Source organism: Triticum aestivum, chromosome 3A (assembly GCF_018294505.1).
Source record: "Triticum aestivum cultivar Chinese Spring chromosome 3A, IWGSC CS RefSeq v2.1, whole genome shotgun sequence".
Lineage (NCBI taxonomy): Eukaryota > Viridiplantae > Streptophyta > Magnoliopsida > Poales > Poaceae > Triticum > Triticum aestivum.
Genome location: NC_057800.1, coordinates 290,588,358 through 290,660,446, shown reverse-complemented (window position 1 = coordinate 290,660,446; position 72,089 = coordinate 290,588,358).

Genomic DNA, 72,089 nt, shown 5'->3' with positions numbered 1-72,089 from the left:
CAAGCCAAGTTCTATAATGAAAATTCACACTAGTATATGAAAGTGAAAGCATAGGATACTGTCTCTATGAAGAACATGATGCTACTCTAAAGCACAAGTGTGGTAAAAGGATAGTAACATTGCCCCTTCTCTCTTTTTCTCTCATTTTTTTATTTTCTTTTTTTCTTTTTTTATTTTTTAGTGGGCTTCTTTGGCCTCTTTTTTAATTTGGGCTTCTTTGGCCTCTTTTATTTTTTTGTAAAGTCCGGAGTCTCATCCCGACTTGTGGGGGAATCATAGTCTCCATCATCCTTTCCTCACTGGGGCAATGCTCTAATAATGATGATCATCACACTTTTATTTACTTACAACTCCATATTACAACTCGATACTAGAACAAAGATATGACTCTATATGAATGCCTCCGGCGGTGTATTGGGATGTGCAATGATCTAGCGTAGCAATGACATCAAAAAACGGACGAGCCATGAAAACATCATGCAAGCTATCTTACGATCATGCAAAGAAATATGACAATAAATGCTCAAGTCATGTATATGATGATGATGGAAGTTGCATGGCAATATATCTCGGAATGGCTATGGAAATGCCATGATAGGTAGGTATGGTGGCTGTTTTGAGGAAGATATAATGAGGTTTATGTGTGATAGAGCGTATCGTATCACGGGGTTTGGATGCACCGGCGAAGTTTGCACCAAGGACAATGCACGGTACCGAAGAGGCTAGCAATGATGGAAGGGTGAGAGTGCGTCTAATCCATGGACTCAACATTAGTCATAAAGAACTCACATACTTATTGGAAAAATATATTAGTCATCGAAACAAAGTACTATGCGCATGCTCCTAGGGGGATAGATTGGTAGGAAAAGGCCATCGCTCGTCCCCGACCGCCACTCATAAGGAAGACAATCAATAAACACCTCATGCTCCGAATTCGTTACATAACGGTTCACCATACGTGCATGCTACGGGACTTGCAAAACTTAACACAAGTATTTCTCAATTTCACAATTACTCAACTAGCACGACTCTAATAACACCATCTTTATATCACAAAACTATTGCAAGGAATCAAACATATCATATTCAACGATCTACAAGTTTATGTAGGATTTTATGACTAACCATGTGAATGACCAGTTCCTGTCATCTCTCTAAATAGATATAAGTGAAGAAAGAGAGTTTTAATTCTTTCTACAAAAGATATGCCCACACTCTAACAAATATAAGTGAAGCAAAAGAGCATTCTACAAATGGCGATTGTCTAAGTGAAGAGAAACAGGCAATCCAAACTTCAAATGATATAAGTGAAGCACATGAAGCATTCTATAAAGCCATACTCAAAAGATATAAGTGAAGTGCAAAGAGCATTCTATAAATCAACCAAGGACTATCTCATACCAGCATGGTGCATAAAAGAGAAATGAAAACTAAATGCAAAAGACGCTCCAAGATTGCACATATCGCATGAACGAAACGAATCCGAAAACATACCGATACTTGTTGAGGAAAGAGGGGATGCCTTCCCAGCATCCCCAAGCTTAGACGCTTGAGTCTCCTTGAATATTTACTTGGGGTGCCTCGGGCATCCCCAAGCTTGAGCTCTTGTGTAACTCCCTCGATGCAACTATATCTCCTACGTGTCGAAGCACGACTTAGAGGCATAACCGCATTGAAAGAAATGTCGCAAGTGAGGTAATCTTCACATGACCCATGTAATACATAAGGGAAAGAGATACATAGTTGGATTACAATCGCCACTTCACACAATTACTTGAGTAAAGCATTACATCAACCAATTACAATCAAGGCTCGACTACGGAGCGAAAATAAAATAAGAACCCCAAATGCGACAAGGTCCCCGATCGACCCCAACTGGGCTCCACTACTGATCAACTAGAACGAAACAACATAAAGGACAAGATCTTCACCAGCTCCTCCTGAGCTTGGTTGCGTCACTTGGAATGGCATCATCGGCACCTTCAAGATGGTTTTGGAAGTATCTGTGAGTCACGGGGACTCAGCAATCTCGCACCCTCGCGATCAAGACTATTTAAGCTTATGGGTAAGGTAAAAGGTATGAGGTGGAGCTGCAGCAAGCGACTAGCATATATGCTGGCTAACATACACAAATGAGAACGAGAAGAGAAGGCAAAGCATGATCGAGAAACTATGATCAAGAAGTGATCCTAGAACAACCTATGTCAAACATAACTCCAACACCGTGTTCACTTCCCGGACTCCGCCAAAAAGAGACCATCACGGTTACACACGTGGTTGATGCATTTTAATTAAGGTCAACTTCAGGTTTTCTACAACCGGACATTAACAAATTCCCATCTGCCCATAACCGCGGGCATGACTTTCAGAAGTTCAATCCCTGCAGGGGTGTCCCAACTTAGCCCATCACAAGCTCTCACGGTCAACGAAGGATAAACCTTCTCCCGAGACATTCCGATCAGACTCGGTATCCCGGTTCTACAAGACAACTTCGACAAGGTAAAACAAATCCAGCAACACCGCCCGAATGTGCCGACAAATCCCGATAGGAGCTGCACATATCTCATTCTCAGGGCACACTCAGATGAGCTCTCCATACAACTAAAACCATACCTCGAGTTTCCCCGAGGGGGCGCTGCATTGGACTCTAGTTTGGACCAACACTCAGAGGAGCACTGGCCCGAGGGGGGTTTAAATAAAGATGACCCTTGAGTCCACGGAACCCAAGGGAAAAAGAGGCTAGGTGGCGAATGGTAAAACCAAGGTTGGGCATTGCTGGAGGAGTTTTATTCAAGGCGAACTGTCAAGGGGTTCCCATTATCACCCAACCGCGTAAGGAACGCAAAATCTGGGAACATAACACTGATATGACGGAAACTAGGGCGGCAAGAGTGGAACAAAACACTAGGCAAAAGGCCGAGCCTTCCACCCTTTACCAAGTATATAGATGCATTAATTAAATAAGAGATATTGTGATATCCCATGAAGTAAACATGTTCCAACAAGGAACAATATCTCCATGTTCCAACAAGGAACAAACTTCAATCTTCACCTGCAACTAACAATGCTATAAGAGGGGCTGAGCAAAGCGGTAACATAGCCAAACAACGGTTTGCTAGGACAAGGTGGGTTAGAGGCTTGGTTCAACAATATGGGAGGCATGATAAGCAAGTGGTAGGTATCGCAGCAAAGGCATAGCAAAAGAGCGAGCAACTAAGCAAGCAAAGATAGAAGTGATTTCGAGGGTACGGTCATCTTGCCTGAGATCCCGCAAGGAAGAAGAACGAGTCCATGAAGAAGTCAAACGGTCGTAGTCGAACCGTTCCTCACAACGCAACGTTATTGGAACCAACCCGAAGAAACAACACCGGAAAGGAGCAAACAACATAGTAAACAAACCTCACATGAACATGGCATGATGCACAACAAGTATGATGCATGTCCGGTTTAATGAAGCATGGCATGGCAACGAGCACAAGCAATTCTACAAATTAAGTGGAGGTCAATATGCAACTCCGTTGCATATCAACGAAACACCACATTCAAGTTATTTAGTTCGATCTCGTTTATGTACCCAACAATATTAAATGTTGTTAAACATGGCAAGAGGGTGAAGAAAATGAAAACTACCTATCTAGGCAAGATTAAAATGAGGCCGGAACAACAAACAACAAGTCCGGAAACTCCTCATGTGCATGTTTTAAGGTTTGGTACTGTTCTGCCCTAAACCATATTTTATAGTTGTTAAACATGCAAAGCAATGTCACCATGTTAAACTAGGCACAATTCTACCCCATTTACATATAAAGTTTATTAAATTCCAAGTTACGGTTATTTAGATATGAATTAAATCATTTTAGCATGGCATATGAGCAAATTTAAACAAACAACATTTTAAGCATTTTAAACATGGATGAAAATGACATATTATGAAACTAGATGAAAAACTAAGCATATTTCATATATAATTCATTTTAATCCGATGCACGAATTGTGAGTTATTATATGCATGTTGTGTAAGGGGTTTTTTGCAAATCTGTTTTCTCTGGAAAAAATAGATAAATTCACAGATCCTGAAAAAAACGTCAACGGGCTGAATCTGGGCGGACTGGGCTGCTCACATTGGGCTTGAGGAGGCACTGGGCATCTGGGCTGCGAGCGAAGCAGAGGAGCTGGGCCTTGGCCTGATCTAGAGGCGCGCTGGGCTAAGCGTGGTCAAAGCGAGGCGAGGCAGGCGAACGAGCTCCTGCTCGTTACTGCAGGCAGAGCAACGACAGCAACAGGTTCAGGCGAACGGCAGCGGGAATGTCTCCGGCAACGTGGGACTTGGCGCGAAGCTGGAGAGGAGGCCGACTGTGGACGCTGCGGATCCGTGCAGCCCGAGGGTCGGGGAGGCGGTTCCCGGCGACGAGGGACTCCGGCGATGGCGCTGCTCAATCAAACAGAGCAGGCAGCAGTGGGATCGAGGGGGCAAAGCAGGGGAAGGGGTCGAGCTTGTTCTGGCCGGATCCGAGGCGATTGGCGGCGAGGGACTCCTTCGGAGCTCCACTCCAGCGCGTGGCACGCCCATGGCCGGCGTCGACGGAAGCGGTGGTGGCTTGATGCCTACATCCATGGCGGGTCCTGTGATAGTCGAACAGAGGAAGTTTGAGGGGCCAGAGAAGGGGATGAAAGAAGAAAGGAGGAGGGGCGCGGCAGAGGGGCCTGCTGAAGGTGGTCACCGGCGGGGTGGTTCGCCGGGGCGGCGGATCGTGAGGAGGAGCGCCCAGGCGCTATTGCTCCTCCCCTTGTGGAGCTCCTGGACGAGGAGGGCTGCGGGAGCACGGGCGAGGGGTTGGTTGGCGCGTTTGCTGGCGAGGGTGGAGGCGCTGGATCCAGCCACGGGAGGTCGCCGGGGACCCGTTCCCTGCCTGATCGAAGCAGAGGCGAGCCGACGAACTTGGAGCTCCATGGCGCAGGGGTGAGGTGCGCTGCAGCGCTGGTGGACCGAGTGGAGTGCTGGCTTTCGGCAGTGTTGTGATCTTGGAGGAGCTCGAGGTGGGAGGTGCTCGGTGGTCGGGGACGATGAGTGGCCATGATTTGGTAGGGTGGCGCTGAAATTGAGGAGAAGGTGGGGATCGAGAGGTGGTGTCTGGTTGGTGCGAAGGGGAACCCGAGGTGGGCGAAAGACAGTGGCGGCGGCGGAGGATTTGATGGATGGGACAACTCCCTAGATTTTAGGGTTGCCCATTATATATAGCAATGAGATAAAGGGCTATTTGGACCCTCCGATTTAGATCGGACGGTCGAGATAAAAGGTTGGGGAGTCCATAAAAGAAACGGAGACGTTTCGTAGATGTTAGGGGATGATCCGGACACAACAGTAGCTACAGTCCGGGTCGGGTTCGGGACAACTTTCGGACACGCGCGAGGGGGGCTGCAGGCTGACGAGAGAGGTTAGGTTGGACCTGGCGGTAGGTAGTGAGCTGTGTAGACGGTCTCGAGCTGAGAGAAGAGAAGAGAGGGAGGCCCGACGACTGTTTCCGGAGACCAAAAACGTCCGAGGTGTGTCCGGCTATAATGCCGCTATAGTTTAACAGTTGGGCTATCAAACGAACTCCGAATGCGATGAAACTTGACAGGCGGTCTATCTACACTAAAATAAGACCACATGCCAACTTTCAATCCATTCGGAGAACATTTTCCGGCCACTTATAAAATATTATTTCGGACATGCCGCGGGCGCGTGCAAGTGTGGTTGGGCTCAGAACGGACAACAGACGGAAATGGGGGAACCCGGACGGATGCAAGTTTTGAAAACATGATGATGCAATGCACATGATGACATGATATGCAATGCATGGCACGCAAGCAATGACAACACAACAACAACGAAAAACTGGAGGACACCTAGCACATCGGTCTCGGGGCGTCACAACACTCCACCACTACGAGAGGATCTTGTCCGAAGATCTAGAATGGCACCAGAGGGACAATGGAAGAGAAAGAGAAGAGGTAAAACTAAGTTGCTCCTTTGACAAACGAGTGAAACCAAAGAACCTTGAAAAGGTTAATCCATATCGAGAAAAGAATACAACGGAGATAAATGAAGTTGAAAGCACTCCGGTAGGGAAAAGGAACAAGGAAGAACAACTTCGGGCAGCACTCCGATTGAAAAGTGATACAAGACTTGATAAGATGAAAAGAATTGAGCAGAGGGCACAACTCTCTGGTTAAATGTATAAGCAAGAAAAGAACAAGGTCCTGACAAGAACAAGAACAAATGTTGAAGATAGCACCATCACAATGCCTCCGGAACAAAAGAAAGAGTGGAATGGAATGAACAAAGTGAAACAACATCTCGAGGGAGCACGCTTACAACAACAGCTAGAACGGAGTTGTTGGAAAACCAACAACGAAAAGAATAAGCTTGATATGGTCTTATGGAATACATCTCAAATTATGAGGTGACAACCTGCCACTCACGGAAAAAGAATTGGATTGGAATGAACAAGGAGACGAGAAACTTATCACCGGAAGGATACATGAAGAAATTGGGTCATTTATGAGCACCATATAACAACAATCCTTAGGGAAGGCTTTAGGTGAAATATAACCCTAGACAATTCCAATGAAGTGGTTGATGGATTTAAAATATCTCATACTTGATAACTTGTGAATCATGAAAACATGAACTCAAATTATCAAGAATGACATAATACCACCTCCAATGATACAGAAGAAAGAATTGCACTCTAGATTGCACGAAGAAGAATACTTGAGCTCCTTAGAAAAAAATGTTGATGAGCACTTCGAGAAAGAATTAAATCCTTGATCAACCATCATGTAAAGCCTCCTTGAAGAACTCCGGTAAGAAAAGAATGAACAACCAAAATGAAGGATAAAAGAATAAGGTTGAAGCCTTGCAATGATTTAGATGGATCTTCGTGATGATATAATGCGGAAATCATGGAACTCCGGAAAAGAAAAGATAAGAAAATCGAACTGAGAATGTGATATGATGAACCACTCCGGAAAAGAAATTGAATAAACTTTATGAAACAAGAATAAGAATTACATTATGCTTTATCCTTCACCAGTTAAATTGATGACAAAACAATGGATTTGGCACACCACTTATTCTCGAAGAAAGGATGAAGATAGATATCGCGCCAACTTGAGAAGGTCTTCAACGAAACACCGCTGGAATCGAAACAACGAATGAATTGATATGATAACGAAAGAAGAGGAATTTGGAAGAACCACCGTAAGAATTGAAAATGAACGAAGTAAAAACGATGAATCACTGGGTAAGAATTGTGAAATGAACAAAGATACTTGAAGGAATTTAGATACAAGAGAACGAATAGATCACGAGCTGATTAGAGGATATTTGAGCGACGCACCGGTAATATTTGGAGAATGATAGCTGAAAGCTAAGAAAGAATAAATCTGAGATGATGGGCTCCGGATGATCAAACTGAAAAATACTCCTGAATTTGCTCCGGATAGGTGAAAAGAATTGTCACAATCGAAAACAATTATGATAGGATGGCATAAAGCTAGCACCATGAATCTTGAAGAGAATGGAGCAAGATTTAATAGAAAATCTTCTTCGGTCTTCAAAATCCAAGAATGATGACGGGAAAACACCACCAAGAATTGTTGAGGCACTCCGAAGTTAAAATTGGAAATGTTGAACCAACGATGAAAGAATTTGGAAGGTCTTGGAGAAAGACATCTGACTGATGAAAATTCATTCTTGCGTCAAACTTTGAGATGAATTTGAAAATACTCCGGGAGAAATAAGAAGAGTCAGGTAAGATCCTGGAAAAAAAACCTGTGGGTTAGGGCCCACTCAAAAGAAGCATCGTAGAACGATTACTAGAAGAGGAGATTACACCGGTTGATTTAACTGGCTTGAAAGAGATAACATCCTCGAAAGAGTTTGAATGAAAGCAGAGTGTAAACACGAATCTTCGGGATATCTTGAGCACTCCGGAACAATTGAATAGCGAGAAGTGGATGATTACGAGGTGCACCGGCATGAGAAAGCATTGGAAACGAGGGAAAATGGAAATGATCAACACCAAAAGCTTTAATTGGTTCCACTGGAGAAGAAAAAAGAACGAAGAATGATGAGCTAGTAGAACATCTTCATGGAAACCACCGGGTAAGAACATTGACGGAAAAGGAATGAAGAGGCCTCGCATCAATAAGATGGATACTTGATTAAGATATCTGAGTCCTTGAAGAAAAAGGGTGGGTGGGTGGGAAAACAAAAACAACTTGGAACGGATGAAGCAAACACCGTTGAGAATAACTGATAATAGATCTTGCTGATATTGAAATGATCGGATCCACTTGAAGAGAAGCACACTGGTTGAAAAAGATTGACATGACAATCTCGATTATTATGAAGGATTGGTATTCACATCGGAGTATGAGAACACCATTTGGGGAAGGTATGGAATCAACACTTGACATTGAAGCAACTCGAATACCACAACTCAAAACAAAACAAAGGATTGGCTTGCAGAACAAACATATGATAGAGATTTCGTCCGAAGTTTTCGTGGTGGGGCCTACACGGTCTCGATCGTACAGCACCATCATGTACAAGGCAGTGCACATGACATACGAAGCGTCCCCGAGTCGGCATAGCCAAGGACTCTTTAAGACACAACGAGACCACTGTAAAACCAACCGTAAATAGGCGGATCTCTAGACGTCGAACCCCAATTTCGTATCATACATCTGTTGGAAAGATATCCTAAGAGCTACTTGAATTCCCACTTATAAACTCCTGAAACTTTCCGGTTATGCAATCAGGTGTTGGGGATACAAGGGAAGCATAATATCTCACCCAAACTAGCAAATCCTACATCCAGCTGTATCCATCCTTCAACACATAACCAAGAAACCTTCGGAAATCATCTATCTCAACCTTCGAAAAGCATCCGTTATACTAGTTATGGCAATACTCCCGAACTCCCGCCCCAGTACTGGGTGGCATCGAGGTTATCTCACCAACAACTGCATAAAAGAGATTTTCTATGTCGGCGAAACTAAACTCAGGAATTCCAGACCTGCAACGATAAAATTGTGGTGACAACACCTCGGAGCTCAACTCCCTGGGACACTGCCACAACCCCTAAATGACAGAAGGCACCAAGAACAATGTTCTCATCACAAATCGATCGGAACGATTCCAAGATACCCACGTGATCGTAAAAAAAATTAGTGAAATTTGAGAAGAGAAGAGTCAAAACTCTACGTCAGGATGCCTTACCAGAGCGATGAAGGGACTGGGGAGTAAAAAGAATTCCTAAACTCTCCGATATATAATTCCTAAATGACTCAAAACATTTTTTTCTAGACTCAACAACGGCTGCTAATTCGATCAAGCAGTGGGGGCTCCTAAGGTCGGGGAAGGCTCTGATTACCAACTTGTAACGCCCTCGATGCGGCTATATCTCCCACGTGTCGAAGCACGACTTAGAGGCATAACCGCATTGAAAGCAATGTCGCAAGTGAAGTAATCTTCACACAACCCATGTAATACATAAGGGAAAGAGATACATAGTTGGCTTAAAATCGCCACTTCACACAATACATGAATAAAGCATTACATCATCCAAATACAATCAGGGTCCGACTACGGAACCAAAATAAAAGAAGAACCCCAAATGCGACACGGTCCCCGATCGACCCCAACTGGGCTCCACTACTGATCAACTAGAACGAAACAACACAAAGGACAAGATCTTCATCGAGCTCCTCCTTGAGCTTGGTTGCGTCGTCTGCACGAACTCATCGGCACCTGCAAGCTGGTTTTGGAAGTATCTGTGAGCCACAGGGACTCAGCAATCTCGCACCCTCACGATCAAGACTATTTAAGCTTATGGGTAAGGTAAAAGGTAATAGGTCGAGCTGCAACAAGCGACTAGCATATATGGTGGCTAACATACGCAAATGAGAGCGAGAAGAGAAGGCAAAGCACGATTGAGAAACTATGATCAAGAAGTGATCCTAGAACAACCTATATCAAACATAACTCCAACACCGTGTTCACTTCCCGGACTCCGCCGGAAATAGACCATCACGGTTCACGCGGTTGATGCATTTTAATTAAGGTCAACTTCAGGTTTTCTACAGCCGGACATTAACAAATTCCCATCTGCCCATAACCGCGGGCACGGCTTTCAAAAGTTCAATCCCTGCAGGGGTGTCCCAACTTAGCCCATCACAAGCTCTCACGGTCAACGAAGGATAAACCTTCTCACGAGACATTCTGATCAGACTCGGTATCCCGGTTCTATAAGACAACTTCGACAAGATAAAACAAATCCAGCAACACCGCCCGAATGTGCCGACAAATCCCGATAGGAGCTGCACATATCTCGTTCTCAGGGCACACTCAGATGAGCTCTCCATACAACTAAAACTAAACCTCGAGTTTCCCCGAGGGGTCGCTGCACAGGACTCTAGTTTGAACCAACACTCAGAGGAGCACTGGCCGGGGGGGGGGGGGGGGTTTAAATAAAGATGACCCTTGAGTCCGCGAAACCCAAGGGAAAAAGAGGCTAGGTGGCGAATGGTAAAACCAAGGTTGGGCATTGCTGGAGGAGTTTTATTCAAGGCGAACTGTCAAGGGGTTCCCATTATCACCCAACCGCGTAAGGAACGCAAAATCTGGGAACATAACACCGATATGACAGAAACTAGGGCGGCAAGAGTGGAACAAAACACTAGGGAAAATGCCGAGCCTTCCACCCTTTACCAAGTATATTGATGCATTAATTAAATAAGAGATATTGTGATATACCAACAAGTAAACATGTTCCAACAAGGAACAATATCTCCATGTTCCAACAAGGAACAAACTTCAATCTTCACCTGCAACTAACAACGCTATAAGAGGCGCTGAGCAAAGCGGTAACATAGCCAAACAACGGTTTGCTAGGACAAGGTTGGCTAGAGGCTTGGTTCAACAATATGGGAGGCATGATAAGCAAGTGGTAGGTATCGCAGCATAGGCATAGCAAAAGAGCGAGCAACTAAGCAACCAAAGATAGAAGTGATTTCGATGGTATGGTCATCTTGCATGAGATCCCGCAAGGAAGAAGAATGAGTCCATGAAAAGTCAAACGGTTCCTCACAACATGACGTTATCGGAACCAACCCAAAGAAACAACACCGGAAAGGAGCAAACAACATAGTAAACAAACCTCACACGAACATGGCATGATGCACAACAAGTATGATGCATGTCCGGTTTAATGAAGCATGGCATGGCAATGAGCACAAGAAATTCTACAAATTAAGTGGAGGTCAATATGCAACTCCGTTGCATATCGACGAAACACCACATTCAAGTTATTTAGTTCGATCTCGTTTATGTACCCAACAATATTAAATGTTGTTAAACGTGGCAAGAGGGTGAAGCAAATGAAAACTACCTATCTAGGCAAGATTAAAATGAGGCCGGAACAACAAACAACAAGTCCGGAAACTCCTTGTCGGTGTCAAAACCGGCGGATCTCGGGTAGGGGGTCCCGAACTGTGCGTCTTGGCCGGATGGTAACAGGAGGCAGGGAACATGATGTTTTACCCAGGTTCGGGCCCTCTTGATGGAGGTAAAACCCTATGTCCTTCTTGATTAATATTGATGATATGGGTAGTACAAGAGTAGATCTACCACGAGATCAAGGAGGCTAAACCCTAGAAGCTAGCCTATGGTATGATTGTTGTATATGGAGTTGATTGCCTACGGACTACAACCCTCCGGTTTATATAGACACCGGATAGGGTTAGGGTTACATAGAGTCGGTTACAATGGTAGGAGATCTTGAATATCCGCATCGCCAAGCTTGCCTTCCACGCCAAGGAAAGTCCCATACGGACACGGGACGAAGTCTTCAATCTTGTATCTTCATAGTCCAGGAGTCCGGCTGAAGGTATAGTCCGGCTACCCGAACACCCCCAAATCCAGGACTCCCTCAGTAGCCCCTGAACCAGGCTTCAATGACGACGAGTCCGGCGCGCAAATTGTCTTCGACATTGCAAGGCGGGTTCCTCCTCCAAATCCTTCATAGAAGATTGTAAACACCAAGAGTCGTGTCTGGCTCTGCAAAATAAGCTTCCACATATTGCCATAAAGAGAATAATATTAACACAAATCAAATCTGCTGACGTATTCCGTAGTGCGTCATCACACTACAGCCAAGTCCTTCACTCGAATCGTTTTCACTTTTCCACCTCTGCGTGTTTTGCGAGGCGGTTTCCTTGGCACATCTTGTCAAAACAGAGATCGTGTACCCCCCTTTTACGGGATTCTCATCAATACGGACGTGGGTAACCCAACCGCGCCACTTATCACGGCGCTTGGGAGGCAAGCGAGTTTTACTAGGCAGGTGGGGACGCACAACTGCATCCGCCCATATAAGGGGACAAGGATCCACCTTTTTACCTATGCCTTCTTCCTCCTTTGCCTATCCATCTCCTGCGCACCCGAGCTCCAGCGCCCAAGCCCGCACTTCCCACCTCAACCTTCTCCAGCAATGTCCGGAGCGGGAGGCAAGTGGATGGTCTCCTCCGTCACGGAGGGCAAAATCAAGAAGCTAAGGAAGGACGGATACCTATCCAAGGACATCGCCCACCGACTTCCCGAAGAGGGGCAGCTTCCCCCCACCCCAAGGCCCCATGAGAGGGTAGTATTTCTCCCCCACTTCCTCCGCGGACTGGGTTTTCCACTCCACCCATTTGTCTGGGGGCTCATGTTCTACTACTGCCTGGATTTCCACGATCTGGCTCCGAACTTCATCCTCAACATCTCGGCGTTTATCGTCGTGTGCGAGGCTTTTCTCCGCGTTCGCCCTCATTTCGGCCTCTGGCTCAAGACCTTCAATGTCAAGCCCAAGGTGGTGCGCGGCAGCCAGGCAGAGTGTGGAGGCGCCATGGCGGGCAAGATGGCCAACGTCCTATGGTTCGAGGGCTCTTTCGTGGAGACCCTAAAGGGATGGCAATCCGGGTGGTTTTATATCACCGAGCCGCGCGATCCGAAATGGACCGCAGCCCCCGAGTTCCGATCCGGACCCCCACGCGGCTTATGTCCTGGGAAAAGACGGGTCTGTCGCGGGGTGATGAAAAAGAGGTGACCGGATTGCAAACATGCATCCAGTCCCTGGTGAACAAGCCAGTCCGGCTTGTTAATGTAATGCAGGTTATGCTCGTCTGCTGGATCCTCCCGTGCCAACAACGGGATTTTAATCTGTGGGAGTTCGACCCGGCGCAGCATCAAACCCTGAGCAGGCTCTTTGACACGACGTACGAAGACGCCTGGAAGATGCTATTCAAGGGCGCCGAGGCTCCCACATCCGCTTCCGAGGACCGCGGATACAGCTCGCAGCGTCACGCTAGCGAGGTATGCCATCTACACCTTTTACATGATGTTAATCTTTTTTCATAGTTTGACTCTATGCGGGATCTAAACTCCCTTACCTTTGACAGGCTTGGCAGGCGATATCCGGACCGATTAACTATCCGGCTCCGCTGCCCGAAGACCCAGCCCCAGCTCTACTAGCGAAGCTGCTGGTTCTGGCGCCTTATGTGGTGCCGGAGAAGAAGGCCAAGAAGAAGACCACAGGGACTCGAAAGAGTGCCCACAACGTGGTGGTGTCGGACTCTTCATCTGACGGGTCCGAGACGCCCTCCTCCCGCGAAAACAAGGAGGAAGAAGAAAACTCTCCCCCCCCCAGCGGAGGGAGGAGAGAAGAGGAAGGCCGCCCCAACGGGGGAGGCCGAGGGGTCTAGGAAAAGGAAGCCCCTCCGCCGGACTACGCCCCCAACGCCAAAGAGGGCAAAGAGGAGTGGCTAAACAGGGCCAAGCGTCCAGCGAAATCGTAAATTCGGATATCAGAGAAACTCATGATGTTCCTTTGTTGCACAGCTTTCCCTAATGTCGAGTGTAATTATGCAGTCTGCCCCGGGCCGAATTCGACGAATCGTCAGGCGGCTCCCTGGACTCATCGGACGTGAACTCAGTTCTGCCCGCTGTCTCCCCCCGCACTGCAGACGACGCCGAAGTGGCATCGCAACAAGCTCCGGGGCAGGAGGAGGTGGTCCCGGAGGAGCCGCAAGGCAACCTCCCGGACTCCGGGAGTGAAGGGGATAAGGCTCCCCAGGGCTCTCAGTCCGGCTTTATGCCGGACACCGCGCCGGAATCTTCCACAGTTCCGGACCGCGGTAGGCGAACTCCTTCCAAGAGGAGCAAGCCTTCTGAGTCGACAGCCTCCGTCCAACCGGAGGTGCCGGACAATCTGCTGGAGGTGCTTGACGATGCCTCTATCGACGAGGGGCACCGTACTATTATGAGTACGGTGATCCAGAAGGTTCAGTCCGCCAAGAGCGGACTGACTGAAGCTTACGCTAGCCTTCTAACAGGCTTCGAGGTAAGTAAAAATATGTAAAAATATTACCGCATAGACAGTAGCCCCTGATGCTCTGTTTGGCGTTCGGAAAGAAAAGCCGAATAGAGGATCTATTAAATATCGCAGGAGTCTAACAAAAAAGAGTCAATATGCGTATGCAGGCGTCGCTACTATCCACCGCCGCACTGACTGCGGAGGTGGGTGTCCTGAAGCAGGACCTCGAGCGGACCGAGCAAGAGCTCGGCCTTGCCAAGTGGCGGCTCGAGGAGGAAGAAGGTAAGAAATACCTTACAGAAAAGGTGCCTATAAAAAGGCTTGATTGCAAAAAGAGTAACGGGATTGTACTGCTTATTGTAGGGGCCACGACTGAGGTGGCGACCCTTAAGAAGGCGCTGTCTGCGGCCGAAAAGAAAACGGCCGCAGAGCGCACCGAGCGAGACAGACTTGGAGCTCAGGTCGGCGAGGTGCAGCAAGAGCTTCATGCTCTCATGAAAAAACATGAGAGTTTGGAGCTGGAGTCGAAGGCGCAAGCATCCGAGCTTGCAACGGCCCTAGAGGCTGCCAAGTCTGCCAAGGCCGAAGCCCAAAAGGCCCTCCAAGAGTTGGAGGAGATGAGGAAGATAGCAGCGGGTAAGGCATTCTTTATGCAAAGTAGAAATATAAAAGTGAACTACCTGTTACTTACCCGAATCCGGATCTCTCTAGGGGCATTCGCAGATCTTCCCCGCAGCGTATCCGATGCCGCCGCATTCTACCGAGCTGAAGAGGGGTAGCTCGACGGAGAAGGTGTTCTGGTCTCAGTATTCTAAGGCCGGACACCCTGTGCCCTTGAGAGACCAGCTGAAACAGCTGGTCGAGCTCCACAAGGCAGCCGAGAAGGCCATGAAGGGCTTCATAGTTTGGATGTGGTCAGGAGAGGCCCTGCCTGGGAGCTATTTCGGGGTGGTGCGGCGGCTGGTGGAGGCCTGTCCGAGGCTTGAGATCATCAAGTGCTCCATCTGCATCGAAGGTGCCCGTCGGGCCCTTGCCCGTGCAAAGGTGCACTGGGGTAAGCTGGACGGTGAGAAGCTTGTGAAGGACGGGCCGCCACCGGGGAAGAAGCATCGCAAGCCTGAGAACTACTACAAGGATGTTCTTGCAGGTGCCCGCCTTGTGGCGGATGAATGTACCAAGGATGTGATATTTGAATGAACTCGCTCGTGTTTATCCTGTGCGCTGAAAACTTGTTCATATGCGCTAAGCAATGCTTATTGAATTTAAAATATTACTTTCTGTGCGGCCATTTATCAAAAATTGAGAGATGGCCAGTCGTCGGCTTCTGCCCCCGTGCCACTAGTGCTGGGGTGTTCGGGATAAACCTGAGCGCTCTTTTTCCCATAGTTGGGTCCTTCGAGGGAGGCGCTCAGCACAACGAACCAGACAATCGGACTATAATGCTTGAACACTCTCACTTAGCCATAGAACTCTATAATTTTAAATTTCGGCGAAGCCCCTAGTTCAGAAGACCGAGTTCGGGGTGCTATCCACGCCTTGACCGGACAAAGCCAGCTCCTCACTCGAAGCGGCATAAGCCTTTAGGGACTCGAAAAACCTCTCGAACAGCGACCGGTCTCTCGCCACATCATGACAGTCAGTTTTAGCTTTCTCCACTGAGGTGCTTAACCCAGCTGAACCGGGGCACAATCGCAGTGGTTCTCCTAGTGCTACCTTAGCTGATAGAGCGGAACGTAAGGCACCAAAACATAGGAGCCGGGCAAACCCAACTATTGACCCAAATCATGATTCGGAGCCGATGCATATAGTGCTATAAGTTCAGGGTGCCGCACTTGTGAAAGTGTATGGACTTCTCACACCATTATGAGGGGTACTGAAGCCCCTGGCGTGTTTGCCGTACCATGGTGTACGGGTGCAATCATGTCATTTAATAAATATAAATGTGACAAGAAGATAATGCAAAAAATAGACAAGAAGCTAAGCATTGTTTATAGAGAGGCTATTTATCAAAGCCGAACGATACAAATAGTGCGGTAAGCAAAAGATATTGGACTATTCAGTATGTCCTGACCAGGGGCAGGCCGCGAAATTGTATTTAAAACAGGTATACCGCTCGTAACAGAGACCACCTGGTAGTTCCATAATGCGGCATGGCTTGTCTGCCTCCCTGGATCTTGCATCATTTGTGCGGCAGTCGAATTGCCGAACAGGTCGTCCGAAGTATGGAGTCCTAAAAGTAAGAAAAAAAATTAAAAAAAGAATCCGGCAGCCCCTAGTACGTTTTAAGCCGTATTTTGGGCGTGCCATTATTGTGCCCCTTCCCCTGTGCCCATGGTATTTCAAGGGCATAGTTATGTACGCGAGGTACTGGTTTCGCTATGTCGCGAAAGCTGGGGTTGGGGCCGCATTGCTACGCTTGCTCAGAGTGTGCCAGGCGGTCCTGCTGTGGGTTACTCCGGGCGCGCCTGGCAGTGTCTGTCTTTTTAATGGCCGGACTGGAGAATTGCCTGAGAAGGCTACTTTGTACCTCCGCTGCGAGAGCTGCCGTATGCTCCTCCGTACGGAGGGAGCGTTCGGTGTTTCCGTTGACCGTAATTACTCCTCGAGGGCCTAGCATCTTGAGCTTGAGATATGCGTAGTGCGGCACCGCATTGAACTTTGCGAATGCGGTTTGTCCGAGCAGGGCGTGATAGCCACTGCGAAACGGGACTATATCGAAGATTAACTCTTCGCTTCGGAAATTGTCCGGGGATCCAAAGACCATGCCAAGTGTTACTGAACCTGTACAGTTGGCTTCTACACCTGGTATAATGCCTTTAAAGGTCGTTCTTGTGGGCTTAATCCTTGAGGGATCTATGCCCATTTTCTGCACTGTATCCTGATAAAGTAGGTTCAGGCTACTGCCGCCGTCCATGAGGACTCTTGTGAGATGAAATCCGTCGATGATTGGGTCGAGAACCAATGCGGCGAAGCCGCCATGACGGATGCTAGTGGGATGGTCCCTTCGATCAAAAGTGATCGGGCAGGAGGACCATGGGTTGAACTTTGGGGCGACTGGCTCCATCGCGTATACGTCCCGTAGCGAACGCTTCCGCTCCCGCTTGGGAATGTGGGTTGCGTATATCATGTTCACCGTCCGCACTTGTGGGGGAAAGCCCTTCTGTCCATTGTTGTTCGGCGGCTTGGGCTCCTCGTTGTCGTTGTGCAGCCCCTTGTCTCTGTTTTCTGCCCTTAACTTGCCTGCCTGCTTGAACACCCAACAATCCCTGTTGGTGTGATTGGCTGGCCTTTTGGGGGTGCCATGTATCTGGCACAAGCAATCGAGTATTCGGTCCAAACTGGACGGGCCCTGAGTATTCTTTTTGAATGGCTTTTTCTGCTGACCGGATTTATAGCCTTTGAATCCGGGATTGACTGCCGTGTCTTCATTGCTATCGCTGCTAACGCGGCATTTTTGCTTATTCCGACGTGTCCTGCCACTTTTGTCCTTGGTATCTGAATTACTAGGGTTCTTTGGTAAGTTGTTACTGCGAGCTAGCCAGCTGTCTTCTCCCGCACAAAAGTGGGTCATGAGTGTCGTGAGGGCTTCCATGGATTTCGGCTTTTCCTGTCCCAGGTGTCGGGCAAGCCACTCGTCGCGGATGTTATGCTTGAAGGCTGCTAGGGCCTCTGCGTCCGGACAGTCGACTATCTGGTTTTTCTTTGTTAGGAACCGTGTCCAGAATTGTCTGGCCGATTCCTCTGGCTGCTGAATTATGTGGCTTAAGTCGTCGGCATCCGGTGGTCGCACGTAAGTGCCCTGGAAGTTGTCGAGGAATGCGGCTTCCAGGTCCTCCCAAGAACCGATTGAGTCTGCTGGCAAGCTGTTAAGCCAATGCCAGGCCGGTCCTTTAAGTTTGAGTGGGAGGTATTTGATGGTGTGTAGATCATCGCCGCGTGCCATGTGGATGTGAAGGAGGTAATCCTCGATCCATACCGCCAGATCTGTTGTGCCATCGTATGATTTGATGTTTACGGGTTTGAAACCCTCTGGGATTTTATGATCCATTACTTCATTCGTGAAGCATAGTAGGTGTGCGGCGCCTCTGTACTGGGCTATATCACGACGCAGCTCGGAAGAGCTATGTCTATTGTGTTCGGCCCGACCGGATTTGTTGTATCCGGAGTGAAGATCAGTGTCACATGCCGTAGGGCGCCTGCGCGATCCGTAGATCGATCTTGTTTGTCTTGCCTTATCCTCTAGTATGTCTCGCAGGTCGGGCGCATTTTCCCGTGCCTTAGTTGAGCGGCGTCGGGGCATGGCTTGGGTGGAGGGCCGAGAGGCCTCTCTGTCGCGGCCGCGAGGTGGCCGGTCTGCCATGTCATGTGCTGGTGATGTAGGTGCTTCCTCCTCTGATCGGGGTAGCGGCCTGCGCTTCGGGTAACTCTTGGAGGGGCGTTCGAGTTCATACTCTTCGGCCGCAAGGACTTCAGTCCATCTGTCAGCTAGCAAATCTTGGGTAGCTCTAAGCTGTTGCTGCTTTTTCTTGAGGCTGCTTGCCGTGGCTAAGAGCCTGTGTTTAAAACGCTCTTGTTCGGTGGGGTCTGATGGTATGACGAATTCGTCGTCATCGAGGCTTGCCTCGTCTTCGGAGGGAGACGTATAGTTATCATCCTCGACCTCTTGGTCTGCCGCTCTCTCATGAGGGATGGCTTCTCCATCTTCCTGTGCCGAATCTTGCTGAGGTGGGTGTTCTTCGGCGCTATCCGGGGTAGTATTATCTCCCGTGCCGGAATCACCGTTTTTGCTTTGGCGGGATTTAGAGCGGCGCCGCTGACGCCGGCGCTTTGGCTGTTTCTTTGGGGCGTCATCCCCCACTGTTCCATTGCCATCTCCATCTTTTGGAGTATCCACCATATATATGTCATATGACGAGGTGGCCTTCCAGCGCCCTATAGGTGCTGGTTCCTGTTCGTCTCCTACATCGTCGTCCATGCCGTCGATGTCTTCGGAGCTGAAGTCAAGCATGTCGGTTAGATCGTCGACAGTGGCTACAAAGTGGGTGGTGGGTGGGCTTTGAATTTCCTCATCGTCCGTATCCCACCCTCGCTGATCGTAGTCCGGCCAGGGCTCTCCTGATAAAGAGAGAGACTTAAGAGAATTCAGGATGTCACCAAAAGGCAAATGCTGAAAGATGTCTGCGGCGGTGAACTCCATTATCGGCGCCCAATCGGATTCGATTGGCAGGGGTGTGGGGGGTTCGGAGTCCGGGGAGGAGTCCGGATCCTCGGAGTCACGGGTCGTGCAGAGTGCGGGGCTAGCGTTCGGCTCGATCGCTTTCGGGATCACAGCCCTCGAGGTGACGTCCAACCGCTCATCCTCGATTGGTGCAATAGGCTCCGAGTTAGGGGTCGGAACCGATGCGTGTGCGGCCTCCAGGACACTGTCCGGAGGCAGAGCTAGATCATGCCCCTCGAGATAGTGTGGCGCGCTTGGCCGTGGCTCGAACCCGTCAAAGATCAAGTCTCCGCGGATGTCAGCCGTGTAGTTTAAGCTTCCAAACCTGACTTGATGGCCAGGGGCGTAGCTTTCGATCTTCTCTAGGTGGCCGAGCAAATTGGCCCGTAGAGCGAAGCCGCCGAAGATGAAGATCTGTTTGGGGAGAAAAGTCTCACCCTGAACCATATCGTTGTTGATGATCAAAGGAGCCATCGGGCCTAAAGGAGCCATTGGATCCATCTGCTCGGTGAATTACGAGCCGACGTGGAGACTGTTTTTGATGACCCGAGAAGTCATCATCGGTGCAGCAGCCGAACAGGCGGTCATGATCAAACTGCCTAGCCGGAGTGTTTGGCCGACAGCCAGGGCTCCCCCGACGGTAATGTTGTTTTTAACAACGAGATGAGGCATCCTTCCTTACAGCGACGGCATAGAGGAACTCTCAATGAAAGCACCAATGTCGGTGTCAAAACCGGCGGATCTCGGGTAGGGGGTCCCGAACTGTGCGTCTAGGCCGGATGGTAACAGGAGGCAGGGGACACGATGTTTTACCCAGGTTCGGGCCCTCTTGATGGAGGTAAAACCCTACGTCCTGCTTGATTAATATTGATGATGTGGGTAGTACAAGAGTAGATCTACCACGAGATCAAGGAGGCTAAACCCTAGAAGCTAGCCTATGGTATGATTGTTGTATATGGAGTTGATTGCCTACGGACTACAACCCTCTGGTTTATATAGACACCGGATAGGGTTAGGGTTACATAGAGTCGGTTACAATGGTAGGAGATCTTGAATATCCGCATCGCCAAGCTTGCCTTCCACGCCAAGGAAAGTCCCATCCGGACACGGGACGAAGTCTTCAATCTTGTATCTTCATAGTCCAGGAGTCCGGCTGAAGGTATAGTCCGGCTACCCGAACACCCCCTAATCCAGGACTCCCTCACTCCTCATGTGCATGTTTTAAGGTTTGGTACTGTTCTGCCCTAAACCATATTTTATAGTTGTTAAACATGCAAAGCAATGTCACCATGTTAAACTAGGCACAATTCTACCCCATTTACATATAAAGTTTATTAAATTCCGAGTTACGGTTATTTAGATATGAATTAAATCATTTTAGCATGGTATATGAGCAAATTTAAACAAACAACATTTTAAGCATTTTAAACATGGCTGAAAATGACATATTATGAAACTAGATGAAAAACTAAGCATATTTCATATATAATTCATTTTAATCCGATGCACGAATTGTGAGTTATTATATGCATGTTGTGTAAGGGTTTTTTTGTAAATCTGTTTTCTCTGGAAAAAATAGACAAATTCACAGATCCTGAAAAAAACGTCAACGGGCTAAATCTGGGTGGACTGGGCTGCTCACATTGGGCTTGAGGAGGCACTGGGCATCTAGGCTGCAAGCGAAGCAGAGGAGCTGGGCCTTGGCCTGATCTAGAGGCGCGCTGGGCTAAGCATGGTCAAAGCAAGGAGAGGCAGGTGAACGAGCTCCTGCTCGTTACTGCAGGTAGAGCAACGACAGCAACAGGTTTAGGCGAACGACAGCGGGAACATCTCCGGCAACGTGGGACTTGGCGCGAAGCTGGAGAGGAGGCCGACTGTGGACGCTGCGGATCTGTGCAGCCCGAGGGTCGGGGAGGCAGTTCCCGGTGACGAGGGACTCCGGCGATGGTGCTGCTCAATCAAACAGAGCAGGCAGCAGTGGGATCGAGGGGGGCGAAGCAGCGGAAGGGGTCGAGCTTGTTTTGGTCGGATCTGAGGCGATTGGCGGTGATGGACTCCTTCCAAGCTCCACTCCGGCGCGTGGCACGCCCATGGCCGGTGTCGACAGCAGCGGTGGTGGCTTGAAGCCTGCATCCATAGTGGGTCCTGTGATAGTCAAACAGAGGAAGTTTGAGGGGCCAGAGAAGGGGATGAAAGAAGAAAGGAGGAGGGGCATGGCAGAGGGGCCTGCTGAAGGTGGTCGCCGGCGGTGTGGTTCGCCGGGGTAGCGGATCGCGAGGAGGAGTGCCCAGGCGCTATTCCTCCTCCCCTCGTGGAGCTCCTGGACGAGGAGGGCTTCGGGAGCACGAGCGCGGGGCCGGTTGGCGTGTTCGCTGGCGAGGGTGGAGGCCCTGGATCCGGTCACGGGAGGTCGTCGGGGACCCGTTCCCTGCCGGATCGAAGCAGAGGCGAGCCGACGAACTTTGAGCTCCATGGCGCGGGGGTGAGGTGCGCTGCTGCGCTGGTGGACCAAGTGGAGTGCTGGCTTTCGGCGGTGTGGTGATCTTGGAGGAGCTCGAGGTGGGAGGTGCTCGGTGGTCGGGGACGATGATTGGTCGTGATTTGGTAGGGTGGCGCTGAAATTGAGGAGAAGGTGGGGATCGAGAGGTGGTGTCTGGTTGGTGCGAAGGGGAACCCGAGGTGGGCGAAAGACAGTGGTGGCGGCGGAGGATTTGATGGATGGGACATCTCCCTAGATTTTAGGGTTGCCCATTATATATAGCAATGAGATAAAGGGCTATTTGGACCCTCCTATTTAGATAGGACGGTCGAGATAAAAGGTTGGGGAGTCCATAAAAGAAACGGAGACGTTTCGTAGATTTTAGGGGATGATCCGGACACAACAGTAGCTACAGTCCGGGTCGGGTTCGGGACAACTTTCGGACACGCGCGAGGGGGGCTGCGGGCTGACGAGAGAGGTTAGGTTGGACCTGGCGGTAGGTAGTGAGCTGTGTAGACGGTCTCTAGCTGAGAGAAGAGAAGAGTGGAGGCTCGGCGACTGTTTCCGGAGACCGAAAACGTCCGACGTGTGTCCGGCTATAATGCCGCTATAGTTTTAACGGTTGGGCTATCAAACGAACTCCGAATGCGATGAAACTTGACAGGTGGTCTATCTACACTAAAATAAGACCACACGCCAACTTTCAACCCATTCCTAGAAAATTTTCCGGCCACTTATAAAATATTATTTCGGACATGCCGTGGGCGCGTGCAAGTGTGGTTTGGCTCAGAACGGACAACGGACGGAACTGGGGGAACCCGGACGGATGCAAGTTTTGAAAACATGATGATGCAATGCACATGATGACATGATATGAAATGCATGGCACGCAAGCAATGACAACACAACAACAGCGAAAAACTGGAGGACACCTGGCACATCGGTCTTGGGGCGTCACATCTTGCCTCTCTTCCTTCTTCTCACATCGAAACCTTCTCAATCATCCACACAAAACTTCAACAGAAAACTCGGTAAGATCCGTTAGTATAATAAAGCAAATCACTACTCTAGGTACTGTGGGAAACCAATTCATATTTTGTTTTTGCATTGTGTCTACTGTAATATAACTTTTTCATGGCTTAATCCACTAATATAAATTGATAGTTTCATCAAAACAAGCAAACTATGCATCAAAAACAGAATCTGTCTAAAACAGAACAGTCTGTAGCAATATGAACATTTACCATACTTATGATACTTGAAAAATTCTGCCAAAATTATGAAAAATAAAAAAATTGTGCAGAAAGACAGTGCAAAAAGAATCAGAACCATTTGACGTCCCAGTAAAAAACTAAAATTCGCGCACTATAGCCAAAGTTTCTGTCCTGCACCGTACAAACCATCAAGCAAATGTAAACATCCTAAAGGCAAACCTTGGCACATTATTTTTATAATACAACGGAATTTTACAAGGGGATAATTATTTTTGTTGAAAAGTTTCTGTAATCAAGATTCACAAAGTTGCCGTGAGCATGAACAAAGTTCAAGGCTAGCTCCCACTTCAACAATGCTTGTCTCTATCACTTTCACTTTCCTTTTTGAAAAAGTTTTGGGTTCCCCTCTTTATTGTTGTTGTTTTTAAACTATATGAAAGCACTCAACAGAAAGAAATGACTCTCTAAAACTTCCGGGTTGTCTCCCTAGCAGCGCTTTCTTTAAAGCCATTAAGCTAGGCATGTAGTGCTCAAGTAGTGAATCCACCCGGATCCCAAGGTATATCAAAGCCAATTTGAATCAACAATGATTTGTAATTTAGTGGTGAGCACAAGGTAACATATATCATGTAATGACGAATTCTAACTCTCTTCCTATGCATCGGCATGTCATAAAAAAACAATTCATGCATACAAAGTAAAGGCCAATGCATAGTATAAACAGTTTCTTGCAATTTTATCATATTGGAAACATAGAGAGGTGGAGATATAGTTCATCTCTCATAATAATTGCAAGTAGGAGCAGCAAGCACATGCATATTATATTCATCAAAATCATCATGTGCAACGGTAAAAGGCAACCCATCAATATAATCCTTAATAAGTGCAAACTTCTCCGATATAGTGTAGTTGGGAGAATTCAAAAAGATAATAGGACTATCATGCGTGGGTGCAATAGCAACAATTTCATGTTTAACATAAGGAACTATAGCAAGTTCATTTCCATAAGCATAATTCATATTGGCATCTTGGCCACAAGCATATCAAGCATCATCAAAAAGGGATATTTCAAAAGAATCAACGGGATCATAACAGTCATCATAGAAATCATCCTTCGGTAAGCACGAAGGGAATTTAAACAATGTATGAGTTGAAGAGTTACTCTCATTATAAGGTGGGCACGGGTAGCTAATCCCCTCTTCCTCCTTTTGTTCTTCGCTCTCCTCATCATCTTTTTCATCCAATGAGCTCACAGTTTCATCAATTTCTTCTTCCATAGACTCCTGCAAAATATTAGTTTCTTCTTGGGCAGCGAAGTACTCCTCAATATATTGTTTAACATAGGCATTAGAAGCATAATTCTCATAACAATATTGAAGTATTGCAAAATTTTCAGATTTGTAAAGAGTAGCATCATACTTTTCTATCAAAGAAGCAATTTCAAAAGCACCCTTAAAAGCAACAAATTCTTCAATTTGTTGAACATCATAGTAACTATAAGCACCTTTAGCATACAAAGATACGATTCCATTATCACTAAACTCACATTGGTAGGGAAGGTGTTTCTTAGGGTTTTCAGAACAACAAGTAAAATCATAATAATAGCATAAATTCCAAGCATAGCATTGCATAGTATTAATTTGATGCTGTAAAAGTTTCTCTTTTTCAGATATACGGTGTCGCACATAACAAGCATGCTCATCTAAAGATTTTCCCTCAACTAAGCCAGTTGGGGTTTCAGCACGGGCACATATGGATCGAAGATGATCCAAGTAATAAGCTTCAGCAGTGTGATAGATTTTGAGTGGTTCTTCAACCATTGGTTCAGTAGGTACAACTAATTTTTTTGGTATTTTGCATTTCCTACCCATAACTAAAGATAGAAAACAACTAAGAACAGCAAATAAAAATTACTTAGTGATAAAGCAAACAAGCACACACGAGAATATTCACCCCGCGCTATTGCTCCCCGGCAACGGCGCCAGAAAAAGGTCTTGATAACCCACAAGTATAGGGGATCAATTGTAGCCTCTTTCGATAAGTAAGAGTGTCAAACCCAACGAGGAGCTAAAGGTAATACAAATATTTCCTCAAGTTCTATCGACCCCCGATACAACTCTACGCACGCTTGACGTTCGCTTTACCTAGAACAAGTATGAAACTAGAAGTACTTTGTAGGTGTTTTTGGGTAAGCTTGCAAGAAAGTAAACAACACGAAAATAAAAGCTAGGGTCTGTTTAGATAAAGACACAACTAAATTAGTTTTAGTAGAGAGCTTTTGTCAACAAGAAAGTTATTTGTCCCTAGGCAATCGATAACTAGACCGGTAATCATTATTGCAATTTTATTTGTGGGAGAGGCATAAGCTAACATACTTTCTCTACTTGGATCATATGCATTTATGATTGGAACTCTAGCAAGCATCCGCAACTACTAAAGATTCATTAAGGTAAAACCCAACCATAGCATTAAAGCATCAAGTCCCCTTTATCCCATACACAAACAACCTACTTACCCGGGTCTATGCTTTTGTCACTCACGTCACCCACCATAAGCAAATCATAAGCATATTGCAAACCCTACAGCGGGAATCCCTCATGCTTGCGCGACACGGAGAGCACCATAGGACAGCCAATAATAAAACATACAACTCAAACCAATCACGATCATCAAATAGCCATTAGGACAAAACAGATCTACTCAAACATCATAAGATAGCCATACATCATTGGGAAATAATATATAACGTTGAGCACCATGTTTAAGTAGAGATTACAGCGGGTAAGAGAGAGGTTACACCACTGCTTAGAGGGGGGAAGAGTTGGTGATGATGGCGGTGAAGTTGTTGGTGAAGATGACGGTGATGATGATGGCCCCCGGTGGCACTCCGGCGCCACTGGAAGCAAGGGGGAGAGGGCCCCCCTTCTTCGTCTTCTTCTTCTTCTTCTTCTTCCTTGACCTCCTCCCTAGATGGGAGAAGGGTTTCCCCTCTGGTCCTTGGCTCCCATGGCATGGGAGGGGCAAGAGCCCCTCCAAGATTGGATCTGTCTCTCTGTCTCTCTTTGTTTCTGCGTTCTTTCCTGGCTCTGTTTCACCGTTTTGTGTATATATGGAGATCCGTAACTCCGATTGGCCTAAAACCTTCGCCGTGATTTTTTTCCGAATATTAGCTTTCTTGCAGCAAAAGAAGAGCGTCAACTGCCTTACGGTGGGCTCACGAGGGTAGGGGGGCGCCCCCCTGCCTCGTGACCACCTCGGGCACCGGTTCGCGTTGATTTTCCTTCTGAATTTTCCATATTCTCCAAAAATAAGCTCCGTCCGTTTTTATCCCGTTTGGACTCCGTTTGATATGGATATTCTGCGAAACCAAAAACATGCAACAGACAGGAACTGGCACTGGGCACTGGATCAATATGTTAGTCCCAAAAATAATATAAAATATTGCCAAAAAGTATATGAAAGTTGAATAATATTGGCATGGAACAATCAAAAATTATAGATACGACAGAGACGTATCAACCCCACATCGTATCATGTGTCTGTTGGAAGGATATCCTACGTGATACTTGAATTCCCACTTATAAACTCCTGAAACTTTCTGGTTATGCAATCAGGTGCTGGGGATACAGGGGAAGCATAATATCTCACCCTAACTAACAAGTCCTACATCCAGCTGTATTCATCCTTCAACACATAACCAAGAAACCCTTTGGAAATCATGTACCTCAACCTTCAAAAAGCATTTGTTATATGAGTTATGGAAATACTCCCGAACTCCGGCCCAGTACAGGGTAGCGTCGAGGTTATCTCACCAACAACTGCATAAAAGAGATTTTCAATGTCGGCGAAACTCAGGTATTCCAGAACTGCAATGATAAAATTGTGACGACAACACCTCAGAGCTCAACTCCCCGGGGCACTGCCACAACCCCTAAATATGAGGAGGCACCAAGAAAAATGTTCTCGTCACAAGAATATCGGAACGATTCCAAGATACCCGCGTGATCCTAAATTGTTTTAGTGAAATTTGAGGAGAGGAAAGTCAAAACTTCTACGTCAGGAGGCCTCACCAGAGCGACGAAGGGACCGAGCAGTAAAAAGAATCCTACTCTCCGATATATATAATCCTAAGACTCAAAACATTTTGTTTTAGACTTAACAACGTCAGCGATTCGATCAAGCAGGGGGCTCCTAAGTCGGGGACGGCTCTGATTACCAACTTGTAACACCCACGATGCGGCTATATCTCCCACGTGTTGAGGCAAGACTTAGAGGCATAACCGCATAGTGGTTTAGTCGCAAGAGGGGTAATCTTCACACAATCCCATGTACTAAATAAGAAAGGGGTAAAGAGTTGGCTTACAATTGTCACTTCACACAAATAACAAGTAAATATACATCATCCAGAGTACAATCAAGGTCCGACTACGGAACCAAAATAAAAGAAGACAACCCCAAATGCTAGATCCTCGAGCGTCCCAACTGGGCTCCACTACTGATCATCAGGAAACAAAACATAGTAACGACCGCGGTCCTCGTCGAACTCCCACTTGAGTTCGGTAGCATCACCTGCACTGGTATCATCGGCACCTGCAACTGTTTGGAAGTATCCATGAGTCACGAGGACTCAACAATCTCACACCCACGAGATGAAGACTATTTAAGCTTATGGGTAGGGTAAGGTAATGAGGTGGAGCTGCAGCAAGCGCTAAGCAAATATGGTGGCTAACATACGCAAATAAGAGTAAGATGAGAAGCTACGCAACGGTCGAAAAGCTATAAGTGATCAAGAAGTGATCTTGAAACTACTTACGTTCAAACATAACCCCAAGACCGTTTTCACTTCCCGGACTCCGCCGAAAAGAGACCATCCCAGCTACACACGCAGTTGATGCATTTTAGTTAAGTCAAGTGTCGAGTTCTCTACAACCGGATATTAACAAATTCCCATCTGCCACATAACCGTGGGCACGGCTCTCGAAAGTTTATACCCTGCAGGGGTGTCCCAACTTAGCCCATTACAAGCTCTCACGATCAACGAAGGATACTCCTTCTCCTGGAAAGACCCAATCAGTCTTGGAATCCCGGTTACAAGACATTTTGACAATGGTAAAACAAGACCAGCAAAGCCGCCTGATGTGCCAACAAATCCCGATATGAGTCGCACGTATCTCATTCTCAGAGCACACCGGATGAACACTACGTACAACAACCAAAGATACCACAAGTTGCCTAGGGGTGGCGCTGCAAGTGGCTCTGTTTTGGACCAACACTCAGAGGAGCACTAGCCCGGGGGTTAAAATAAAGATGACCATTGAGTCTGCAGAACCCAAGGGAAAAGGCTTAGGTGGCAAATGTTAAAACCCAGGTTGGGCCTTGCTGGAGGAGTTTTATTCAAAGCGAACTGTCAAGGGGGTCCCATAACCCCAACCGTGTAAGGAATGCAATATCAAGGAACATACCACCGATATGCAGAAACTAAAGCGACAAGAGTGGAACAAAACACCAGGCAAAAGGCCGAGCCTTCCACCATTTACCAAGTATATAGATGCATTAATTAAAATAAGAGATATTATGATATCCCAACATATCCATGTTCTAACATGGAACAAACTTCAACCTCACCTGCAACTAGCAACACTATAAGAGGAGCTGAGCAAAAGCGGTAACATAGCCAAACAATGGTTTGCTAGGAAGATGGATTAGAGGCTTGACATGGCAATATGGGAGGCATGGTATAACAAGTGGTAGGTAGCGCGACATAGCGATAGAGCAAACAACTAGCAACCAAAGATAGAAGTGATATCAAGGGTATGGTCTTCTTGCCTGAGATCTGATACGTCTCCGTCGTATGTACTTTTCCAAACACTTTTGCCCTTGTTTTGGACTCTAACTTGCATGATTTCAATGGAACTAACCGGGACTGACGCTGTTTTCGGCAGAATTGCCATGGTGTTATTTATGTGCAGAAACAAAAGTTCTCGGAATGACTTGAAACTTCACGGAGACTATTTTTGGGAATAATAAAAAATCCTGGCAAAATATCAAGACCAGGGGCCCACACCCTAGGCACGAGGGTGGGGGCGCGCCTGCCCCCCCTGGGCGCGCCCCCTACCTCGTCGGCCCCCTGGAGCTCCTCCGACCTCAACTCCAACTCTATATATTCACTTTCGGCGAGAAAAAAATCAAGGAGAAAGATTCATCGCGTTTTACGATATGGAGCCGCCGCCAAGCCCTAAACTCTCTCGGGAGGGCTAATCTGGAGTCCGTTCGGGGCTCCGAAGAGGGGAATTTGTCGCCATCGTGATCATCAACCATCCTCCTTCACCAATTTCATGATGCTCACCGCCGTGCGTGAGTAATTCCATCGTAGGCTTGCTGGACGGTGATGGGTTGGATGAGATTTATCATGCAATCGAGTTAGTTTTGTTAGGGTTTGATCCCTAGTATCCACTATGTTCTAAGATTGATGTTGCTATGACTTTGCTATGCTTAATGCCTGTCACTATGGCCCGAGTACCATGATTTCAGATCTGAATCTATTATGTTTTCATGAATATATGTGAGTTCTTGATCCTATCTTTCAAGTCTACAGTCACATACTATGTGTTATGATCCGGCAACCCCGAAGTGACAAGAATCGGGACCACTCCCGGTGATGACCGTAGTTTGAGGACTTCATGTATTCACTATGTGTTAATGCTTTGGTTCGGTACTCTATTAAAAGGAGGCCTTAATATCCCTTAGTTTCCGCTAGGACCCTGCTGCCACGGGAGGGTAGGACAAAAGATGTCATGCAAGTTCTTTTCCATAAGCACGTATGACTATATTCGGAATACATGCCTACATTACATTGATGAATTGGAGCTAGTTCTGTGTCACCCTAGGTTATAACTGTGACATGATGAACCACATCCGACATAATTCTCCATCCTCGATCCATTGCCTACGAGCTTTCCATATATTGTTCTTCGCTTATTTACTTTTCCGTTGCTATTGTTATCATCACTACAAAATACCAAAAACATTACTTTTGTTCTCATTACCTTTTTGCTACCGTTACCACTACTATCATATTACTTTTCTACTAAATACCTTGCTGCAGATATTAAGTTTCTAGGTGTGGTTCAATTGACAACTCATCTGCTAATACTTGAGAATATTCTTTGGCTCCCCTTGTGTCGAATCAATAAATTTGGGTTGAATACTCTACCCTCGAAAACTGTTGCGATCCCCTATACTTGTGGGTTATCAAGACTATTTTATGGCGCCGTTGCCAGGGAGCATAGCTCTATTCATAAAGATCCAAGAACCAAGATTTATCCCTCAACTACGAGGGAAGGTAAGGAACTGCCATCTATCTCTGCACTTGATTCACCTTCCTTTTTGAGTAAGCTTGCGACACCTAAACCTGCTTCTGCTATTGATTCTGATATGTCGCATGTTATTGATGAAGCCACTTCTACTATGCATGATATTTATGATGAAACTACTTCTATGCTTGATACTACTATGACACTTGGTGAATTTCTTGATGAACAACTTGCTAGGGCTAGATAGAATGAAATTATTGAAACTGATAATATTGTTGAAAGTGATGATGAAGACTCTCCCCCTAATAAGTATGAATTGCCGGTTGTTCCTGAGGGTTATGTTATGGATGAAGAAGCTACTGGAGCTATTTTAGCTTGCAATGATAAATATGATCTAAAGAGATTATTAGCTAAATGGAAGCAGCAATCCATTAATGCTAGAATGAAACCTGACCCTGCTTTTGCTACTTCACCTATATGTGTTACTGATAAGGATTATGAATTCTCTGTTGATCCTGATATAATTACTTTGGTTGAATCTGATCCTTTTTATGGCTATGAATCTGAAACTATTGTGGCACATCTTACTAAATTAAATGATATAGCCACCCTGTTCACTAATGATGAGAGAACTCGCTACTTTTATATCCTTAAAATATTTTCGTTCTCATTAAAGGGTGATGCTAAGATATGGTTTAATTCTCTTGATCCTGGTTGTGTGCGTAGTCCCCAGGATATGATTTATTACTTCTCTGCTAAATATTTCCCCGCTCATAAGAAACAAGCTGCCTTAAGGGATATATATAATTTTGTGCAAATTGAAGAAGAGAGTCTCCCACAAGCTTGGGGGAGGCTTCTCCAATTACTTAATGCTTTGCCTGATCATCCTCTTAAGAAAAATGAAATACTTGATATCTTTTATAATGGACTAACCGATGCTTCCAGAGACTACCTGGATAGTTGTGCTGGTTCTGTTTTTAGGGAAAGAACACCGGATGAAGCTAAAATTCTATTAAACAATATGTTGACTAATGAAAATAATTGAACACTTCCTGAGCCTATTCCTAAACCAACTCCGAAGAAGAGAGGTGTTCTATTTCTCAGTCCTAAAGATATGCAAGAGGCAAAGAAATCCTTGAAAGAAAAGGGTATTAAAGATGAAGATGTTAAGAATTTACCTCCTATTGAAGAAATACATGGTCTTAATTTACCGCTTGTCGAAGAAATGCATAATTTTAATCCATCTCCTATTGAAGAAATACATGGTCTTGATAACCCGACACATGTAGTAAAGGTAAATTCTCTCTATAGATATGATAAACCTAAAATCCCATTTACTAAGTTTGATAGCCCATGCTTAGATGAGTTTGATAAATTTATGGTTAAGCAAGAAGACTTCAATGCTTATTTTGGTAGAGAATTAAAACGCAGTGCTGATATGCTTGAATACTTGGGTGACTATATGGCTAATGTCAAAGGTGAGCTTAAACTTATTAGTAAACATGCTTCTATGGTTACCACTCAAGTAGAACAAGTACTTAAAGCTCAAAATGATTTGCTCAATGAATTGAATAGTAAGAATAATGATTTTGCTCTTAGAGTGGCTACTAGAACTGGTAAAATGACTCAGGAACCTTTGTATCCTGAAGGCCACCCTAAGAGAATTGAGCAAGATTCTCAGAGAAATAATATAGATGCACCTTGTCCTTCTAAAAGGAAGAAAAAGAAGAATGATAGGGCTTTGCATGCTTGTAGTGAACCTATTACTAAAACACCTGAAAATCCAAAGGATATTTCTATTTCTGATGCTAAAACACAATCTGGTATTGAACCTGAAACTAGTCATAATGTTAATGATAATGTTCATGTTGATGCTCAACCTAGCAATGATAATGATATAGAAATTGAACCTGTTGTTGATCTTGATAACCCACAATCAAAGAATCAACGTTATGATAAGAGAGACTTTGTTGCTAGGAAACATGGTAAAGAAAGAGCACCATGGGTTCAGAAACCCATGCCTTTTGCTCCCAAACCATCCAAGAAAAAGGATGATGAGGATTTTGAGCGCTTTGCTGAAATGATTAGACCTATCTTTTTGCGTATGCGATTAACTGATATGCTTAAAATGAATCCTTATGCTAAGTACATGTAAGAAATTGTCACTAATAAAAGAAAGATGCCGGAAGCCGAAAGCACAACCCCATGTACCCTCCTTTTACTTTCTGTTATTTATATTAAATAAAGTAAATATACTATTTTCTGTCTGTTATCTGAATTATCCGTGCAATATAAAAATACCCCAAAAATAAAAGTTCTCCAAATGCCCTGAAATTTAAATATGTTTTTTTCTGAAATATTTGAGAATATTTGGCACTGAGAACACAGCAGGGGGGCATCGACCTGGCCACGAGGGTGGAGGGCGCGCCCTACCCCCCTAGGCGCGCCCCTGCCTCGTGGGCCCACGGTAGCCCTCCTCCACTTATTCCTGCACACACACACACTCCTTCTTCCTCCCACAAACACCATTATCCGGCTCAAGCACGAGTTCTAGCTCATTTTGCTGTGATTTTCGATCTCCTTTCTCAAAGCACCTCTCACAAAACTGCTTGGGGGGATTGTTCCTTTGTATGTGACTCCTCCATTGTTCCAATTAGTTTTTGTTTCAGTGCTCTATTCATTGCATATTTTTGCTACTTAGGTGACCCTGTTCTTGAGCTTGCATGTCAAATTTATATGGTCAAAAGTAGTTTTGGTGCATAATATTGCCTCTAGGCACTTGTAGGAGTAGTTGCTATCAATTTTGTTAAGTTTGGTTTACTTTTATTTGAAGTTACTAAAAATTTCAGAATTTTTCAGAAAATAATGAAGAGATTTTTGAGGGGCTCATCGAGCCGAAGCTCGAAGGAAAAGCAAAATGAAGAAGCAAAGAAGCCCAAACATAATCTGCCTCGCATCACGGAGATTCGACTGTGTGAATGGCCTTGTGATGATTTCTTGAGAACAGCCAGGATTTATGATGATTTTTATGAATTGGCTAAGAATGCAGGCCTCACCAACTTACTCTGCGACCAACGTGAACAGTATCTCTTACTCACCAATATCTTTGTGCAAAACTTTCATTTCCATGCTAGGAGCTCACCACCTACGGTGGAGTTTTATTTATATGATGAGCATAAGGAGATGTCACTTCGTGATTTTTGTCGAGTTTGTTTGATCCCTTTCTAGGGCATCATAGAGGAACCACATCGCGGCGATGTGGGTGGGTTTATTGATAACATCACTATAGGGGAAACGAGGAAGGTTTCCGATGCACGAACAACTAGCATACACTTTCTTGTTCTACGTTACTTTGCTATATTTGCTAGTAGATGCTTGATTGGGTGCGGAAACTATGGAAACCTGAGTGCCCCTGATATTTTTATTTTGTGCCATGACTTATTTCGTGATGATACATTCAGCATGGGTGCTATTATTGCAAAGCGGTTAAATTTAACCGTACTAAGGGCCCCTTCTTTGGAGGCATCTTCGCCTCGCGCCTAGCTGCACATTTGAACATACCTATTAGGCATTATGAGAAGGAAGAAAAATTGCTGCCTCCAGTTTATTTAGATTATAAGAGTATGGTAGCACATGATCTTATTGTTAAGAATAGGGGAAATGTGCTCAAATACAAATTGTTCTTTGATAAACATCATCCTAAGACTACTACCCTGTCTGCTCCTTCCTTGTTTGATTTATCTGCAGGCAAGTACCTTGTTCCGTCGGAGGCTCTTCACGCCTACCAGAACCCTACATCAGCCACAGAGCCAGAGTCAGAACCACAAGTTGATCCACCATGATAGTCTAATTACCAGTGGGATCCGGAGATGATTGCCAACCAGTGGCAATCAGAGTCTTCTTCTTCGCAGTACGACCCCAACTATTACTATGGATATCTGCTAGACCAACCGTGGCCATAGACCAACTTAGGCCAAAAGCCTAAGCTTGGGGGAGTACGTATTTCCCACCAACATTACATTTATGTTCACACACTCATTGCTAAATGTCGGTGCTCATACTTTTTCATTGTGATATCCATGCTAGTTTATTTTCTCTTTTTATGCTTTCTTCTTGTGTGTTTAATAAACATTAAGAAAACAAAAAAATAGTTGTAGTTTTTAGCTAGTTTTAATTTCCATGCTTGTAATAGCAATTAAAAAGAAAACCCCAAAAGATATCCTGTTCTTCTTTTGCTTGTTGGGAGCTTTCCCGTGTAAATAGTTTTATTTCTTTTCTTTTCTTTGGGGGTCAGTAGGAGAAGACCTTAATTAAACTGTTAAAGTGTCTCTTATATGCATTATTGTTGATCTGACAAAAGATCCCATATTGCCTTGTCTTCTCCTGTTTATTGAATGCATGTAGATTCTAGCTTAGTCCAATGCACGTGCACTGTTATTATTATTCACATCATTCGGTCGTGCAAGTGAAAGGCAACTATGACGATATATGATGGACTGATTGAGATGGGAGAAGCTGGTATGAACTCGACCTCTCTTGTTTTTGTAAATATGATTAGTTCATCGTTCCTGATTCAGCCTATTATGGATAAACATGTTTGCAATGACAATTATAGATCATAGTTTCTTATGCCATGCTTAATTAGCTAGGAGCTTATAATGGTTTACCTTGCATGCCAACATGCTATTAAAATGGTTGTGATGTGGTATGATAGGGTGGTATCCTGTTTTGAACGATTCGAGTGGCTTGACTTGGCACATGTTCACGCATGTAGTTGAAACAAAATCAACATAGCCTCTACAATATTTATGTTCATGGTGCATTATATCCTACTCATGCTTGCATTCGGTGTTGATTAATTTTAATGCATGTTCATGACTGTTGTCGCTCTCTAGCTGGTCGCTTCCAAATCTTTTTCTAGCCTTCACCTGTACTACGCAGGAATACTGCTTGTGCATCCAACTCCCATAAACCCCAAAGTTGTTCCATATGAGTCCACCATACCTACCTATATACGGTATCTACCTGCGATTCCAAGTAAATTTGTATGTGCCAAACTCTAAACCTTCAAATAAATATCCTGTTTTGTATGCTCGAATAGCTCATGTATCAACTAGGGCTTTCTGTATCTTCCATGTTAGGCGGGTTATTCTCAAGAGGAGTGGACTCCGCTCCTCACTCACAAGAAAATGGCTGGTCACCGGGATGCCCAGTCCCATGCTTTATGCAAACTAAATCAAAATAATTGCAAATAAAACTCCCCCTGGGACTCTTGTTAATTGGAGGCACTCGTTGTTTTGAGCAAGCCATGGATTGATGCTTGTTGGTGGAGGGGGAGTATAAACTTTACCATTCTGTTTGGGAACCACCTATAATGTGTGTAGCATGGAAGATATCGCCACCTCTTGGTTGTTATGTTGACAATGAAAGTATACCGCTCAAAATATTATTCATCTCTGTTTCAAAACCAAGCTCTGGCACCTCTACAAATCCCTGCTTCCCTCTACAAAGGGCCTATCTATTTACTTTTATGTTGAGTCATCCTCCTCTTATTAAAAAGCACCAGTTGGAGAGCACCGCTGTCATTTGCATTCATTGCTGTTAGTTTACATTGAGTATGACCTGAGTGGATCTCTTTTACCATGAATTACATTGTCTAGTCAGTCCTTGATCTTTAAAGGTGCTCTGCATTTATGTTTTGCGGTCTCAGAAAGGGCTAGCGAGATACCATCTTGTTATATCATATTATGATTGTTTTGAGAAAGTGTTGTCATCCGAGATTTATTATTATTGCTCGCTAGTTGATTATGCCATTGATATGAGTAAAAATGAGACCTAAGCGTTATTGTGAATATGGTTAGTTTATAATCTTTGCTGAAAACTTGAATGATGGCTTTACATATTTGCAATAACAAGAGCAATCCGAGTTTGTAAAAGTTTTTCTTTATCACTTTGAGTTTGTCAACTGAATTGCTTGAGGACAAGAAAATGTTTAAGCTTGGGGGAGTTAATACGTCTCCATCATATCTACTTTTCCAAACACTTTTTCCCTTGTTTTGGACTCTAACTTGCATGATTTGAATGGAACTAACCCGGACTAACGCTGTTTTCAGCAGAATTGCCATGGTGTTATTTATGTGCAGAAACAAAAGTTCAAGGAATGTCCTGAAACTTCACGGAGACTATTTTTGGAAATAATAAAAAATCCTGGCAAAAGATCAAGACCAGGGGGCCCACACCCTAGCCACGAGGGTGGGGGCGCGCCCCCTACCTCGTGGGCCCCTTGGAGCTCCTCCGACCTCAACTCCAACTCTATATATTCACTTTCGGGGAGAAAAAAATCAAGGAGAAAGATTCATCGTGTTTTACGATACGGAGCCACCGCCAAGCCCTAAACTCTCCAGGGAAGGCTGATCTGGAGTCCGTTCGGGGCTCCAGAGAGGGGAATCCGTCTCCATCGTCATCATCAACCATCCTCCATCACCAATTTCATGATGCTCACTGCCGTGCGTGAGTAATTCCATCGTAGGTTTGCTGGACGGTGATGGGTTGGATGAGATTTATCATGTAATCGAGTTAGTTTTGTTAGGGTTTGATCCCTAGTATCCACTAAGTTCTGAGATTGATGTTGCTATGACTTTGCTATGCTTAATGCTTGTCACTAGGGCCCGAATACCATGATTTTAGATCTGAACCTATTATGTTTTCATGAATATATGTGAGTTCTTGATCCTATCTTGCAAGCCTATAGTCACCTACTATGTGTTATGATCCGGCAACCCCGAAGTGACAATAATTGGGACCACTCCCAGTGATGACTGTAGTTTGAGGAGTTCATGTATTCACTATGTGTTAATGCTTTGGTCCAGTACTCTATCAAAAGGAGGCCTTAATATCCCTTAGTTTCTGCTAGGACCCCGCTGCCACGGGAGGGTAGGACAAAAGATGTCATGCAAGTTCTTGTCCATAAACACGTATGACTATATTCAGAATACATGCCTACATTACATTGATGAATTGGAGCTAGTTCTATGTCACCCTAGGTTAGGACTGTTACATGATGAACCACATCCGACATAATTCTCCATCACCGATCCATTGCCTACGAGCTTTCCATATATTGTTCTTCGCTCATTTACTTTTCCGTTGCTATTGTTATCATCACTACAAAATACCAAAAACATTACTTTTGTTATCATTACCCTTTTGCTACCATTACCACTACTATCATATTACTTTGCTACTAAATACCTTGCTGCAGATATTAAGTTTCCATGTGTAGTTCAATTGACAACTCAGCTGCTAATACTTGAGAATATTCTTTGGCTCCCCTTGTGTCGAATCAATAAATTTGGGTTGAATACTCTACCCTCGAAAACTGTTGCAATCCCCTATACTTGTGGGTTATCAAGATCTCGCAAGGAAGAAGAACTATCCATGAAGAAGACAAATAGACGTAGAGAAATTTATCCTCACAACTCCGGAATGAAACCGAAGCTAACAAGAGAAGCAACCCGGAAAGAAGCAAGCAACATAGTAAACCAGCAAGCATAAACATGGCATGATGCACAAGCCAGTATGATGGATGTCCGGTTAAAGATTCATGGCATGGCAAAGTGCAACAAACAATATTACAAATTAAATGGAGCTCAATATGCAATGAGTTGCATGTTGATGAAACACCACATTCGATTATTTAGTTCTCTCTCAGTTATGTACCCAACAATATTAAATGTTGTTAGACATGGCAAGAGGTGAGGCATAAGTAAACTAAGTATTTAGGCAAGTTTAAATGAGGCCGGAAATAACAAACAACAATTCTGGTAAATCCTCATGTGCATTTAGCATTTTAATGGAACCAACAATTTTAAACATTTTAAATGTTATTATCATGATGAGGATGACATATTCATGGTTGGGTGCAATTTTATGAAAAAGTCACATGAGCATGTTATGAAGAATTTGTCACCATGGTAGAAAGAAAGGGTGTCACGGCGACGAATCCGAAAATGATGCCATGGCAACACATCGGTTCTGATAGCTCACAGAGATATGCATGCAAAAGAAGCAAGTGTGCGGAGCCAGTCATGCAAGGATGGTGGTGTGATCCCGGATACTGGGTTCCCACGGGTCGACGACGTGGCAAACGAGGAGGAACGTGCAACGTCAAACGCATACGGTGAAAACACGCGGTTCATCTCATACATCACTCATGCATTCACCCACGGCCGGTCATCTCGGGGTTATACCTTCGAAGCGTGCTTTTTTGGGGCGGAACAAGTTCGACGGGATGTAGTTGTTCTTGTGACGGTAGTCCTTCTCGTTCATAGACACACAAGTTTCCGTAGATGTACAGGGTCACGGTGAGGAACTTGACGCAACGTTGAACTTCGCATCCGAGGAATCCTGCATAGTCGTAGATAATTCGTAGTCGAACTTGATGGTTCTGTTACACAGTTCTTTGGAGACGCTGGGTTCTGTACGGGTCTTCAGCCATGGTAGTCGTACACACATTCGGAGAGGAACTCGGTGTTTCGGTGCGGAATAGGGGTTCATGTCCCTGGTCGTCGTGGTACTTGGTGTTCGCGTAGTCGGTCTTGCCGGTCTTGACGGCTTGAGCAGGGTCTTGGAGAGGAGGCCGGCTGCAGCACTGCATGCACATGGGCGCGGTCCACCTGGTCAACACGCTCAAGGCGGCGAGCTCTGCTCGACCTAAAGCAGGGGACGAAGGGGAAGCGGGGGCGCATGACTGCGATGGTGTTGGTGGTCTCCGGTGGGGCATCCCGGTGACCTGGAGGCGGGGACGAGTCCCCGGACAGAGGACCTCACCGAATCTGGCGGAGAGGGCAATGAACGGGACAGGTCGGCGGCGGCAGTGGAGCACAAGCGGTCGGCGAGGTCAAAGCAGAGGCGACCCGAGGTCGCAGGTGACCAGGGCGGTGCAACTTGTCTCCAAGGACAGGCGGCCATGTTGCTTCCTGGTTGGCGGAGGGCATAGGCAGGAGGCTGGCCGGGGTGGCCTGGCCATGGTCTTGCGGGGGGAGGGGGCGGGTGGAGATGGCCACTTCGATGGTGGCGCGGGAGGAAGGAGAAGCCGACGTCGAGGATGACCGGGAGAAGGGGGCGGGCGAGGCGTGCGGTGCAAGGGCCCTGCTCCTCTGCGTGTGGCGGCGCAGGAGGAAGAAGGGGAGAGGGACGAGGCTGGCGGCAGATCGGGAGCCTCTCCCAATCGAGACAATGATGGTGGGGCGAGCGAGTGAGAGGAATAGAACGAGGGGATCGAGGGAGAGATGACAGCACGCTGCGGAAGGAGATGGGGATCGAGCCAGGTGAGGCTAGGGTTACAGCAGGGGCGCGACTGGGCCTTAGTGGCCAGCCCAGTGGAGAATGGAGTGGCTAGAGGCCTGGCTGTTGGGCTCTTACTTGAAAGAAAAATAAACACAAAACTGAGATAAGAAAGAAAAGAAAGAGAGGTTAGGGGTTGGGCTTGTGCAGGAGGGTAATTTTCTTGGAGTCACAAAAATGAGTTCGACCCAAGAAAAATTAGAAGTGGCATGTAGCGACCAAACCTCAAAAAGTCTGATCTCTGTGCATCAGTGTCATCCCTGGATTGGTAATGCTGACATGCATAGTACTTGAGGATTTATAACAGAGTAGCAATCACACACTTATTACATCGAATGTCTCAAAAGAGAACTTATTACAATAAATATGGCTTAAGGCCATCTAATGCGATAACAGCGGAAGGCTTGGAAGATAAAGTGGGTCCATCAACTCCAACGACATCACTGAGTGAAAGACCACGACCTAAGGCTCCTTACTCATCGTCTGAAAAGTATGCAACATGATACGTTGCAGCCCGAAACATGTCAGCACATGTAATATGTTGGCAATGTAACACAAGAGAGTAATGAATAGAATAATGCTATCACTACATGCATATATGGCTGGTGGAGGCTGTATGGTTAATATGTTTTGCGGAAAGCCAATTTTTCCCTACAACAAAGGAATAAATTTTATTTAACTCTCATGGTGATTGTTAAACATAGAAAAGGTTCACCCAACTCAATCCCAATTAAGCATCATCATTAGTGATGAGATCCACATGATAATCCAAGAACTAGATACTCAAGATGTCCATAACCGGGGACACGACTAACCATGATTAGTTTATACACTCTGTAGAGGTTTGCGCACTTTTCCCCACAAGACTCGATCTCCTCCATTAAATTTCTCGCACTACATGATGTTTGAGAAACGGATGACCGAGACACAGTCTTTCCGAAGAGGTCCCCTTAACCAATAGATATGCCTGTACATCTACAATCCCCTACATCTACTAGCCCATCATGGAAAGGTTTCCCACAACTTACTCAACTATGCCAGAGCCCATAATGGCATGTGGCTGCACACGGAAGTTTCTATCATGAATAATCTTATGATCCCTTTGAGCCTGGGTGGCAGTCCATAGGAGAATCACACGGTACCCCGGGATTTCCAAAAAATACAGGCAACACTGGGTTCCCTAGGTGCCTCAATCCACCCAGATGTGTATTAAAGTTACCACCTTAAGTTAACCATTAATTAACAATACTCACATCTGTCATGAATACACTCAAACCCAAACCACGTCTATGAGCATAGCATAGCAATATAGGAAACGTAGAAGTAACTCCCAAAGGTTTGATAATAAACAGGTGAATAGGTACTACCTCATCTACTTCCCAAACCCACAATTTAATCAGATCCTAACCATGCAATTGTTTGAGGACTGACCTAATGCAATAAAACTAGGTAGTAAAGGGGTATGATCAAAGTGTTACTTGCCTTGCTGATGATCTGTGAAACCTAGAAACTCGTAGTAGCACGCTTCGCACTCCAAGTACTCTATCACAATCAAACAAGCATACAATAAGCAAACAAGCAAAGATGCACGAGTAAAACTCAAATAAGAAGATCTAACCGGAAAGTTCAACTTAAGAACTCTGGTTTTGCAAAAAGAATCAAAACAAACGAAGCAACAAAACTCAAACTGCGAAAGAAACAACTTCGATTACTAATTTGGACTAAAGTCAAATTTTACAGTAGCAAAAACTTGTTTAAGTTGATTAAACAGAAAGAGGGCTTCGAGACGAAACTCTAGGCGCTTGAATCGCCTGATTCCGATAAACGAGCGAAAAGTTGAACTAAAATGAAAATCGGATTAGAAATCGCGATCGAAAATAATCAGGAAAAAGTCTGAGAAAAAGAAAAACTGACGAACAGACTAGCGAATGAACGTTCGCTGTCTGCGGCTAACGGGCGAAAATCGTTCGTTAAAACGAACATACGGACGAACGTCCGCTATATAAGTAAATTAGAAAAAAACTGATTTAATAATAAAAAACGCATCTAGGTTTTTATCGAAAAACCGAACCGGTCAAAGAAAACCGGCGGCGGCGGCGGCGAACTCGAGCGGCTCTAGCGAACTCCGGCGACGGCGGGTCGGCGACACGGCGGCAGCGGGCGGCGTCGGCAGCGGCGGCGCGTGGTGCGGCCGGCTGCGGCACGCTGGCGCGGCTAGGGTTTCCGCGGACGGGCTGGTGGGATGTGGGGCTGCGGCCTCGGCAGCTTATAAAGCCCCCCCCCAGGCTGAGTCCCGGGCAGGTACGGCCCAAAGTCGGTTTCCTCTCTTTCTTTCTTTTTAAAAATATTCCGTGCAAAAAAACGAATAAAAGAAACACTAAACGGACTCCAAAACTCCTGAAATAAAATTTCCCCGTCCTCTAAAAATATGCCGGACAAGGGGAACATTTATTTGGGCCTCTAATGCAATTTTGAAAAACGCATATTTTTCCTAATTCAAATAAAATAGAGATAAAAATCCGAATAATACTCTTATTTGTTTTTAACATTAAATCTCCAATATTTCTTTATTTTGAGGAGGTCATTTTATCCTCTCTCTTTTATTTTTTTATAAAAGAAATATTCAAATAGAAAATAATTAAAATCAAACGATCCTCTTTTTAAAATTCGAGAAAAACTCAAATATGAAAATAACGAAATTCACAACTCTCTCCGTGGGTCCTTGAGTTGCGTAGAATCTCTAGGATCCAACAAAAATGCCATAAAATATGATATGCAATGATGATCTAATGTATCACATTCCAAATTGAAAATTTGGGATGTTACAAACCTACCCCCCTTAAGATGAATCTCGCCCTCGAGATTCGGGTTGGCTAGAAAACAGGTGAGGGTGATCTTTCCGTAGGTCTTCCTCTCGTTCCCAGGTGGCTTCATCTTCAATATGGTGGCTCCACTGAAGTTTACAGAACTTGCTAACTTTTCTGCGTGTAACTCGGAGGGCAAACTCGAGAATCTTGACTGGCTTCTCCTCGTAGGTCAAGTCGCTATCCAACTATATCGCTTCCAGTGGCACTATATCTCTCAGAGGGATATCAGCCATCTCTGCGAGGCACTTCTTCAACTGAGAAACGTGGAACACATCGTGAACTCCTGACAATCCTTCGGGCAATTCCAACTTGTAAGCAACTTATCCATACGTTCCAAAACTTTTTATGGTCCCACAAAACGTGGTGCTAACTTTACCTTAACTCCAAAGCGCTTCACTCCTCGAAGTGGTGATACACGAAGATACACTATGTCTCTGACTTCGTAAACTATCTCCTTGTGTTTAGAATCCGCATAGCTCTTTTTCCTGGACTGGGCTACCTTGAGTCTATCGCGAATCAGCTTAACCTTCTCTTCAGACACTTTAATCACATCTGGTCCAAACAACTGTCAGTTTCAACTTCATCCCACAACAACGGTGTCCTGCACCTCCTTCCCTACAATGCTTCAAAAGGGGCCATCTTCAAGCTGGCTTGATAGCTGTTGTTGTAAGAGAACTCTGCATAAGGCAAATTGTCATCCCAACTAGATCCATAGTCTAGCGCACCAGCTCTCAACATGTCCTCCAAAATCTAATTGACTCTCTCGGTCTGTCCATCTGTCTGCGGGTGAAAAGTTGTACTGAACTCTAGCCTGGTTCCCAAAGTTACATGCATCTGATTCCAAAACTTGGAGGTAAACTGGGTTCCTCTATCTGATACAATGGTCTTTGGAACTCCATGCAAACATACGATCCTTGTCATGTATATCTTTGCTAACTTAGCACTAGTGTAAGTGGTCTTCACTGGGATGAAATGAGCTTCTTTCGTCAAACGATCGACTACAACCCATATCGAGTCATAGCCTAAACGAGTCATGGGCAATCCCATGATAGAATCCATACCTAGCTTGTCCCACTTCCATTCGGGTATCGGCAATGGTTGTAGCAATCCTGCTGGCTTCTGATGCTCTGCCTTCACTCTTTGACGTACATCACAAACTGCTACATACTCCGCAATATCCTTCTTCATTCCGGTCCACCAGAAACTATCCTTCAAATCCTGGTACATTTTAGTATTTCCTGGGTGAATCGAATATGGCGAATCATGGGCCTCCTGCAAAATCAGCTTCCTGATCTCCTGATCATTTGGTACATATACGCGGTCCTCGAACCATAAGGTATCGTGCTCATCCTCACGAAATCCTTTAGCCTTTCCTTTGCTCATCCTTTCCTTTATCTCGGCAATCTCCTTGTTTGTCTTCTGAGCTTCTCTGATCTTATCCATCAAAGTAGATTAAATCTCCAATGCTGCTACATAACCCCTCGGAACTATCTCCAAACATAGCTCGCAAAGGTTCTCTGCTAACTCCTTGGGTAACTCTCCGATCATGAGTGTATTGACATGACTCTTGCGGCTCAACGCATTAGCTACTATGTTAGCCTTTCCGGGATGATAGTGCAACTTCTTGTCATAATCCTTATTGAGTTCCAACCATCTCCTCTACCTGAGATTCAACTCCTTCTGCGTCAAGAGATACTTCAAACTCTTGTGATCCGTGTATAGCTCACAATGGTTTCCAATGAGAAAATGTCTCCAAGTCTTCCACGCATGCACTACGGCTACTAACTCCAAATCATGCGTAGCATAATTTAACTAATGGGGTTTAATCTATCGTGAGGCATATGAAACAACACTTCCTTCCTGCAAAAGCACTGCTCCAAGTCCTTGACGAGAAGCATCGCAATACACTTCATAATCCTTGCATTGATCTTGCAGGATCAACACTGGTGATGTAACCAAGCATTTCTTCAACTCCTGAAAACTAGCCTCACATTCCTCAGTCCACTTGAACTTGGTGTCCTTTTTTAACAACTCCATCATAGGCTTTGCAATCTTTGAGAAATTCTCAATGAACCTCCGGTAGTATCATGCGAGTCCAAGAAAACTCCGGATCTCTCCAACTGACGCGGGTGCCTCCCAATTTGTCATAGTGACGACTTTGGCGGGGTGTACCGCTATTCCTTCTCCGGATATAACATGTCCAAGGAATCCAACTTCCTTCAACAAAAACTCACACTTTCTAAACTTGGCGTATAGCTGATGTTCTCTAAGCTTCCCAAGTACTAATCGCAAATGCTCTTTATGCTCCTCTTCATTCTTCGAGTAGACCAGAATATCATCAATGAACACCACAATGAACTTATCCAAAAACTCCATAAACACCTTGTTCATCATGTTCATGAAATAGGCAGGTGCGTTAGTCAGGCCAAATGACATAATTGTATACTCATATAGCCCGTACCTCGTGGTAAAAGCTGTCTTAGGTATGTCCTGCTCTCGAATCTTCAGCTGGTGGTACCCTGATCGCAGATCGATCTTGGAAAACACCTTAGCTCCTTGCAGCTGATCAAACAAATCATTGATCATTGGCAGTGGGTACTTGTTCTTCATCGTCACCTCATTCAATCCTCGATAATCAACAACCATCCTCAACGATCCATCCTTCTTCTCCACTAGAAGTATTGGTGATCCCCAAGGTGACGAACTTGGGCAAATATAACCTTTATCCAGTAACTCCTTGATCTGCTTCTTATTTTCCTCTAAATCCTGTGCGGTCATCCTGTACGGTCTCTTAGATATTGGCCATGTGCCTGGCAAAGGCTCAATCAAAACTCGATATCTCCATCCGATGGCATGCCTGGCAACTGTTCTAGAAATACATCCGGAAAATCCCTCACCACTGGTACTTCCTCTTATACAACTCCTGATAAGGAATTTACTTTAGTCCTAATCGGTGCATGCCGGGATACATACTTGATCCTTCTTCCTTCTGGGGTGGTGAGCAAAATCGACTTACTGGCGCAATCGATGTTTCCTCCATACATCGATAGCCAATCCATACCCAGAATCACATACAAACCTTGCGACTCCAAAATTATCGGGTCTAAGGGGAAAACATGCCTACCTATGGTCAATGGCATCTGAAAACATCCTTGGCTTGCCATATACTCTGCTCCTGGCGATCTCACTAACATAGGTGTACTAAGAACTTTGGTGGGCAGCTTATACTTATCCAGAAATCCCCTTGATATGTACGAATGTGATGCACCAGTATAAAAAAGAACGACTGCAGTAAATGACTTAACCAAAAACTTACCTATTACTGCATCTGGCTGGGCTTCAATCTCCTCCATGTTAACGTGGTTCACTTGTCCACTGTTGAAAGGGTTGGGTTTCTTCCCAGAACTTCCATTTCCGTTTCCATTCTTAGCTTCAGGACATTCATTGGCGTTATGTCCGGTCTTCTAGCACTTGTAGCAAGTAGCGTGGCTTAGACCTTTCTTGGCGGGGGTTGCTGGGTTGGAACGGTTATGTCCGTTGCTTCCTCCATTACCATTTCCGCTCTTGGAGCCACCATGGATGTGCGAACTTCCTCCAGTGTGATTATGACCTCCATGGTTATGTTGTAGGGGTCCTCCTGAATTCAGGGTGAAACGGGGTCTCTGCTGAGCTCCAGAATTATACTTCCCTTGTCCATACTTCCTCTTGTGGTTGTCCATCTGCTGCTGCTTCCCTTCAAGCATGAGAGCTCTATCTACCAACTATTGGTAGTTATTAAAGGTTGCTACCATCAACTGCATGCTCAGCTCATCATTCAGTCCTTCCAGAAACTTCTCATGTTTAGCTGCATCCGTAGCAACGTCATCTGGGGCATAACGTGCTAGCTTGCTAAAGTCATCCACATACTGGCCAACGGTGCGTCCTCCTTGGCGTAAGTTGTGGAACTCACGCTTCTTCATGGCCATAGCTCCTGCTGATACATGGGCAGTGCGAAAAGCCTGCTGGAACTGGTCCCATGTAACATTGTCTATAGGATAGGTGGTAGTGTAATTCTCCCACCATGAGGCTGCTGGTCCATCCAATTGGTGCGCAGCAAAACGCACCTTCTCAGTATCTGTGCATCCTACAGTGGTTAACTCCCTTCCAATCCTGCAGAGCCAATCATCTGCCACTATCGGCTCGGTGCTACTGGAAAACACCGGCGGCTGCAACTCAGAAAACGGGCTAAGTTGTCAACTGGGGGTGGTGGTGGTGGGTTGTTGTTGTTGCCTTGGTTCTGAACTAACAACTGCATCAAGGTATTCTGCTGCTAGATCAACTGAGTGAGCTCCGGTGGAAAGGTAAATCTAGGGTCACGTCTCGGGGGCATCTGAGGGTTTAGAGGGAAGAGAATAGAATAGAATGAGGTCTAGTGAGAAAACATTACCCATATGCACATGAGACAAACACAATCATATCACTCAATCAATCAAGCAAGGGCATACAATCGGTCTAGAACTATCGTTAGAAAAGTGCTCGGACTATACTATACACATGGTGGAATACTACTACTGATATGGTGGTCGACTAGAAAAAATGATCGGTGGAAAAATCCATAATATCCGCTCCAGCTTCATCAACATAGTCATCATCGCTATCGTCGGGGTCCGAGTCGGGGTCGTCGATGATGATGTAGTTCTCCGGGCTAGTGGAATCGTCGTCTTCTCCTCCTGGTGCGGGGTCTCTCATGAATACTCCTAGCTTCCTTGTTAGATCATCATTCATCTCCACTAGTATCGTCATTTCCTCCTTGTATCCATCGCGTGTAGACTTGAGTTCTTCCTCCAGCTCCATGATCCTGGTCATCGCCTTCTTTAGATCTATCATGCCTGTGCACATCTGGTTCTCCTGGTGACAAATGTGCTGGCTTAACTCCTGGATGAAAGCTGCAATGGATCTATCCTTCCTGGTGCTAATCATCTCCCATTGCTCATCTCGGCGCCCACAAATCTAGTAGATAATATCCTTGAGATCCTTGTGGTAAACTTCTCCAATCTGTCCCATGGTGATGTGGGCTATCATACTCTTTCCTAGACTCCAGGTTGGTGCATCAAAAGAAAACTCTATGGGCTTAGTGACTGGCGTAAATGTTCTTCCTTGAACTTGAACTTGAATCATTGTCAGGACCCCGATCCTGAGTCACACCGATCTAGCATGTAACACATCATATCACTTTGCGGCCTCACGCACGGTATTCCCACGGGTGCCACCTTACCTGGCCCGGGACCGTTTGCGCCTTTTGGCTCACGTATATGATAGTGTCGCTAGCATCCATATGACAAAGAACCCGGGCTGACATGGCTAGTCGTGAACCCAAAGTGGCACTAACTTACAGGGACAGGCATCCATGACCCAGCATCGAACGTGTCGGTCATCAACAAGTGAATCCAGGCTGTAGCACTGGGCTAGCAGGACTCCGGTGAACCGGGCTGTAGCGGGCTAATAGGACTCCGGTATTCATCGCGTGACATTTCCTCGAAGGGACAGACACAGGAACGAAGAAGGACACATGCCGGCCAGCCTAAGTGTTCCGGAGCAGTAGCAAGCTACCATGGCTCCGTGGAAACACTAGGAGACATTTACCGGTAAGAGAGGCTACCAAGGATAAACAACTAGGTTGTCAGATCCCACACATACCAAGCATTTCAATAACATACACACAATATGCTCGATATGTGCAAATACAACATGGCATCACAACATGACTCTACAACTCAAGTATTTATTCAATAGGCTCCGAGGAGCGAGATATTACAAACATGGGTCTCATGACCCAACAATCAGAGCATACAAGTCAAAGCACATGCGGAAGCTTAACATGTCTGAGTACAGACATCTATAAATGAAAAAGGCTGAGAAGCCTGACTATCTACCAGATCCTGCCGAGGGCACAAGATCGTAGCTGAGGTAACAAGCTAAACGTCGAAGTCCATGTGGAACTACTAGTGAGACTGAAGTCTCTCTGCAAAAACATAAATTAAGCAACGTGAGTACAAATGTACCCAGCAAGACTTACATCAGAACTAACTACATATGCATCATTATCAACAAAGGGGATGGTGGGGTTTAACTGCAGCAAGCCAGCTTTGACTCGGTGGCTATCCTAAACTACGACTGCAAGTAACTCTTTTGAGGTGGCGCACACGAGTCCACATATTCACCATATCAATACACCACTATGGATCCACTCCCGTCTCCCTACGAGAACGCCATCCATAGCACTCACGCTTATCTTGCATATTTTAGAGTATCCACTTTCACTTGTCTATGAACTATGCAAGGTTGCCAAGTTTCCATATCCGAGGAATCCGGCTATTCGAATAGATAATGATAACCCTGCAGGGGTGTACTTCTTCACACACGCTCTCGCCACTTATCGCCCTGTACACGTCATGTACCTCACAACCTTCAAGCGGAAGCCGGGCGAGGGAGTCGGCCACGACCTGACTAACCATACAAGTCTCTTGTCCAGGTTTATCGCCTATTCGGGTTCCATCCGCAAGGAGATCCGGCCGGGGTGTCGCTCACGGCCCCAAACAATGTGAGCAGGGTTCCCAAGCCCACCATCCGGGTGCCACTTGGTACACCGTGCCACTGTGCCTAGTCTGTCCCAAGCCCACCTGTACCGGGTGCCACTTGGTAGACTACTAACACTACCTACAAACACCAGAAACTAGTTGCAACTCCTGGACAGAGATCAAGTTGATTAATAAGTCGAGAGGGGCACTTAAGCATTCCAATGTGTGGTAGTAGCTGGTCATGGATCACAAACACAGAACTCAGTTCCTGAGGACGGCTGCAATGAGACAACCCACCATGTACTCCTACATGGCCTCTCGCCGCTACCTTTACCAAATCGTGTTCACACACTTAGCTCACACACAGTAGGACATGTTCACACACCTCTGATTCATCCCCGATGAATTAGACCTGACTCAACTCTAAGTAGTAGCAGGCATGACAAACAAGCATGAATGAGTAGGCACAACAGGGCTCAAACAACTCCTACTCATGCTAGTGGGTTTCATCTATTTACTGTGGAAATGACAGGTCATACAAAGGATAAAGGGGTTCAGCTACCGCAGCATGTAACAGTTGAATCAGTGTTGTCCTAATGCGGTAAAAGAGAGCAGGAGCGAGAGAGTGGGATTGTATCGGAATGAACAAGGAGGTTTTGCTTGCCTGGCACTTCTGAAGATAGTATAGCTCTTCATCGATGTCATCGAACTCATCATCGGAACCACGTCTATCGAGAGGGGGCAAGTTCCGGCAAACAAGAAAGAACACAATCAATGCGATGCAACAACATGATGCATGATAATGACATGGCAATATGAATGTGTTTTGGGCTAATGCATCTAGCAACAGGTTAAATGGGGCTGGTTTGAACACTAGGTTCAAATTCAAACTCCATATGTGAGAGTTTAAATGACATTTAATTGATTTGTGCTAAACAGCAGCTATAAGTTGTTCTAACATGCATGAAAATGGTACAGATGGATAGATTGGATTTTTCTGATCATTTTTCATATATAAATTATTTAATTTGGAGTTACGGTTGAATTTCTATGAATTTTAGAAATTTATACAATTTTCTGGAATTTTTTGAATAAAAATAAATCCAGAAAACATTTACTGCATCAGCATGACGTTGGCATGACGTCAGCAGGTCAACAGGGGCTGGTCCGGGTCAAACCTGACCAGTGGGGCCCACTGGTCAGTGACTATGGCTAATCCTAATATAACTTAAACCTAACCTAGTTTAATTAGTCGGGCCGGGCCCGCATGTCAGTGAGTTGGCTTAACTAAAATTAGTTATTAGTTTAACCAAAAGTTAGCAGGGGCCGGGCCCACCTGTCAGTGACCCTGGGGAAGTCAAACAGGGTCAAATCCCGAGTCAGTGGGGTCAAACCCACCGGCGGCTTGACGCCGGCGAGGCCAGCCGCGGTGGCGAGCCTCGGGTTTGTGTCTCCGGCGACCAAACGGCCGGCGGAGGGCATCTACGTGATGCAGATGCACGTCCGCATCGGGTGGTGGTGGCAGCTGGGCCTGGGGTGGCCGGAGTTGTCGCCGGCGATGACCTTGGCGGTCGCCGGAGTTCGGACGAGGTCGGCTCCGATGCTAGGGGGCACGGAGAGGCGCGTGAGGAGTGCTACGGGCTCGTGCGAGTGCGGCGGAGACGATGACGTGCTGAGGATCGATCCAACGTGGCTGTGGCCACGACGGCGATGTGCGGTGGTGGCGGCGGGTGCGGCCGAGCTCGGTGCTGTTGCTGTGGTGCTCGAGAGCGAGAACGGAAAGGGGGAGGAGGAAGAGGAGCTCACGGGGAGTCGGTTGAAGAAGACGGCGAGCTCAGGGAGGCCCTGTGGACGACGAATCGGGCGGCGGCATCCGGCGGCCGTGGACGGGGAAGAAGGGTCACGGCGTCGTCTTGGGGTCCTCCGGCCTTGCGTGGGTCGGCGGAGAGGTGCTCGGGTTCTAGGCGGAGCTCGTGGGCTGGTCAGAGAAGCGAGGGGGAGGCGGTGGCCGTGGCAGCAGCAAGCGGCGGCGACGGGCTCCGCTCGGGCGCGTGAGGGAGAGAGAGCAGAGGAGGGGGAGGAGCGAGGGAGAGCGCGAGGGGTTCTAGGGAGAGTGAGAGAGAGGCCAGGGTGTCGTGGCGTCTCCAGGCGCATCGAGGAGGGAGGCAACCAGGCAGGAGGTGGCCGAGGGCTCTCGGGCGCGCGCCACGCCTCGCCTCTGTCCTTCTGGCGAGGGAGGAAGACGACAGGGGGGAAGCGGCGGTGGGCTGGGCCGTGCTGGGCCGGTTGGTGGCGCCAGGTAAGTGGCTGGAGGAGCTGGGCCAGGTAGGTTTCTCTCTCTCCTCTAATTTAATTTCTGTTTTCTATTTTTTTTCTATTTGTTTTGATTTAGTAATAATACCAAATCATTTTAATAAATCCTGAAAATAATTGTGGGCATTAACTGAATTATCACAGAGGCCCTCAACTATTTTCAGAATTGTTGGAGCATTTAAAAATATTAACAGTATTTAAATGCCCCAATTCAAATACAATATGGTTTACTCAAAAATCCAAAAATGTCTTGGAAAAATATCCATCATCTCTGGAAATGGTTTTCACCCTTTTCCATTAATCATGAACATTTTTGCAAACCAATTTGGGTTCTTTGAAAATATTTTGAAGTTGAACCTATTTGCATTGCTTTGGTGCTAGGGCTTGGTCATCCCCATTTCAAATTTCATGAACTTTAAACATGATGCACACATGGAAGCAAGCATAGGTCAGGCCAGAACTAGGGATGTGACAACTCACCCCCACTAAACAAGAATCTCGACCCGAGATTCAAGTGTAGGGTAAGACGAAGGGGGAACGCAACCTAACACAATCTTCACGATCCAGGTTGCCCTTCATAAGAACATTGATTCGATCACCATCATTATCTTGATGTCTTGCTCCGAGAAATCCTGCCAACATGACATGGAGAGAAGAAGGAGACTCTAGAAGGGTCGATCTTCTCGAAGATCGAACAACTCAGGATTAACTCACGGAATGAGACATAGCAACCTCTCTCGAGCTGAGACATGAAACATTCGTCCAAATGAATGGAGTGGGACAGGTGTCGAAGGTTCACTAGGTAGACAACAATTCCACGCTTAAAAGGGTGGTGAACGGTTGTCAACGTAGCGAGGAGTTGAGTTGCCATGATGCCACAGCGGAACATCCTGGAGGAGGGTGATTCGTAGATTATTACCTCAAGTGGCAAAAAGAATTACCTTTGATTCAGAGATCATTGAAAACCTTTATACTAGCCTAAGGCAATTCTCAAGCGATCGTTTGGAGGGGTTCGGTAGAATGGCATACTCGGACTTGGATGATGTGGATTACCTTGTTGAAGACAACGTAATGGATGAATTTGCTTACCACCGGAAATGGAAGGGACCCATGGTAGAATGGCACATTGGCGGTGCAAGCTGGGAACAAAATGCAAATGCTGGGAATGATTCTGGTAACTTGGGAAGAACCCAACAATAGAGAGTGAATTCACTGTTTGAAAAGGTCATAGCATTGCCGGGGAAACTGAGAGCACTATACAGTTAATGCTGACGATCAAACCTAGCACTTGCGCGTGCTCTCAAGAACTTGAGCATTTCCATAATCATCAAGATTTTACCAATATCCATGTCAAGGATCCTGGAAACACAACTTGCTACCATGATGAATGATGATGGATGATGCAGATGCAAAGGAAGATAACACTTTCTCAGATTTCACCTTAGCGAGGCCAAGGAAACAAAATCTGGATGATCGACCGAGAGACATTTAACACTCCGCTTCTAATGTTCTCCTTGATGTGCTAGCGTATCCCATTCATTGAAATGGTTGGGTATCTAGAACATCAAGTAAAGGTCGGACTTCAGGAACACAAAAATCCATAAGGAACAACTTCTAATAAGTCACTCAAAATCCTCATGGAGAAGATGGTCGATTTGCTCAATTAAGATACTACAATGATAGATCTTCCGGCTAGGTGTGTCGGCCAGAACATCAACCTTGTCGGGACCTACATCATAGATCTTGGAAAGGTTCCAACCATCATATCTGCCTGAGATTCAGATCTGGTTGGTAACATAATATTCCAGCCTCATCAAGTCTAGAAAGAAAAATGAAAGTTTGCAACACAAATCAACGAGATGACGTTGCGAGATTCTCAGGGAATGAACTACGATAGCAAGCTCCAAATCATGAGTTGGTTCTGCTACAAACATGTGAACACGTTGTCCTAGACAAAACATTATCACATGGTAGTCTTACAATAAAACACTACCGAGTTCAGGTGGGGAACCATAATCGAGGATATTGAAGTCCTTGCATAAGGCATGCTCTTAAGAAGGAACTTCCTTTCCTTGAACAAATCAATCAGTGGCTTGGTGTGCTAGGGGATACATATGGAATGAAGATGATCAGTCTTTCAGACCATAGAATACTTCACACATGCATGACTGACTTGGGATGATTCTAGAGGAGCAAAAACAAACTTCCTCGAATTCACGGCGGCAACTTATATCAAATGCACATGAATGAGAGAAAGTCACTTCTTACATCCGACATATGCTTCATGAGCTAGCATGAAGAAATGCTTCCAAAAGTTTCCAACACTAGCTTAATGTTCAACAAAATCATGGAGGAGACAAGGATGTTGTCGATGGGCTCAACAACAATTCATCCAGATTCCCATGGAGATGGAATTCCATAACTATGTGAACAAGGTGATAGTATTGGTCAGACCCAAAGAGTATAATGGTGTATGCTCGGGGAAAAACCACGAGTAAAACAACATTACGAACATCGTTGGTACTGATTTGATTTGATGATAGCCCACACTCAAATCAAAGGATTGATGAGACAATAGGTCTAGCAACTGATCACAGGGACCAATCGATGAAGATATCATCTTTCTTCAACACACACTACACAAGAATATCCCTTTGGAACGAACTAAGTCAGGCAAGCTTTTATCTTCCAACTCTCCAAGTTGTTGTCTAGCTTAACCAACTAGCTCAGGGATATCTAACACCGATCTTGGAGAGAGGGTGGTTCACAGGAAACCAACTTGATCACGAGCTCAACATAGCGGTCAGGTGACAACCTGGTAATACTTCCGAGAAGATCTTCGGAAAATCACGAACCACCAATATGGTATTAAGCTCGAGAACGACCTTGCTTTTCAGGGCAAGATGATATGATCAACAGAGCAAGGTATTGACACAATCCTAACTCATTGATCAAAGGGTGCACCAGAAATAAGGACTAGGTAGCACGATCAATCTTAGAATGATGACTCAATAATCAGCATGCTAAGAATGAGGTTGTTGTCCATTTAACTACCAAGCAACAAGGTTGCTAGGAGTATTGGTTTCACACACCACGATTCACTTGTCGGCATTCCGGCTACAATAACATAGGAACCGAGAAATGAACAATGATGGAGAGAAGTATCACTGCACCAAGAATTCATAGGATGGTGTGCAGTTCCTATAATAATCCCGATACGAAAGATGGTAATACTCCAAGGTAGAACAAAACAAAAGCTGGATTTGCAATTTGATCTGCGGAGCACAACTTCTTTGACCCAACCCTGGATATGGGTCAGGTTCTGGAGTTTGTTTCTCCTAGTCATTCCGCGATAGAATGGCTTGACGGACCACACTAAACGAACGCACGCATACTCTTGACTATCAATTGATAGACGAAGGTCAGAATACGACTGAAGAGAGACAACTCAAAGGAACATACGATTTTCTGAGTTGTGGATGCATGGTTTAGCATGCTGAACGAAGTTCAACATATTTCTTCCGGATAACCCATGCAGAAAAGTAGAACTGGCAGAGCCACAATATATAATGGAGAACTCATCAAGAGCACTCTGGTTGTGATCGTTCAGTTCAACGAGGAACTTCTGCCATAAGTAGTTCATGGTATTTGGAAGAAGAAGATACCACGGACTTCAAGGACTATCGCAAAGGTTACTAATAATCTAAAGGAACTAGCAACACCATCAACATGAAGTAAGAAGGGTGAATCTTGGTTCGAAAACCCAGGAATAGAATACCTACTACTAAGTGGCATCACGAGATGCTTTCGAGAATAATGGCCAGAATCATCACACTGGAAACACAAAACATGGCTAAACTACTAGATGATCCCCTGAGACACCTAGGGTCGTAATAATAACTCCAACATAAAGGTCGAGGCAGTAGAGTACCTCAACTCAACAATTTGTGTGATTAACCTGGCCTAAAAAGACATTGAAACCAGAGGAAAAGGATTTTGCAAATGCATCAAACTCTTTGGAAACCTGGGATGACTCGGACAGCGTAACGGCTGTAAATGCTCAGAAAAGACTTGAGACATTCACAAAAATGGTGGCATAACCACTCAGAAGCACAATATCAAGGTTTCGAGATCAACAGTTAACGTACGGAAGTAGTAGAAACTGAACTCAAGCTTAAATCCAACAATCTTATAAGTCTACGGATTAGTAACACGTGATCCTGATAGAAAGAAGAGATAGCCTAGCTCTTAATCCCGTAGGAAAGATAAGATGACTCAGATCAGAAGGGCATAAGGTATAAGGAGTAAAAAGAGCCTTACGTTCCCAACCACAATCAATTCCCTTATATAACTAAAGAATTTCTAGACTCAACTTCGACCAGTTTGGCTTGGTAATCCTACAGGCAGTCAAGCTCTGATACCAAAACTGTCAGGACCCCGATCCTGAGTCACACCGATCTAGCATGTAACACATCATATCACTTTGCGGTCTCACGCACGGTATTCCCACGGGTGCCACCTTACCTGGCCCGGGACCGTTTGCGCCTTTTGGCTCACGTATATGATAGTGTCGCTAGCATCCATATGACAAAGAACCCGGGCTGACATGGCTAGTCGTGAACCCAAAGTGGCACTAACTTACAGGGAGAGGCATCCATGACCCAGCATCGAACGTGTCGGTCATCAGCGAGTGAATCCAGGCTGTAGCACTGGGCTAGCAGGACTCCGGTGAACCGGGCTATAGCGGGCTAACAGGACTCCGGTATTCATCGCGTGACATTTCCCCGAAGGGACAGACACAGGAACGAAGAAGGACACATGCCGGCCAGCCTAAGTGTTCCGGAGCAGTAGCAAGCTACCATGGCTCCGTGGAAACACTAGGAGACATTTCTCGGTAAGAGAGGCTACCAAGGATAAACAACTAGGTTGTCAGATCCCACACATACCAAGCATTTCAATAACATACACACAATATGCTCGATATGTGCAAATACAACATGGCATCACAACATGACTCTACAACTCAAGTATTTATTCAATAGGCTCCGAGGAGCGAGATATTACAAACATGGGTCTCATGACCCAACAATCAGAGCATACAAGTCAAAGCACATGCAGAAGCTTAACATGTCTGAGTACAGACATCTATAAATGAAAAAGGCTGAGAAGCCTGACTATCTACCAGATCCTGCCGAGGGCACAAGATCGTAGCTGAGGTAACAAGCTAAACATCGAAGTCCACGTGGAACTACTAGTGAGACTGAAGTCTCTCTGCAAAAACATAAATTAAGCAACGTGAGTACAAATGTACCCAGCAAGACTTACATCAGAACTAACTACATATGCATCATTATCAACAAAGGGGATGGTGGGGTTTAACTACAGCAAGCCAGCTTTGACTCGGTGGCTATCCTAAACTATGACTGCAAGTAACTCTTTTGAGGTGGCGCACACGAGTCCACATATTCACCATATCAATACACCACTATGGATTCACTCCCGTCTCCCTACGAGAGCGCCATCCATAGCACTCACGCTTATCTTGCGTATTTTAGAGTATCCACTTTCACTTGTCTATGAACTATGCAAGGGGTCCAAGTTTCCATATCCGAGGAATCCGGCTATTCGAATAGATAATGATAACCCTGCAGGGGTGTACTTCTTCACACACGCTCTCGCCACTTATCGCCCTGTACACGTCATGTACCTCGGCAACCTTCAAGCGGAAGCCGAGCGAGGGAGTCGGCCACGACCTGACTAACCATACAAGTCTCTTGTCCAGGTTTATCGCCTATTCGGGTTCCATCCGCAAGGAGATCCGGCCGGGGTGTCGCTCACGGCCCCAAACGATGTGAGCAGGGTTCCCAAGCCCACCATCCGGGTGCCACTTGGTACACCGTGCCACTGTGCCTAGTCTGTCCCAAGCCCACCTGTACCGGGTGCCATTTGGTAGACTACTAACACTACCTACAAAAACCAGAAACTAGTTGCAACTCCTGGACAGAGATCAAGTTGATTAATAAGTCGAGAGGGGCACTTAAGCATTCCAATGTGTGGTAGTAGCTGGTCATGGATCACAAACACAGAACTCAGTTCCTGAGGACGACTGCAATGAGACAACCCACCATGTACTCCTACATGGCCTCTCACCGCTACCTTTACCAAATCGTGTTCACACACTTAGCTCACACACAGTAGGACATGTTCATACACCTCTGATTCATCCCCGATGAATCAGACCTGACTCAACTCTAAGCAGTAGCAGGCATGACAAACAAGCATGAATGAGTAGGCACAACAGGGCTCAAACAACTCCTACTCATGCTAGTGGGTTTCATCTATTTACTGTGGAAATGACAGGTCATGCAAAGGATAAAGGGGTTCAGCTACCGCAGCATGTAACAGTTGAATCAGTGTTGTCCTAATGCGGTAAAAGAGAGCAGGAGCGAGAGAGTGGGATTGTATCGGAATGAACAAGGAGGTTTTGCTTGCCTGGCACTTCTGAAGATAGTATAGCTCTTCATCGGTGTCATCGAACTCATCGTCGGAACCACGTCTATCGAGAGGGGGCAAGTTCCGGCAAACAAGAAAGAACACAATCAATGCGATGCAACAACATGATGCATGATAATGACATGGCAATATGAATGTGTTTTGGGCTAATGCATCTAGCAACAGGTTAAATGGGTCTGGTTTGAACACTAGGTTCAAATTCAAACTCCATATGTGAGAGTTTAAATGCCATTTAATTGATTTGTGCTAAACAGCAGCTATAAGTTGTTCTAACATGCATGAAAATGGTACAGATGGATAGATTGGATTTTTCTGATCATTTTTCATATATAAATTATTTAATTTGGAGTTACGGTTGAATTTCTATGAATTTTAGAAGTTTATACAATTTTCTGGAATTTTCTGAATAAAAATAAATCCAGAAAACATTTACTGCGTCAGCATGACGTTGGCATGACGTCAGCAGGTCAACAGGGGCTGGTCCGGGTCAAACCTGACCAGTGGGGCCCACTGGTCAGTGACTATGGCTAATCCTAATATAACTTAAACCTAACCTAGTTTAATTAGTCGGGCCGGGCCCGCATGTTAGTGAGTTGGCTTAACTAAAATTAGTTATTAGTTTTACCAAAAGTTAGCAGGGGCCGGGCCCACCTGTCAGTGACCCTGGGGAAGTCAAACAGGGTCAAATCCCGAGTCAGTGGGGTCAAACCCACCGGCGGCTTGACGCCGGCGAGGCCAGCCGCGGTGGCAAGCCTCGGGTTTGTGTCTCCGGCGACCAAACGGCCGGCGGAGGGCATCTACGTGATGCAGATGCACGTCCGCATCGGGTGGTGGTGGCAGCTGGGCCTGGGGTGGCCGGAGTTGTCGCCGGCGATGACCTTGGCGGTCGCCGGAGTTCGGACGAGGTCGGCTCCGATGCTAGGGGGCACGGAGAGGCGCGTGAGGAGTGCTACGGGCTCGTGCGAGTGCGGCGGAGACGATGACGTGCTCAGGATCGATCCAACGTGGCTGTGGCCACGACGGCGATGTGCGGTGGTGGCGGCGGGTGCGGCCGAGCTCGGTGTTGTTGCTGTGGTGCTCGAGAGCGAGAACGGGAAGGGGGAGGAGGAAGAGGAGCTCACGGGGAGTCGGTTGAAGAAGACAACGAGCTCAGGGAGGCCCTGTGGACGACGAATCGGGCGGCGGCATCCGGCAGCCGTGGACGGGGAAGAAGGGTCGCGGCGTCGTCTTGGTGTCCTCCGGCCTTGCGTGGGTCGGCGGAGAGGTGCTCGGGTTCTAGGCGGAGCTCGTGGGCTGGTCAGAGAAGCGAGGGGGAGGCGGTGGCCGTGGCAGCAGCAAGCGGCGGCGACGGGCTCCGCTCGGGCGCGTGAGGGAGAGAGAGCAGAGGAGGGGGAGGAGCGAGGGAGAGCGCGAGGGGTTCTAGGGAGAGTGAGAGAGAGGCCAGGGTGTCGTGGCGTCTCCAGGCGCATCGAGGAGGGAGGCAACCAGGCAGGAGGTGGCCGAGGGCTCTCGGGCGCGCGCCATGCCTCGCCTCTGTCCTTCTGGCGAGGGAGGAAGACGACACGGGGGAAGCGGCGGTGGGCTGGGCCGTGCTGGGCCGGTTGGTGGCGCCAGGTAAGTGGCTGGAGGAGCTGGGCCAGGTAGGTTTCTCTCTCTCCTCTAATTTAATTTCTGTTTTCTATTTTTTTGCTATTTGTTTTGATTTAGTAATAATACCAAATCATTTTAATAAATCCTGAAAATAATTGTGGGCATTAACTGAATTATCACAGAGGCCCTCAACTATTTTCAGAATTGTTGGAGCATTTAAAAATATTAACAGTATTTAAATGCCCCAATTCAAATACAATATGGTTTACTCAAAAATCCAAAAATGTCTTGGAAAAATATCCATCATCTCTGGAAATGGTTTTCACCCTTTTCCATTAATCATGAACATTTTTGCAAACCAATTTGGGTTCTTTGAAAATATTTTGAAGTTGAACCTATTTGCATTGCTTTGGTGCTAGGGCTTGGTCATCCCCATTTCAAATTTCATGAACTTTAAACATGATGCACACATGGAAGCAAGCATAGGTCAGGCCAGAACTAGGGATGTGACAATCATCCAACACTCCTCTTCTGGTAAAGTGGTGTCGTAAGTCCCGGCGAAGCTTGGTATTCCGATGTTCAGGTACCTAGTGACTTCCTTCAAGTTGTGTCCAAAAGGTGAGCCCCTTGCAGTGCCACCTCGGGGAACTTGAGGGTTGGTTTTAGTTGTACGGATTGCTTATCCGGTGTGCCCTGCGAGCGAGATATGTGCAGCTCCTATCGGGATTTGTCGGCACATTCAGACGGCTTTGTTGGTCTTGTTTTACCATTATTGAAATGTCAACCGAGATTCCGAGTCTGATCGGGTCTTCCTGGGAGAAGGAATATCCTTCGTTGACCGTGCGAGCTTGTGATGGGCTAAGTTGGGACACCCCTACAGGGTTTGAACTTTCGAAAGTCATGCCCGCGGTTATGGGCAGATGGGAATTTGTTAATATCCGGTTGTAGAAAACTTGACACTTAACTTAATTAAAATGAATCAACCGCGTGTGTCGCCGTGATGGTCTCTTTTCGGCGGAGTCCGGGAAGAGAACACGGTCTCGTGTTATGCTTGAACGTAAGTAGCTTCAGGGTCACTTCTTGATCAGTTTTAGCTTCTCGATCGTGCTTTGCTTCTCTTCTCGCTCTCTTTTGCGTAAGTTAGCCACCATATATGCTAGTGCTTGCTGAAGCTCCACCTCACTACCCTTTCCTACCCTTAAGGTTAAATAGGTTTGATCTCGTGGGTGTGAGATTGCTGAGTCCCTGTGACTCACAGATACTTCCAAACAAATGCAGGTGCCGATGATGCAAGTGCAGTGGACGCTACCGAATTCAAGTGGGAGTTCGATAAGGATTCGGGCCGTTACTATGTTTCTTTTTTGGATGATCAGTAGAGGAGCCCAGTTGGGATGATCGGGGATCTAGCATTTGGGGTTGTCTTTCTTTATTTTGGTTCTATAGTCGGACCTTGATTGTATTCTGGATGATGTATGACTATTTATGTATTGTGTGAAGTGACGATTGTAAGCCGACTCTGCATCCCTTTCTTATTCAGTACATGGGATGTGGAAAGATTACCCCTCTTGCGACAGACCTACCATGCACAATACCCTTCTATCCATTCATCCTGGAAGTACAAAGATGTACCATGACCTCAAGCAGTCGTATTGTGGACTCGAATGAAGCGAGAAATTGCTCAGTTCGTGAATGAATGTGATGTCTACAGAAGGGTGAAAGCAGAACACCAACGGCCAGCTGGTCTCCTCCAACCTCTTGCTATTCCAGAATGGAAGTTCGACCATATTGGGATGGACTTCGTGACTGGATTTCCCAAGTCCAAACATGGAAATGATGCTATCTTCGTTGTCATCGACAAGCTTACAAAAGTGGCTCATTTTCTTCCTATCAAAGAATCTATCACAACAGCTCAGCTGGCAGAGCTATAGACCTCCAGGATTGTCTCCTTGCACAGCATTCCGCGGTTGATCTCTTCAGATCATGGAAGCATCTTCACTTCTAAGTTCTGGGACTCTTACAGAAGGCCATGGGCACCAACATTTGCTTCAGCACAGCCTTCCATCCTCAAACTAGTGGCCAAGTCGAGCGAGTAAATCAAATCCTTGAATATATGCTCAGGGCTTGTGTCATTTCTTTCGGTATGAAGTGGGAAGATTGTCTTCCCTATGCCGAGTTCTCCTACAACAATAGTTTCCAAGCGAGTTTGGGCAAGGCCCCATTTGAGATTCTCTATGGCAGAAAGTGCCATACTCCTCTTAATTGGTCAGAGACTAGTGAACGCCAACTTCTTGGCAATGACTTAATCACAAAGGCTGAAGAAATGTGTAAAGTCATCCGTGAAAATCTCAAAGCCGCGCAATCGCGCTAGAAGAGTTACTATGATAGCAAGCACCGTGACTTGGCTTTCGAGATCGGAGACCATGTCTACCTCCGTGTCTCTCCAATGAAAGGCACTCGTCGCTTCGGTATCAAAGGAAAGCATGCCCCTAAATACGTGGGTCCTTTCAAGATCATTGAAAAAAGAGGCGATCTCGCCTATCAACTTGAGCTTCCATCCAACTTCGCAAATGTGCACGACATGTTTCACGTGTCACAGATTCGCAAGTGCTTCAAGACTCCTGAGTGCACCATCAACTTCTAAGAGATTGATCTCCAAGAACACATGTCTTATCATGAGCATCCCGTTGCTATTCTTGAAGAAACCGAGCGCAAGACTCGCAACAAGTCTATCAAATTCCTGAAAGTGAAGTGGTCACACCATTCCGACCGAGAAGCCACCTGGGAACGCGAGGATCACCTCTGTTCCGAATATCTGGAGTTGTTTCAGTCCTAGATAGCGGGACGAGATCCTTTCGTAGTGGTGGATTGTTGTAACACTCCGGATGTAACCTGCCATAATTGTAACTTCGACTCTGCCATTTCCGGCTTTAAGTTATGAGATTCCCTTCGTGGTTGGGTTTTGTCTTCCTTTTGCATTTTTTTCATGTCATGCATTTCATATCATGTCATCATGCGCATCGCATTTGCATACGTGTTCGTCTCATGCATCCGAGCATTTTCCCCGTTGTCCATTTTGCAATCCGACACTCCTACGCGCACCAGCGTCCCCTTTTTCTCTTTTTGTGAGCGAGTGTTAAACGTTCTCGAAATGGACCGAGATTTGCCAAGTGGCCTTGGTACACCACTGGTAGACCGCCTGTCAAATTTCGTGTCATTTGGAGTCGTTTGATACTCCAACGGTTAGCCGGGGAACCGCAAAGGCCTCGTGTGTGTTGCAGCCCAACACCCCTCCAAAACGGCCCAATAAGCCATCCAAACCTCTTCCATGTCCTCCGTCGTCAGATCACGATCGTGTGGGCGAAAACTACACTCCATTTGGACACTCCTACCTCCTCCTAGCTATAAATATGTGCACCATCCTCAAATTTGGGTCCCAAAACCCTAGAAATCCCCCTCGCGCCACCGGACACCTTCTCCTCCACCGACGGACATGTCAGCGCTGCCGCCATTCGCCCACTCCGGCGCTGACACGTGGGGACCGCGCCCACATCGTCTCGCCACCCCGCCGAAGCCCACCGGGCCCAGGTCGGGCCCTCCGGCCCGCGCGCGCCGCCCGCTCCCGCGCCCGGCCGCTGCCCTTCGCCCGCGCGAACGCTGCCGCCCGCCGCCTCGCCCGCACCGGCCACCTCCGCCACCGCCGCCGATCCACTTCGCCGCGCCACCGTCTCGCCTCTCCTCCGCCGCGCCACCGTCTCGCCTCTCCTCCGCCGCGCCTCTGCCTGACGCCACCGCGCCGCCCTCGTCGCCGGCGAGCACTTGGGCGACCGGATCCGGTCCCCCAAGCTTCTCCGGCCACCTCCGCCTAATCTCTGGCCACCGCGACGATGAATAACGATGAGCTTTCTCCAGCGTACTTCAGGTCCCATGCCCTGGAACCCTAGATCTGGAGGTCGAACTCGCCCCTCGTTTTCCACTAAGTCTTTCTCTGTTTAATTTTATGCCCCTGTTCATCATGCCATAACTCCATGACCGTAGCTCCCTTTCATAAGCACGGTATATCAAAATGTTCATTGGGAGATGCTCTTCATTTCATTCCATTGTGACATGATTGTTTGAGTCCATCTTGATGCCCAAATCATTGATGCAAGAGTGCTATAAATTGTTTACTGCTGCTGCTTACCAGTTTAGGGTGATTTGTCTTTTTTGCCACATTTGATGTGTGCTTCATACGGGCATGAGCTCTACATGTGTTTTGATCTATGCCATGCCATCTTTACAGGGGCTATTGGAACACTTCTACGACAGCACAGGTATGAATATCTTGATTCTGTCATAAAATCGTCATGGATGTACATGCATGACAAAAAACGCGACCTACTGTGACAAACACGTATCATCACGGAAGTGTATTTTTTTTGTAGTGCTACATCATTGGGGGAGATGCCCTGGTATCGTATCACTGTCACTTTTATTACTTTTACCAGTTTTTAGTTCGATCCTTAGTTATTTCGTGATTTTGTTGAATAAAAGTTTAGTATGATCTATTTTTGAGTGCTTGTTTCATGATTTATCCCTCTATGTAATCGAGCTGAGAGTTATATAATAAAGTTTAATTTGAGTTTTTGCTTATTTACCTTTCTTGTTTCAATCAAAATAAAGGAAATAATGAAAAAGATCATATGCTAATCTTATGGTAAGTAATAACATCACATAAGGAAAAGTATAAGTGGTAAAATTTATTGAAAGTTGACAAACATAGCATCGGTCAATGATGCAATTCATGAAAGAATTAATAAGGGTAGAGAAGATTCACATGCAAATATACCATCTTGAACATCTTTTATTATTGTGAGCCTCCATTAAATATTTTATGCCAAATTGTTGACGTTGGAGAAGGAAGACAACGTAATGTTATATGTTTGTTCATATTTACATAGAAGTTATATTGTCATAGATCCTCCAACATGTGGTGCTTGCCCAATATCTTTGCTAGCCAAAAAATCCACACTAAGTAGAGATACTACTTGTGCATCCAAAAACCTTGAACACAAATTCATGTTTTGAGAGTCCACCATACCTACCTATGGATTGAGTAAGATCCTTCAAGTAAGTTTTCATCGGCGCATAAGGCAATAAAAATTGCTTCTATTTTTTTTGATCTTTTAGTGTAAGGGAAAATAAGTGTTATATGAACTTGTGATGGAAAAGTAATAAAAGCGACAAACTGCATAATAAAGGTTGCTATCATAAGGAGAAATATAACATGACGTTCTTTTCCATTAAGAGGTTGTGTATACAAATCAAAAAAGCGCATGACAACATCTGCTTCCCTATGCGAAGGGCCTATCTTTTACTTTTATGAATTTACTTTTTATGCAAGAGTCAAAGTATTCTCCTCTATTCCTTTTTATTTTCTCTTTTGCAAGCATCATGTGGTGGGAAAGATCTAGGCACATATATCCAGTTGCATATAAGTGATCATGAGTTATTATTGTTGACATCACCCTTGAGGTGTATAAGTTGGGAGGCAAAACTATAAGCCCCTATCTTTCTATGTGTCTTGTTGAAACTTTTTGATCCATATATATGTTGTGAGTGTGAGCAATCATAGAATACAAGATGGTTGAGTATGTGGACTTGCCAAAAGGTGCCGGTAAAAGACCCTTCCTGAAAATTTGATGAATTTCAATTGCAAAGTTGACTCAGAACATAGTTTGTTAGTTTTCAAGAAATTTTATGCTTTATACTTCAATGTTGTGATGAAATTTTACTTTCTCATGAGAAGTTTTATGATAAAGTTTACTGTTGTAATGGTAATAAGCATGATGCTACTATGTCCGTATTTTCTTTTTATCGACACCTCTCTCTCTCTCTAAACATGAAGAAATCATTTTTGATATTGGTGTTTGCTTGAGGACAAGTGAGATCAAAAGTTGGGGGAGTTAATACGTCCATTTTGCATCATGTTTTCCTACATTTATTTATACTGTTTTTATGCAATATAATACTTTGTGCAGTAATTCTAGTGCAAGGTTTACACAAAGAGGGAGAATACCGGCAGCTGGAATTCTGGACCTGAAAAAGTTATGTTAGAGATACCTATACTGCACATCTCCAAATGAGCTGAAATTTTACGGAGTATTATTTTGGAATATATAAAAAAAGACTGGAGGAGGCCACCCAGGTTCCCACTAGGCACCAGGGCGCGTCACCCACTCCAGGAGCGCCCTGGAGGGTAGTGGGCCCCCTGGTCCACCTCCGGTGCCCATTTTCTTGTATTTAAGATCTTTTGACCTAGAAAAAATAACGAGAGGATTTTTGGGATGGAGCGCCACCGACTCGAGGTGGAACTTCAGCAAGAGCACTTTTGCTCTCCGGCGGAGCGATTCCGCCGAGGATAATTCCCTCCGAGGAGAAATCGAAGCCATCATCATCACCAACAACCCTCTCAACGTGGGAGGGCCAATATACATCAACATCTTCAACAACACCATCTCATCTCAAAACCCTAGTTCATCTCTTGTGCTTAATCTTTGTATCAAAACCTCAGATTGGTACTTGTGGGTGACTAGTAGTGTTGATTACATATTGTATTTGATGCTAGCCGGTTATTTGGTGGAAGATTATATGTTCAAATCTATCATGATATTCAATACCCCTCTAATCTTGAGCATGAATATGGTTTCTGAGTAGTTACTTTTGTTCTTGAGGACATGGGATAAGTCTCATCATGTGAATTTGATATTTGTTTGATATTTTGATGATATGTATGTTGTGATTCCTTTAGTGGTGTTATGTGAACATCGACTACATGACACTTCACCATCTTTGGGCCTAAGGGAATGCACTGCAGAGTAGTTATTAGATGATGGTTGCTAGATTGATAAAAACGTGAACCCTAGTTTATGCGATATTTCGTAAGGGCCTGATTTGGATCCGTATGTTTAATACTATCTTTAGATTTTATTTTAATTCTTCTTTCATAGTTACGGATGCTTGCGAGAGGGGTTAAGCATAAGTGGGAGGCTTGTTCAAGTAATAACAACACCCAAGCACCGGTCCAGCCACATATCAAATTATCAAAATAGCGAACGTGAATCGAACCAACATGATGAAAGTGACTAGAATAAATTCTTGTGTGTCCTCAAGAATGCTTTGCTTACTATAAGAGATTGTTTTGGCATGTCCTTTGCTACAAAAAGGATTGGGATAATTAAGAGTGTTGAACCCAACGAGGAGCAGAAGGAAATGACAAGCGGTTTTCATCAAGGTATTTTCTACAAGCACTGAAATTTTTGGTAACGAGTAGTTCGATAGCAAGATAATTTTTAACAAGTGACAAGTAGAAATAGTAACTAAAGTTCAGAAAGGTAAACCAATCCTTTTAGTTGCAAAGGACAGGCTGGAACGGTCTCTTATAGTAAGCTAAGCGTTCTTGAGGTCACACACAAATTTCATCTAGTCACTTTCATCATGTTTGTTTGATTCGCGTTCGCTAATTTGATAATTTGATATGTGCGTGGACCAGTGCATGGGTGTTTTTCTTACTTGAACAAGCCTCCCAATTATTATTAACCCCTCTCGCAAGCATCCGCAACTACGAAAGGAGAATTAAGATAAATCTAACCATAGCATTGAACATATGGATCCAAATCAACCCCATACGGAATATCGCATAAACTAGGGTTTAAGGTTCTGTCACTCTAGGAAACCATCATATAATTACCACTCCACAATGCATTCCCTTAGGGTGAAATATGGTGAAGTGTCATGTAGTCGACGTTCACATAACACCACTAAGGGAAACAACAACATACATATCATCAAAATATTGAACGAATACCAAATTCACATGATTACTTATGACAAGACTTATCCCATGTCCTTAAGAACAAAAGTGACTACTCACACATCATATTCATGTCCAATATTATAGGGGTATTGAATAGAACTATGGATCTCAACATATAATCTTCCACCAAATAAACCAACAAGCATCAACTACAAGATGTAATCAACACTACTAGCCACCCATAGGTACCAATCTGAGGTTTTGATACAAAGATTGAATACAAGAGATGGACTAGGGTTTGACATGAGATGGTGTTGGTGAAGATGTTGATGAAGATTGGTCCTCCAACAATGAGAGGGTTGTTGGTTATGACGATGGCTTCGATTTCCCCCTCCTGGAGGGTACTATCCTCGGCGGAATTGCTTCGCCGGAGAACCAAAGTGCTCCTGCCCAAGTTCGACCTCAAGACGGCGGTGCTCCATCCCGAAAGTCATCTCCTTATTTTTTTTCTAGGGAAAATGGGCTTATATATCAGAAGATGGGCACTAGAGGCTGGCCAGGGGGCCCACAAGTCACCAGCCCCCTCTGGTATTTCTTTTCTCCAATATTTTTTATTTACTCCAAAATAAATCTTCGTGAAACTTTAGATCATTTGGAGATGTGTAGAATATGTATCTCCGACATAGTTTTTTCAAGTCCAGAATTCTAGCTGCCGGAAATCTCCCTCTTCATGTAAATCTTGCATATTAAGAGAGAAAAGGAATTAAAATTGCTCCACAATGTGTTATATTGGTTAAAAACACTATAAATAATAGTAGGAAAACATGATGCAAAATGGACGCATTAGTGATGACTCAACAATAAAAATAAAATAAAATAAAAGTAAATGATATGCCCTTCGCAGAGGAACTAGAGATTTGTAGAGGTGCTAGAGCTCAAAGCTTAAATCAGAGATAAATGAAATTTTTAGAGGCATGCCTTTCCTGTCAACACGAGGACTGGGAGTTTTCAATATATTCCATGCTAAACAAATTAGCGGCGGTTCCCAAGCGGAAAGGTAAATTTTACTCCCCCTCAGCCAACAAACACAAGCCACGCCTAGCCAAATCAACGGGTGCCCTCCATACCAACAACTTTTCGGGGGAGTTTGTTTCATTATATTGCGATTTGATCATGTGACTGGGCATCCCGAATACCATCCCCTCTCATGTGTGAACAATTGAATAAACACTTATCATGAGAATAATCCACTTAGCATGGAAGATACTGACTGCCCCCTGTCGCTCCATGAGTGGTATGGGCATACAAAATAGGTGCTTATTTGAATGTTTAGATGTGGCACATGCAAATTTACTTGGAACGACAGAGTAATACCACATATAGGTAGATATAGTGACTCATATAGAACAACTTTGGTTTAGGGATTTGGATGCACAAGTAGTAATCCTGCTTAGTACAGGCAAAGGCTGGCAAATAGATTGAGAAGCGACCAACTAGAGAGTGACAACGGTCATTACCATGCATTATGAATAATTAACATTGAATACTAGCATGAGTAGGATATAAACACCATGAACATAAGCATCATGGAGGCTATGTTAGTTTTAAATCAACTACATGCGTGAACATGTGCCAAGTCAAGCCACTTGAAACATTCAGAGGAGGATACCATACTATCATACTACATCATAACCATTTTAATGCATGTTGACACCCAAGATAAATCATGTTGAATCATAACCATTATAATTCATGTTAGTTTTTCTTTCTCGCTTTCTTCTTGTGTGTTTGAAAAACTTTGACAAAATCTAAAAATGTCTCTCACTTAATTTCAGGTTTTCTTTCTTGTTTATTTAGTTGTAGTATTAAAGAAAACCCAAAAAGATCTCTCATTTTTTCTTTTGCTTGTTGGGAGCTTTCCCATGTAAATAGTAGTTTTTCTTGTTTCCGTTTTTCTTTTTTTAATTTTCTTTTTTCAAGAAAAAATGAAAAAAAAACTCCAAAAATATTTCAGTGTGTTTCTCTGAAATTCTTTTCTTTTGTTGAGTCGTTGTAAGAAGAAGACCATGATGAAAATGTTGAGTGGCTCTCATATCCATTATTGTTAATCTAACAAAGGGCCCATATTACCTTGTCTTCTCCTTTGAATAAAATGCTTGCGGATTCCAGCTTAGTCCACGACACTCTTGCACTATTATTATTTTCATATTATTCAGTCATGCAAGGGAAAGGCAATAATGATGATAATTTGATGAAATGATTGTGGCAAGGAAAAGCGGGTATGAACTCAACTTGTTTTTGTTTTTGTAAATATGTTTAATTCAGTATCCATGATTCAACATATTATGAGTAAACATGTTCATGATGATAATTAGAGATTATAGTTGCTCATGCCATGCTTAAGTAGCTAGGAGTGGATGTGGTATGATAGTATGTCAACATGCTTAAATCCACTCCTAGCTACATAAGCATGGAATGAGCAACTATAATCCCTAATTGTCATCATGAACTTGTTTACTCATAATATGTTGAATCATGGATACTGAATTAAACACATTTACAAAAACAAAAACAAGTTGAGTTCGTACCCGCTTTTCCTTGCCACAATCATTTCATCAAACTATCATCATTATTGCCTTTCGCTTGCACGACCGAATAATATGAAAATAATAATAGTGCAAGAGTGCCGTGGACTAAGCTGGAATCTGCAAACATCTTATTCAAAGGAGAAGACAAGGTAATATGGGCCCTTTGTTAGATTCACAATAATGCATATGAGAGCCACTCAACATTTTCATCGTGGTATTCTCCTTACGACGACTCAACAAAAGAAAAGAATTTCAGAGAAACACACTTAAATATTTTTGGAGTTTTTTCTTTTTTGCTTGAAGAAAGCAACTTAACAAAGGAAAAACAAAAACGAGAAAAATTATTTACATGGGAAAGCTCCCAACAAGCAAAAGAAGAAACGAGAATTTTTTTGGGGTTTTCTTTAATACTAAAACTAAATAAACAAGAAAGAAAACTTGAAATGAAGCGAGAGAAATTTTTGGATTTTTTCAAAGTTTTTCAAATACACAAGAAGAAAGCAAGAAATAAAAACTAACATGGATTATACAATGAAAGAGGATGAACACCGACAACTAGAATAAAGTGTGTGAGCAAGAATGTAATGTAGGTGAGAAAACGTACTCCCCCAAGCTTAGGCTTTTGCCTAGCTTGGAAATCACAATCCATAGTAGCCATCTAGTCCAATATGGAAGTGTTGATGCGGCGAAACTTGAGCATCCCAATCCTAGGCCTCATTCTCTACCGTTGTCAACACGTTCCGGTACACGGTGACGTCCGGTGGCATAACGGTGTATCCGTTCCTGGCATGAGAGTCAAACAAAGCAGGTGCATGCAATGGGATAATATCACGAGTATCCTCACTAAAAATCAAGTTATAACGAATGTGGTGAGGAGGCTCAGAGGCATCAATGAAATGGTGATCTTGCATAGACTGGTGATCCAAGTAAATCGTAGGCAACAAATAATCATAACTGAGTAGTATAAGTACCATCATGGATTTTATCCTTAGTCATATTAGTGTGAAGGCGGTGCGCAATGATAGCTCCAAGGCTACAAGTGTTGTCACTGAAAAGTGCACGGCTTAGAATGGCAAGGTCAGGAGCGCATAGCATGCTACCTTTCTCTCTAGCAGTCTAACATTTCCCTATAAATAAAGCAAAGTAATGAACAATAGGAAATTTCAAACTGGTAGTTGGGGCTTTCGACATGCCCCTTTCCTCTCCCATAGTTAATGTGAGGAGGAAACCATCAAATTCCTCCATCTGGGCTCTCTTATTTCCCCATCAGAGGGAATCAAACATATCTCACAAAATTTAGCAAGTGGTATCTCATGATTGTCGCGGGAAACCACGGCCACCTATGGGACCAAGAGCCCCTTTCTGGTTCGGCGGGGGGATGGCACATTGCACAAAGAGTGAAAAAACGTGAGACAGCACATCAAAGATCACACGGGCGATTTTACCAAGGTTCAGGCCGCCGTGAGGCGTAAAACCATACTCCTGCTTCGGTGGATTGATGTGGAAATATTGGTGGTGAACGCAACTCACTTGCCCGGCAGGGTTGCCTTAGGGCAAGAGCGGCTACACGCATATGAGTGTGTGGGTGTCTAAATTCTTTAACCGAGGGTCCAACCCTTTGTACAGTTACCTTGGGCCTCCTTTTATAGACGAAGGGGTCACCAGAGTGTCAAATTTTTCATAATGCACTAATTAGATAGCAAACAGTGCTATCATACCTAACTCTGTAGGCTGACAGAGCGCATTAAATGCGCCTCTCAACGTCACATTGCAGCTTCCCGGCAGGGGTGTCGGGCTATTTTGCCAGCTTTGCGCCTGCTCGCGTGACACGTCGCATGACGGGTGTCACTTGTAGGCATTTTCTATAGGAAATGGCTGCCAAGTGTTGATAGGAG